This window comes from Terrapene carolina, unplaced genomic scaffold (assembly GCF_002925995.2).
Source record: "Terrapene carolina triunguis isolate 2854851 unplaced genomic scaffold, T_m_triunguis-2.0 Scaffold21, whole genome shotgun sequence".
NCBI lineage: Eukaryota > Metazoa > Chordata > Testudines > Emydidae > Terrapene > Terrapene triunguis.
In genome coordinates this window covers 34,138,975-34,190,210 of record NW_020664372.1, presented here as the reverse complement: position 1 = coordinate 34,190,210, position 51,236 = coordinate 34,138,975, and the positions used below count along the sequence as shown (strand labels likewise).

The 51,236-nt window shown below is 43.6% G+C and overlaps 2 protein-coding genes across 2 annotated transcripts; both read right to left on the bottom strand.

The window, feature by feature from the left end:
• Positions 1-12,530: 12,530 nt before the first annotated feature.
• Positions 12,531-31,888, bottom strand: F10 (coagulation factor X). Its single transcript, XM_024219547.3, has 8 exons — positions 31,710-31,888; positions 28,060-28,220; positions 25,684-25,708; positions 21,939-22,052; positions 20,487-20,618; positions 19,052-19,347; positions 17,651-17,768; positions 12,531-13,961 (listed from the first exon to the last, which is right to left on the bottom strand). Exons 1-8 carry the CDS (start codon positions 31,786-31,788, stop codon positions 13,414-13,416), a joined length of 1,473 nt encoding a protein of 490 aa, XP_024075315.1. The 5' UTR covers positions 31,789-31,888; the 3' UTR covers positions 12,531-13,413.
• A 2,743-nt stretch (positions 31,889-34,631) lies between these two features.
• Positions 34,632-46,557, bottom strand: F7 (coagulation factor VII). Its single transcript, XM_024219548.3, has 8 exons — positions 46,421-46,557; positions 43,570-43,730; positions 43,181-43,205; positions 42,977-43,090; positions 41,779-41,919; positions 37,945-38,051; positions 36,722-36,842; positions 34,632-35,609 (listed from the first exon to the last, which is right to left on the bottom strand). Exons 1-8 carry the CDS (start codon positions 46,521-46,523, stop codon positions 35,068-35,070), a joined length of 1,314 nt encoding a protein of 437 aa, XP_024075316.2. The 5' UTR covers positions 46,524-46,557; the 3' UTR covers positions 34,632-35,067.
• Between the last annotated feature and the right edge of the window lie 4,679 nt (positions 46,558-51,236).

The window sequence follows — 51,236 nt, the reverse complement described above, 5'->3', positions numbered from 1 at the left end:
GGGGGGGGGGGGGGGGGGGGGGGGGAGGAAAACAGGAGTGAGGGTGGTGGGGCGGATGGAGACACCCCGGAAGCCTTGGAGCCATGCAGCCAGGAGCTCTTCTCGAGCCAGGAGGAAGGTAGCCAGTCACAGCGGCTGGTACTTGGTGGAGGACAAACAGAAGAGCAGGTTCCCGGTAAGCGGGTTTTTTTTCGGGAAGGAATTTTTTCGGTGCGGGCTCTTTGGGAGAAGAGGCTTAGGCATGCATGCCTAGATGCGGAATAGTGCATTGATGTGGTTTATCACATCGCCGTAATCGGCCTCAGTAATCTCCTCGAATGTCTCATCCAGAACGTGTGCAATGCGCTTGCGCAGGTTTAGCGGGAGAGCCACCGGGGTCCTTGTCCCAGCCAAGCTAATGTGTCCGCGCCACTGTGCCGCGAACGGTGGGGGGACCATTGCTGCACACAGGCAAGCTGCATATGGGCCAGTGCGGAAGCCGCATTGCAGTAGAAGACCCTCCCTTGCTTCCCAGGTCACCCTCAGCAGCGAGATATCATCCAGGACAAACTCCTGTGGAAAATGTTGGGACAGTGTTCAGTGTAGGTGCCCCCTGAAGCTGTTGGCTCTCCCCAAAGCACAGAAACCCAGAGGACAGTGCAGCCCTGAAACAATCAGTCCCCCTTACTCACCATTTTGAGGCTCCAGTTGGAAATGTGTGCTCTGTTTCGGACGGGAAAATTATGCTATTGTGTAGACCCTGTGTGTTTTCTACTCCTTAAGTGCGGGGGAAATCATTACTCTGTCTGGTATAAACAATGCTGCCTCTGTTAAATGTTGCATTTTGCCTATACAACTGCATCAACCTTGAGACCTCAGCCGTCCCTCTTATCACCTGCTCAGAGACTGCATAGACTCAGGAAGAGACCACGAAAAAGCAAAGACGACATGCTGCAAGAAGTGATGCGGCAATCTATTAAAGAAAATGAGAAAGCACAGAACTGGAAGGAGAGAGAAAGCAGGATCCGCCAGGAAAACGCAGCGCACCGGCGGCAAAGCATCGATCAGCTCATAAGCATCCTGGAGCGCCAAGCAGACGCTATCCAGGAGCTCATAGCCATACAGAAGGAGCAGTACCGCAAACGCAAATGCCACCCACCCCCACAGCCCTTGTCCCAAAACTCTTTCCGTTGTGCCCCACTGTCACCTCCAACCCACTTTCCCCAACTTCCGTGTTCTTCACGCCACCAGCTGCCTCCAACACCAGTATCTTCACCACCCAGCCCTGAAAACCACAACCCTTACCCTCTGCGCTCAACCTCCATCACCATGCAGTATAGCTATCCTGAAGTGCAGCACTCACTGCACAGCACACCAGACAGGACATACATGAATCTGTGATTGTACCGTTCCCCACTCCACCCCCTTGTTTCTTTTCAATAAATAAATTTTTTTTCTTTTCAATAAATGGATTTTTTTTGGCTTTGAAAACATTCTTTATTATTGCATAAAGTAAAAGACTCCTTAGCCCAGGAAATAAACAGGCACTGCAAGTCTGCTTGTCTGCTTAGCAAACATTGATTCCTAAAGATTGGAACTACTGCATTTCACTCCCATGCAGGGCACCAGATATCACTGCTGGGTTTCAGCCTCAAATTGCTCCCTCAAGGCATCCCTATTCCTTGCAGCCCCGGGCTGGGCCCCTCTAATAGCCCTGCTCTCTGGCTGTGCAAATTCAGCCTCCAGGTGTTGAACCTTGGAGGTCCATGCCTGAGTGAAGCTTTCACCCTTCCCTTCACAAATATTATGGAGGGCATAGCACGTGGATCTAACCACGGGGATGCTGTTTTCGGCCAAGTCCAGTTTCCTATACAAAGATCGCCAGCGGGCCTTTAAACGGCCAAAGGCACACTCCAGTCATTCGGCACCGGCTCAGCCTGTAGTTGAACCGTTCCTTGCTGCTGTCAAGGCTCCCTGTGTAGGGTTTCATGAGCCACGGCATTAACGGGTAAGCGGGATCTCCAAGGATCACAATGGGCATTTCAACTTCCCCTACCGTGATCTTCTGCTCTGGGAAAAAAGTCCCAGCCTGCATCTTCCTGAACAGCCAAGTGTTCCGAAAGATGCGTGCATCATGCACCTTTCCAGGCCAGCCTGTGTTAATGTCAATGAAACGCCCACGGTGATCCACAAGCGCCTGGAGAACCATAGAGAAATACCCCTTCCGATTAACGTACTCGGATCCTAGGTGGGGTGGTGCCAGAATAGGAATGTGCGTCCCATCTATCGCCCCTCCACAGTTAGGGAACCCCATTTGTGCAAAGCCATCCACTATGTCCTGCATGTTATCCAGAGTCACGGTTCTTCTGAGTAGGATGCGATTAATGGCCCTGCAAACTTGCATCAACATGATTCCAATGGTCGACTTTCCCACTCCAAACTGGTTTGCGACCGACCAGTAGCTGTCTGGAGTTGCCAGCTTCCAGATTGCAATAGCCACCCGCTTCTCCACTGGCAGGGCAGCTCTCAATCGCGTGTCCTTGCCCCGCAGGGTGGGGGCGAGCTCCTCACGCAGTCCCATGAAAGTGGCTTTTCTCATCCGAAAGTTCTGCAGCCACTGCTCATCGTCCCAGACTTCCATGATGATGTGATCCCACCACTCGGTGCTTGTTTCCTGAGCCCAAAAGCGGCGTTCCATGGTGCTGAGCATGTCCGTGAATGCCACAAGCAATTTCGTGTCGTACGCGTTAGGCGGCTTGATAGCATCGTCGGACTCCTCACTCTCACTGTCACTTTGGATCTTAAGGAATAGTTCGACAGCCAAACGTGACGTGCTGGCGAGATAAGTCAGCATACGCCTCAGCAGTTCGAGCTCCATTTCCCGCAGACAGATCGCGCTGCACAGAAACCGTTGAAAGATGGCGCCAAAGGTGGACGGAAACAAAGGATTTCTGGGATGCTAAGCGATGCATCACGGGGCGTTGGGACAGGACCCAGAATGCCCCGCACCCACGCCCCCTTCCCACAATCCACGGCGCCAGAATGGGAAGAGGTGCTCTGTGGGATAGCTGCCCATAATGCACCGCTCCCAATGGCGCAGCAAATGCGGCCACAACAGTGCGCTGGGCAGCTGTCAGTGTGGACCGACTGCAGCGCTTTCTCTACTCAGCTGTACGAGGTCAGGTTTAACTCACAATGCTGTACATCTGCAAGTGTAGCCAAGGCCTTAGTGTGCTTAAGGTCCAGGGGTTTATCCTAACTAGCCCATTAACATGATGTGCTCATAAATGGTTTAGATGTTTAGGCCATGTCTACACTAGAGATCTTACAGCAGCACAGCTGTACCAATGCCATTGCGCCACTGCAAGGTCTCCCCTGTAGCCGCTCTATGTTGATGGGAGAGAGCTCTCCTGTTGACATAATTAAACCACTTCCAACAAGTGGTGGTAGCTATGTCGGCAGGAGAGTGTCTCCTGCCAACATAGCGCTGTCTACATTGGCGCTTCTGTTGGTTTAACTTATTTTGGTCAAGGTGTATGGTTTTTTTCACACCCCGATCAACAAAAGGTTTACGAACAAAAGTGCTAGTGTAGACATAGCCTTAAAGCTAAAGGAATAGGGGTAGAGGGCAGAGAGGGACGGGGGAGAAGGGGACAGAGGAGTGAAAAGGAACTGGAGGAAAGGGGTTTGGGACTCTGAGGAAGGGGGAATTTTGGGAAGGAGAGCGGGTAAATGTGGATGGGACTAGAGGAGAGTGGGGCAGGGAGTGGAGGGGACAGGACACTGGGAAGAGGAACATGGTGATGGGTGGCAGGGGGAATCAGGGGGATTAGGGGCTGAGGAACTGTCAGCCCCACCTTCTCCCCTCCCGTGTGGGAGCTGATGTCCGGGGGCCCTGCCTCTCTCCCTATCCCTCAATGTAAGCCCAGATCTAGGGGCTTCTTGCCCTTCTGGAGGATATCTAAGCCCCCCTTCCCACCACCACTCCCAGACAGGGTCTGGGAGGGCCTGTCTCTCTGGATCTGTCTGAGCCCCTCTCCCTGTACCCTGCCCCCCATGTGAACCCACATCTGGGGAAGCTGAGTACAGACACACTTGGAGCAGGCACACAAACAGGTTGCTGTGATTATGGTGAGGAGGTGAGAATAAGCATGCTTGGTGCCTGTCACAGGCTCACAAGTACTCCACCGGGGAGGGGATGACCCACTGACATGAATGGAGCAGTTCACACATTTCAGAGCTATTATTTCAGGCTGTATTCACATCCATGAGTTGTTATCATTCAGTTGAGAACATTTCATTGAGATGACTGAGCCATTGCACAGCTGTCTGAGCCCCTTGTGCTATAGATGGATGTATAATGCCCCTTCCTCACAAACAAGGCCCAGATCTGGCGTTAGGATTTTGCACCTCTACTTTCCTGCTCCTTCCTGCCTCCAGCTAGTATGCGCAGTCCTCACCGCCTCAGTATGTTCGCATCTCCCCATGGCCCTCTGAGCTTACCAAGAGCATGAAGTGACAGGGTGTAGGGGGGAGCTGGTGTGTGGGGAGGGTGTAGGGGGGGAGTCTTGGAGCAATGGGCATAATTGAGGGAATTTTGGAGGAGTTGGAGCAGTGGTATGTGAGTCTGCGCAGTTGTGGGTAAATATGGGGGTCAGAGCAGTGAGAGGAGTGTTGGTGCAGGGAAGAATGAGGTGGAAAGGACGGGTCAGGGTTATGCAGTGAGGAATGTTGGGGGAAGCTTCAGCTCTGTCCCCCCACAAACCCCCATATACATCAATCAATCTGTTATAGGTACTTATAGGGATGCAATCACTGTAATATCTGAACCCCTCAGTCTTTAATGTATTTATTCTCACAACCCCCCTGTGTGACAGGGAAGTGCTATTATCCTTGTTTTACAGATGGGGAACTAAGGCACAGAGAGACTGAGGTCACAAAGGAGGTCTGTCATGGAGCAGGGAATTAAATTCAGCCCATGCCTCTCAAGTTCCAGGTCCTAACCACTGGACCAGCTTTTCTCTCATGCCCCCTGCTCCGCCATCTCTCCTGCTCCCCTTAAAAATATGTCCCCACTGACTCCATGCTAGTCTCTGCACTATTCCCGCATCAACTTCCCAGCTCCTTAACCAGTGAGTCCTATGCTAAGGTCTGCCTCTCTGTGGGGAGGGAGAAGCAGGTTGGGTTGGGCAGGCAGAGAGCAGGGAGACAAGGAGCTGCTCCAGAGTCAGTGAAGGGAGGGACTAACACGTAGCCAGTCCATTCGTGTGCTGAGGAACTCATTGCCTAGGAGCCAAAGGCAGTCCAAAGGCAGTGGAGGAGGAGCTAGGCTGTAGTAAATGGGAATGCTGAGAAATTATTTTTTTAAAACCGAAGAAATTAAATACCCTCAAACTGTGTTAATGTAGTTACATTTGCTCAGTGGTGCCTCCTGCCATTCCAGAATGTAGAGAGTGGCTAAACTGAAACCTCTGAAAAGGAGGAAATAAAAAGTTAAAACATGCGGCATCCCCATGTGAAGTGGACAGGGCTGGCTGGAGCGGTTGCAAGAGAAGAGAGCCAGCTTGGAGAGGAGATGGATTGGCTGGGCCAGATTACGGCTGGAGAGGCCTGACCAGTGTGGGGGCAGGGTCTGTTTGGAACTGACTGGGCACAGAGCACACCTTGGTATACAGGTCAGCCTACTTAACCAAGGAAGTGTGCAACCCTTTAGTAAGCTGCAGCAGAGGCCACCAGAGAAGAAAAAGTTACATTGTATGTGCTAATGGCTTCTAAGGTCCTAAGGGCTTAATGAAACATGAATGGGAGAATTAACTGGAAATGTTGGCGAGGACATTATATGTGGCAGGGGATAACGAGGGAGAAGGGTGGAGGAGATACACATACCAGTATTCTGTCATAAGCTTAAAGTTACTGTAACCAACACGAAATAAAACTGTCAACATTTTGGGACATCGACCATGTATGGAATGTCTCTCCCTGCCTCATTGGCAGTTCCACCCTCTAAAGATTACAAAGCACAAACATTATCCTCATTCTATTACTACAAACTGTACAGGATGTGGGAGGAGCACTTAGCAATCACATGGTATCCTTTACATTTAGCTAGCCACGGTAGTGCCTCCACTGCAAACTCATCTGATAACTACAACTGCCTTAATGACCACTAATGCCTACAAAAAATATTTCTCTTTGTGTTCAGAAAACAAGGAAATTCGCTGACCAAAATCATAGTAAATGCAGAGTTAAGATTGCCTGGTAGGATCCCGTGCCATTCTAGAATGTAGAGTTCAGCGAAACTCAAACCTTTGAAAAGCAAGCAATACAGAATTAAGGTATAGCCATGCAACCTTAACTCTGCCCTCTTTCATCAATGAACCAATATGCCCATAGCACACATGCTCACACACTGCCTTTACAGATAGGCCATAACACTCATGGGATAGGTCATGTGACTGCTGTAGGACAAAGTCTAATGCCTTATTATTGCTCAGACAAAACTTGTGTTAGGGGAGCTGGACTGAACAGGAGATACATACATCTGCCCTACAATCAAACATTTAGCCTACTCCACAGCAATAACCCCACACCAGCTAAATTTCACAGCCCCCTCACCCTTGCACACACAATTTCATTTAATCGTATACTTTCACTTCCCCCTCATTCAATGCAGAGACCACTTTTATCTCCCACCTCACTGCTGACAATCCCCATGGCATGAAGATCCTTGTGTGTTGCTACTGACATAACTTACATACCTAACTCAGCAGCAATATGAGACACAATGGATCCCTCAAGGTAAACATACACCTCTTTTCTTTGATCACACATATGGTGGAGGGGAAAGGGAAGGAGAGAAGAGACAGAGAACAGGATCCAGAAAGGTAGGGCCTCCCAGATCACTTACTATCACAACCACAGCTTTTTCAAACCACTCCAACTAAATCCCTCCACTATTTTGTACAGCTACACACAACACAGTGCATGCAGTTGGAATGCATGCAGCTAATTCCCAGTGGCTATTGCCAGCTCTCAGTGGCAGAGTTAAGGTTGTGTGGGTGTGTACCTCAACTCTGTATTTTCTGTTTTTTAGAAGTTTAAGTTTACTTACCTTCATTCCTTACGGCCTGGTTGTCAGTGATTTGAGTTTTGCTGAACTCAGTGTTCTGGAAGGGCATGAGATAACACAGGGCAATCTTTACTCTGCATTAATGAAGTTTTTTGTCAGTGAATATATAGAACCATTTTGTTGTGTAGTCGCCCACCATTGTTTGTGCAGATGAAGTGAAAATGGAAGCAGGAGAGTCAGAAACAAAGGAAAGGATTCTAGTTTTTCCACATCAGGGAAGAAAATATTTACAGACTACTGCTTAGGAGCAATGGAAATGTCTTGGTGCCTACAAGAAGGTGTGTATATATAAAATCATATAGCACACAGAGAATCTTTGGGGCAGAAATATTCTTTAAGCGACATAGACCAGCAAGGCAATGACTGGTGCAGACAACAAGATAATAGCTCTGTTGCCAGCCTTTTATTTATTTTATTTTTTCCCCACATTCTTTGTATGGCAAATTGATTTCCAGTGTAAACCATTACATTATCTCATCTGTAGAATGCCTGGTGGCTAGTCAGGCCTGTAGAGAAATACAGCAGCATACAATTATCTTTCATGATTATATACATGTTTTAATTACCACAGTCCCTTGATAAAAAAAATGTGTTTTTTAATTGATTCGCTGTTGACAACAACATGAACACAAAAACTCAAATGTGTTGGGTAAGTCTGAAAAACTTTCAGAAAAGTTTGGAAAAGCACATAGACCTGTAATTCCACTGAATAAGCTTATCCGTACTTAAGAACATTTGTATCTAATCCTTTTTGCTGGGTCTGGTCCAATGAAGTGCTGAGCAACTTGAACTTCCAAACAACTTCAGTGCATGTTGAGGGTTCTCAGCACCTTGCAGGATTGGGCCTTATGGGCAATATTGCCCTAATTACATCACGCCTGCACAAGGAATTATGTACCTTTGAAACCGTTAACATGAGGCTTAAGTGGTGCATAGGGTCTTGTGCACAGTGGTAAATTTCATCACAGGTGCGCATCTGCCTGTGTGCATAAGCAAAGGTCATTGCTTCAAGCCCAAAAAATTCTGTTTGCTGGCTAAGTCTGTTTGATCTAGGGTTATGCAATGCCCTGGAAAAAGTCTCCTCTGTGTTCCTGGCCTGAACATCAGAACAAATTATGTAGAGACACCCTCAAATAACCTATCCCAGGTTTTTCATGAGAAGCAGTTGATGCTGGCCATTTGGTGAATTTGGGGTAAATGCTGGAAGTAGTCAGCTGTTAGGTCTTTACCTTTAATAAAATGTTAAAGCTGCATTTAAGTCTGCTGGTGATCGGAGCCTCAAAAGATTGCCACCATCTAAAACCCAAATACTGGATACTAGCAGGGTTTTATTTTGATGGTCTGATTATTATTTTACCAAAGCCAGTTATAGGTTCTAAAAATATTTATCATAAAGTTTTGAAGTTCTGTCAACAATTTTTGCAACATGAAGCAATAGTTTACAATGGAGGTTAAATTGTTTGCCATCAGCCTCAAGGTTCTCACAGTTCTGTCTCGTTTACATTACAGCTCTTGATCCACCCGTTCCCCATCTTGTACCCTTTGCTCTGTCCGCTTCTCTCACCTTACCATTCTCGTTGGATCCTTGCACTCATGACAGTGTATTTTCCCATGCTAGTCCATACACCTGGAACAGTTGCTCCTCCCCTGGGCACCAAGAACTGATCAACAAGCCTTGGCACCAGGCTTGGAAGGAAGGAATCCACCACAGAAAACAGAGCAGCAGTGAAGCCTTGTGAATGTAGTAGACCCTGTCACTCCAGCAGCTGTGCTTTGCAGGGGGAAATGGTCAGCAGAGCTCTAGAGCAGTAGATTTACTTACCCCAAAGCCAGTTCATCTCCCAGCTCAACCCTTCCTGCCCATCCAAAACTTGGTTTTCCATGAAAGCTGGGCTCTCTGGCTCATTGCAAACGCTGTGCACAAGTTCCCCAAATCCTGCCCCACACTGTGGCCACAAAAGTGGCAGGGTGGGGTAGGTGTAGGACGGGGTCATCAATTATTTTTTGTCAAGGTCCACATTTCTTGGTCAGGGTATAGTCAAGGTCCGGACTCCAGAGAAAATAATAAAAAAAAAATCACAGTAATGATAATAAGAAGTAAATAAAAAGATTTCAGAATCCATTCAAAAGCATCTGGAAGTCCAGATTTGGCCCAGGGTCCACCTTTGACTACGCCCTAGTGCAGGATTTGCCATTAAAAATTAAAATGCCTCCCATTTTAAAAATAATGAGATTAAGGTAACTGCGTAGGTATAATATATCTAGGCTGTCGTAAGGTGTTTGACTTAGTACCACACAACATTCTGTTAAAAATTAGCACTATACGGTATCAATCAAGCACATTTTAAGTGGAGTAAAAACTGGCTCGCTGATAGACCTTAAAAAAAAAAGTTGTCAGTGTGGAATCATCACTGCATGGGGGTGTTTCTAGTGGGATTCTGCAGGGATTGGTACTAGGCCTGACGCTATTCTATCTTTTCATCAATGATCTGGAAGTAAATGTAAATTGACTGCTGTTAATATTTGCAGCTGACACAAAGATTGGCAGAGTGCTAAAAAATGATGAAGACAGGGCAGTCAAACAGAGTGACCTGGATGTCTTGGTAAACTGGGCCCATTCAAACAGCCAAATGCAAAATTATACATCTAGGACCAAAGAATTCAGGCCCTACCAAAAGAGTGTGTGTGGGGGTCATATCCTGAAAAGCGGTCACTGAAAAGGATATAGAGGTGGTAGTGGAAAAAAGATCAGTGTGATCCTTGGATGTATAAACAGTAGAGTAGTGAGTAGGCTAGTGATTATACCTCTGCATATGGCATTGGTGAGACAGATGCTGGAATACTGCATCCGGTTCTGGTGTCTACATTTTTAAAACGTTAAAAAATCCTGCACCCATTAAAATCAGAGGAGTTGTCTTCTTAGCTTCTGTGGGTTTTAAATCCATCTAAGGATTGAGCTTTAAGTCCATCCAGTGTTTGCTTAATGTTAGTTCATTTGTTCACCTTGATCATTGTCAGTATTTTAAAATCTGCCAGTTTACATAGTTAGCGTGTGCTGTTTTGATTGGCTTTGGTCTTGAACTGCTTAAACTTTGCTAAATGAGATTGTACAAAACATTAACTTATGTAAACATGTGTTTTTATTGTAGCACTTTCCTCATTTCTGTTTTATCCTTGTGGCACTAGAGCTGGTTGTAGGTTTTGCAGGATATTATATGAAAGAAGATGGGTGGGAGGTGGACTTATACAAGTAATTTAGTACTTTTGCAGTGGTGGGGCCGGACAGCTGCAGTGTGTCGCTGCTGCAGGGTGGGGAAAGTGCTTGAGACAAGAAACTATTTTGACTCTGCTGAGCAGGATGAAAGCTGACCCTGAGAACTATGTCTGGATTTTTAAAGATAATCTAGCTTTGAACACAAGAGCTAAATTCACTTAAACACATCCATAGAAGGCTGACATTGCTGTTCCAAGCACATTAATTTCATGCACATACATGTTCTTTTGGTTCTCTGCTTGCAAGCTCATCTGTTGAAATGGCATTGTGCCTGCTCACAACTCATTATGCCAGTAAGATGAGGGCATAAGAGCTAGCCAATACAATATTGCCAGTGCCATCTTTTCTGCAAGAGGGCTCTCCTCTGTGACAGCACTGTCCCTCTCTTGTTCACACCTGTTCAAACTCTCTATATAAAGTCTTTGGGAAATGATTTTAGAAGTTCCTCGCCTCCACCAGTAATTCTATTATTATTATTATCATCATCATCTGTATTATCGTAGCACCTAAAAGTCCCAGCAGGCAGATTCTTAGATGATTTCTTTCTGATGAATATTCTGTTTGCATCCCTGTGACTGTCACTACAATGGATCCATTTTATTATCTTTCCCCTATTTATCCGAACTCTCTCCCATCCCCCACTCACCTGAAACTCTCACATAATCTCCCATTTTCTGATAGCTTGAGACCCTTCCATGACCATGTCTTCAACAAAGAACTGTGCTCATTTTATTTTCTCACTGACCCCGCCACAAAGGGTCTCATGGCTTCAGAAGGAGGGTTTTCTTTTTTTGAATCTAGCTCTGCACAAACTCAGCATGGGCCTAACAGGGAAAAAGAGGTTTTGGTTCAGACTTTTTAACAGAGCCTGCAGATGGGAGAAAGGAGGAGGTGTTGTGCATATTAGAATGAATCTCCAGTGATCATCCCAGTTTCCATGGTCCACATTCAGTTTGGTTATTGTTGGTATCACAGCTGGGCAAATCGTTCAAAAGTCTAATTTGAATGCCATCGCTATGAAGCAATCCATTTCTATATAGAAAATAAAACCCCCTTAACATGGACTAGGTTTGAATTCATTTGCCAATGAGCCCCATAACTCAGAGCTAGATGCTGCTGAGTCTCACCCTTCCTGCCTGGAGACTAGGGATCAGCACTCTGCAGAACTGTTCCCTCTCCACCACCTTCTCTGGACCCAGCAGAGAGAGTTCTCCGCAGGGCTGGGATCTATGCGGAAGTGGTGGGGACCACTGGCGCTGACTTTCGTTTTTGCTGGTGAGTGCTCTTCTCCGCCCCCACCCCTCCCATGCGAGCATTGGGCAGGGCATTGGGAGGGGGGGGAAGAGGCCGACCAGGGGCAGGGCCTTGTGGCGAAGCGGTGGGCGGGGCCTCGGGGGGGGCGGGGAAAGAGGCTGAGAAGCAGGACCTCGGGGCGGAGCAGCGGGCGGGGCCTCGGTCCACCCCACATTGAGTGGGGACATGGCTGGGTGGGAACAGCCTTGACTGCACACCACCCCCACTGAAGTTACAGCAATAAGTTTATACAGTTTAGGGCTTTACCTAGAGTATTACCTTTCCCATGAAGGCCCCTGTGTAGGTCCTTTTAAGTGAGATCCTCAGGGTAGCCAACCAGGGGGCATCCTTTAGAGCCATACTGCCAGGAAGCAGAGAGCAGGTCAATAGGGGGGAAGGAGCTGGTGCAGAGACCCTAATGCTCCCATGGCTCATTATGTGTGTGGGTCAAACCCTACTTCAGGTGGAACAATTTGGTGGAAACTCCATGAAGGCCTCTGCTGCGGGTTTTATGTCAAATGGAGCAACTTACAGCTCAAAATGTTTGCTGAACAAAATTCAATATTTTGAAGCGAGGGAATGAAAATGTATTGAACCCCCATAATTATGGATTTTACAAATTAAACAAACAAATACATCAAAGGCCATAACAGAGTTTCACTTCTTTATAAGGCGCCCATCATCTTGTTATGTAATGACTTATTTTTAAGCTGAGGGAAAAGGCCCATATTTATTCTCCAACTTGGCATAAAGCAGATGCAGTATGTCAGACTCAGCTGTTTGGGAGGACACAGGCTTTTTCTAGTCTTCAAAGAGATTTTGTTCATATATATTTGCAAACGCTTATTTACTAAATAAATATAGATAATACTTTATTTTGTTGGTAAATGCAGATGTACAACAATATTACATTTCTATAGAAGTACTTAAAACATCCACATTAATACTACATTCATTTATTATTGTCCACAAAAGAAACAAGAGTGATAAAGTATTTTAAAAAGAGAAACAAACAGATATATGATGAATATATATGATTTCTTGATAAGGATCAAGTTTTTTTCTATTGACTGTACTCTAGTTTAATTTTCTAAAACCAACCGGACATTTTGTTTCTATGAAATACTCATTTATTTAGTATCAAATGTCAAAGATTTATTTGCTGCACAGTTTTAGCAATGAGGAACCTCTCTGCCTTCTTTAGCTTTTTAATGTGTGTGTATGTATGTGTGTTAGAGTCATTTGGAAGATTAGACAATTTGCTTTGAGGCCATAAGGCTTTGGAAATACTTTGTTTAATTTCAGTAATGTCCCACACCTATTTTTATATAAATGCTATTTTTACATTTGTCTTGTCTCTCCAACTCAAGTACTGTCAGCTCCGAATTTCATTATAACTGGACAGTGTTCATCAAAAAAAATCAACCCCACAACAACCCTAAGTTTCCTACTGACCAATTTGGAAAACTGTAAATCAGGAACCCAAAGTGGAATCTAAAAAACAATCTTGTTTCATGAAAGTCCTTAAATCAAACAGAGAATTGTTTTAAGTGCAAGTACGCATGCTGAAAACCATGTGTTAACTCATGAAGAAACAGTACTGTAACTCTCAAAGGAAATAGTAAGCTGTCAGGAAAGTATTTCAGCGGAAGTTCTAAAAGAGACTGAACTCTTAGTTATGAATCTGCTGAGTGTATGAAACATAATGCTAAATTAATGCTAAATTAATTTCATATAATTAAGAGTTTTGTCTAAATGTCCTGTTTAGCCAGCCTTGGAACTTTGACACTTTTGTATACACTCCATATTTGCCTTTCCTTGCACATCCTTCTCCCCAGCTGACTATACCAGTAACAAAATAGGTGTCCTTGTATTTAGTTACGTGTGGACCCCCACTATCTCCCTGACATGCATCTTTTGTTACATTGTCATAGCCAGCACAGAACATGTTTTCTGTGATCGCAAAGTTAGTGGTTTGCTTGCATGAATTTCTATCAATATAGGGGACTTCAAGCACTTTAAGTTTGTTGGATAACCGTCCAAGTTCAAAAAGCCGTCCAAAACCACTAACAGTTCCAGATTTTTGATTCATCAGAATTTCGTTAGCAAATGCTACATTAGGAAGGCATGCCGGGATAACATACATAGAAAACTTTATAGGTTCCTTTAATTTTATAAGGGCTATGTCATAATCATAAGTTGCCGAAACAAATTTACTATGTACAATCACTTTTTCCACAGAGTACATCATTTCAGTGTTTTCTTCCTTATCTCTGTCCACTTCCCCTGTGTGAAATCATTAAAAATATAATTATTATGAGACACAGTACAACAAATATAAACAGTTCCTAGAAAAACCAAACGCCAAACACTCCATGGCCTTGCACCTTGTGTAGTCTTTTCTACTGTGCAGATCAGATGGACAATCCTCCCATCCTGATTTGGGAGCATTTTACTTGCACTTTGCACAGGTATAGATGAGTACAGAGAGTGCTAAACAAGTGTCAAGTTAGGACCTTAATGTTAAAATGGAGATTTCATTTAGGAGTGTAATACAATGTTTTGTTCTCCATTGCCTACCACTTGGGCCATACAGGATAGGCATTCTCACAAGTGTGAATGGGATTTGGCCCTTTATTTGGTAACATTCAAAATCATTTGGAAACACAGCTTCTTTGTGTTTCAAATTTTTTTAACATTCTCGCCATCAGCAAAAAATAACAGCGTCCCACATATTTCAGTGTTGTTGCATGGGGTTTCTTTGGGAACTGGATGGGTTGGGACTTTGGGTTTGATAATGTTTGTAAATTTTCCAGCTTGCTGTTGTACAAAGGGTAGGATTTGCTTTTGTTGTAGAACTACAAACTGTATTTTTGGGTGCCTACATCTTGTGATGTGTTCTTTTTGAAAAATTAAAGCAACAACTATTGAACTGGTCATTTTTAGGCCTTTCCAAATTTGCAACATATTTCAGACCAATATCTAAATGTTGTCAAATATAGATATTATTACCACCTTGATGCTAGTTCATGAATTCTCCAAGATCTGGTCTACACACAAAGTTACATCAGTTGAAGTAAAGGTCTGATATTAAACTGATTTAGCTAAACCGGTGCATCTTTGTGCATGTACGCTCAGGTTTAAACCTGATTTATATAGGGTGCAAGCTAAACAAGTTTAAGTTAAGTCTAAACCAATGTAATACTGTCCACATGCAAAGTTGTATTAGTTTAGCCAAACTGGTTTAACATCACACCTTTTGGTGTACCTTTGTATGTAGACAACTCCCAAGAGAGAGGGGTTCATCCACAGTCAAGCCAGTTCTTCTACATCTAAGAAAGTATGTCTGTCAGACCTTGACTCCATATGAAGTCCTCTAGAAAGGAGTTCTACAGCTTTTGATCTTTCTGCCAAGATCCTCTGGCCCACTGTCTGTAAGTCTGGTCTGGGCTTCCCCAGCTGCAGCATTCCTGGGAAATATGACTGTCTTAACTGGCTGCAAAAATTCTCCAAGATAATCAACTCCTACTTTGTTGGTGGTTTTGTAGATTGGCATTAGGATTCTGAATTTGGGGCAGAAGCGAATGGAGAGCTGATATTTATGTAATGCCATGGGAACCTGAAATATGATTTTAATCATTTCTAGATAAACAAAGATATTATCCATTGTTTAATTTTGTTCACAGGGTCTTTATTATATATAAAGATGCAAAGAGAAAAAAGCCCCCATAAAAACCAAAACCAAAGATGGATAACAATGCAATAACCTAATTCTGAACTGACCACCTTTGTACTTTTCACGTTTTTGTGTGTATTTCTAAAGCACCTTTTGCCATAATATTTGGGGGCTCTTTTTATAATTTATTTAACAGAAATCAACATTTCTCAAATCCCTTCTCCCCAGCTTCCTCCAAATCTACTAACTGCGCAGGGCCCATCTCTCAGGGTACGGGGGGAGGGTATGGTAGACCAAACAGGAGTCAGTCACCAGGCGGTAACCAATACTTAGAGACTGGAGCAAGCTTTCAAAAAGAGCATTGTGTGTCCTGCATCACAACCTGAAGACGATGGGACTTGGACCCTGGCTCATCTCTGTCGGGAGTGAATTTCATAGCTGAGGGCTCTTTTGAGACTGCCTAGCCCCTATCACTCTCAGAGCATGTCTACACAGCAGCTGGTAGGGAGGTGTGATTCCCAGTTTCGATAAAGATAGAAATACTAGCTCTGCTTGAGCTAGCATATTAAAAGTTGTATCGTGGCTGCGGCAGCATGAGTTAGCTGCCTGAGTATGATCCTGCCTAACTCCTTGGATATGTACTCAAACCATCGCTCGTGCTGCCACAGCTACACTGCTATTTTTACTGTGCTAGCTTTAGGGTGACCAGACAGCAAGTGTAAAAAATCAGGACACTGGTTTTTTTGGAGGGGGCGGGGGGAAGGAAGTAATAGTTGCCTATATAAGACAAAGCCCCTAATATTGGGATGTCTGGTTGCCCTAGCTTGAGCAGAGCTAGTGCGTATATGTCTACCTGAGCTAGGAGTCACACCTCTCAGTGGCTATGTAGACATATCCTTCAATACCAGGGAGCTTTGAGTCAGCGCTCCTCCACTGATTGCAGCTGCTACAGAAGTTCATAAGGGATAATGTAATCTCTGAAAGAGCTGGGCTGGAGCAGAGCACTGCCTTATCACTATCACCTATGTAATATTTATGGCTTGCAGGAAAAATGAGTCTGTTCAGATGGGACAGACAATTCCTCCATTCTGGCTTTGGTTTAATTTGTAGCTACTGTTTTGGAATGGGCTGCTTCTTTTTCTTTACTCCTTTGAAGACTTTCGTACTGAAGAATCAATACAAGGTTTTAGAGTATGATCTAAATATGGTGAGGTGAGTGCTCTTTCTTGCTTTCTTTTGGAGAGTGTTCCAAGGTCTTGGAGGTGATTTTGTGTGTGAACTGGAGATTAGATACTGCTGTGCTGGTTTTTTGAAATACACAAGGATAGCTGCTGAAGTGGTACTCTCGAGTGCATCTCCAGTGTGATTGCATTATTTCTGCCAAGTCAGAGCAGCAGTCAGGGCTGGCTTTTTTGCCGCCCCAGGCAAAAAAAAAAAAAAAAAACACCGCCCCCCCCCCCCCCGACCCCCCCGCCCCCCAGCACCGCACCAGCCCCCGCCTACCCCCCCAGTGCCACGGCGCCGCTGAAACAAAAACAAACAAACAAAAAACCCTGAGCGCCCCCCACCACCCCAAGATTGGCCACCCCTTCCAAGGTGCCGCCCCAAGCACGTGCTTGGTCGGCTAGTGCCTGGAGCTGCCCTGGCAGCAGTGCCCAATGGTTTACGGTGCCAAAAATTGCAGATACTATTCTATCATCATAGTAATTTGACCTCTGTCCATCACCATGAGGAGATCACCCGTCAGTCTCACCAATGCAGTTTCACAACTCTCCTGTCAGCTTAGAGCGGCTACATGAGAGACCGTACAGCGGCACAGCTGCATCAGTCCAGCTGTGCCATTGTAAGCTCTCTAGTGCAGCCATGACTTAAGTTTCCTTTAGCTTAAACCTCATGCAGTTAATTCATCTTAACTTTCCCAAGCGTCCCAGTGTAGCTAAAGCCTGAGATTTCAGCGTTTCTGGCTGGTAAAGAGGGTGAGGTTTTGGAAAAGGCAATATTCTTAGTATCTTGGGGAGAGAAAGAAGGGGTAAAAATACTAGAACTATTGTTCTTTATCATGTCCACATAGTTCACCAACAGGAAAAAGAATTTCCACTGATGCCAGCTACAAAGTGAATCACTCATTTCCGAACCAGTCCAGGGACAAATTGAGGCAATCATGATAGCTGACAAGACAAAATGAAAAGCTATGGGGAAAGAGACAGAAGGCATCTCGCATATAGAGATTAGAGTACATATTGTTTGTCATTAATACCTGTTCTTATACTAAAGGAATAAAATAATAACAGTCACTTACCGACAACAACTTTAATGATTTTAGATTGGTTTATGCAGTGAGCTGCAGTAAGTATATAAAACTGGCTCAAAATTGTCCCTCCACAAAACCCTTCCTTGTTTTCATTTGTTAGAAGAGCCTGTAAGGAGAGAAAATGGGTGACTCCAGAGGATACAAAAACATAAGAATTCATAAATAGCTGGTTAAAATTAAAGCAATGTTTCCTTCATAGGTAATAGCTTTTTACATACTGTACATACATACAACTACAGTACATACCGGTGTGTGTATATACAGGCAGTGCTCGGACTTATGACAAATTGGTGGTTCCTGAGAATCGCATCGTAAGTTGAAAACATTGTAACTCAAATCCCATAGGAACACTGTGGGATCGAGCGTCGTAAAGTTGGAACCGACGTACAGTCGGAACAGGATGTCAATTTACAAACGTCGTAAGTGCTGTTCCATCGTAACTCAAAGGTCATAAAGTCGAGGACTGCCTGTATTTGTATCTGCCCAGCAACAGTATATATACACCCCTTCTATGCTTCAAACAACCCCCCAACTTCTCCAGCCATCATCAGAAGCAAGCTCCCTAAACACCAGGACACACCAACTCAAACTGGCACCAGATCCTGCCAGAACAACAGATGCAAAACCTGCAGATGCATCCCCACTGCTACAGTGATATCTCCCCACAACACACCTTTCAAGATCCACGGGTCCTACACATGCCTATTACAACACGTGGTGTACCTCATCCAGTGCACTAAATGCCCCAATAACAACTATGTGGGTGAAATAAGAACATCACTACTCTCTAGAATGAACACACAGAAAAATGATAATGGGCAAAAATACCACATCAGCTGTGGGTGAACACTTTTCACAAAGGGATCATTCTATATCTGACCTATCAGTCCTCATGCTGAATGGAAACTTAGACAACACATTCAAAAGATGAGCCCGAGGACTTAAATTCATAACTTTCCTAGAGACTAAAAATCACGAACTGAACAGAGACACTAGATTTATGGCTCGCTATAACAATCTGTAACCCACTAACCCCCTATCTCTCCCCTCGCCACCACCTTCAGCCCAGCATTTTTTGTTCCTTTCCCCCCTATGACTGGAGAGCTGTTAACGGGCCACCTCACCTTGAACGGTCCCTCGCAATATGTGTTAACTACTTATGCTAAACAATTTGTTCCAACTTGTGTTTAGCTGTGACACTCTGAGTATGTTTCCCAGACCTGAGGAAGAGTTCTGTGTAAGTTTGAAAGGTTATCTTTCACCAAGAGAAGTTGATGCAATAAAAGATATTACCTCACCCACCTTGTCTATCTAATATCCTGAGACCAACATAGCTACAACAACACTGCACATCTTTCTATATGTAAGATATAAAACATACAATTTTACCTGCCATGGACATTCACCAGGCAAGCAGTCATCACCACCTACTATCCTCGTGTGAGGATTTGGAGACACATTAGTTTTAGGATCAGTCTCTGTTCTATTGGGAGCTTTTGTTTCATTCTGAAGATGAAGGTGTGAGCTGTCTGTGATACTGGTGATGTTCTTGTGGCTTGCCCCATTGTTGTTATACAGTTCATTGAGTTTGCCATCTTGTTCACTGGGAACACTGCTACTGTTACCAAATGAAATCACTGACCTCTTTTTTCTTCTCACGTAAACTTTCCCACATGGGAAAGGCTCTGTAAGGACAACGACAAAAAGTTAATATTTGATGTCCTAACAATACGGTAACTTTAGACATTTAAATGTACACTAGAGTCCCTTCAGGACAGCTAAGTTGAGTGGAGAGTTTCATGGTTAGAAAGCTCATTATGTGACATTTCTTGTGCTTCTGTTCATTTGCAATGTCCAAGTACATTTATTGATGTTTGTTTTTTATCCTGAACAAACAATTTCAGTGCACTTTTTTTTAAACTTCCAGAAGCTCAGCATTCATAAGAAGCCCTAGAGTAAACAAATGTGTGCCTAGGAGGGAGGAAAATGATTTGTACGTAAATAGGTGTCACATTCAGTGTTTCAAATGTTTGAATAAATAATAGAGAGATGAGAAAACACTCTACAAATGACCAAAAAAAAAAAAAATAAGCGTAACAATATCCTTTTGCAGCTGAATCATTTACCCAGTTATCTTTACAATTGCAGATTCCATGAAATTTTTCAAGATACCAGCAGGGGCTTGGCAGATACCACAGAGCCTAAGACCAGATTGGACCAAAACCAATCGCATTTCTGTTGTCCTAAGGCTTGTCCACAGTGCTAAGTTTTATGCAAGTGCTCAATTTCTATAGAGACAATGCTGAGCAAACAATTTCACTGAAAGTATGCTTTCAAAATCTTTAAAATGAAATGTTTTCAATTATTTAAATTGTTATGATTATGCATCCATCCTTACAAAAAATGAGTATCTGGGCAAAGAGCTATATTTATGACTCATATGACTCTTTAAACATAGGTTGTTTTTCTTTAACTTATAAAGGATGTCATAACAAGCGCAATCATTTATACTGATTAAATACATTATTTTTTAATTTAAGATTAATAATACACAAAGAACCGAATACCATCATTGTATGTAAGCAGAGCTTGGTTGTTTTATAAATAATGTCAGTATATTAATATATAAGGTTAATCTATATTAGTATGACAATAATAGTTTATAAATGTAGTATTTTATGTACACTTTTTTTTTTTTTTTTTTTAAATGGAGCAAGCTCTACTTGAGGGAAAACTGTTTAAATGAGAAACAATTGCAAGTCTAGTTTTCTGTCACCATCAAAGCAATGGGAGAATCCATCCTTATCAGTGCATTGCTTCATACCTGTTGGAGTACAAGATTTTTTATCCGTTCCCAGAACATAGCCAGTAGCACAGGAGCATTCAACACCGTTTCTTACAGGGCTGCAGAAGTGGTCACAATCGCCATTGTTCAGCTTGCAGTATTTTGGTATAACTACATAAAAGACACATTTGTGTGAAAATGACAAAGAAATGGTGACTTTGTAAAGGCACATGCAGTTGATAATGCTTGTAAACTTGGGCCAGAGCCTTTGTCTTTTTGTTTGCAATGTTTCAAGCCTGCCTCTGGCAGATGCATTATTCCTCATGTTGCGATAGTGCCCAAAACGTGCTAGGCACTTTCAAACCACAGATGAAGACACTGTCTCTGCCCCAAAGAATGGATAGTTTAAAAAGGCAAACAAGTGGTGGGGGAAAGGAGTATAACATACAAGCAAAGAGATCAGGGTGCTGGTAGGCACGTTATTCCTCCGTTCCTCCCTCCTTGTATAATTCATATCCCTCATTGTTCTCCCAAAACCAATTCCCAGCTCAGTTTCAATAGCCTTCACCCTTCTCTCCCAGCATTTGATAAACATTATCCACTCGCTCACAAGATAAATAAATAAGTGGATGACTTTTTCCGTTAGGTTATGTCTACACTACAGCCTATGTTGGCAAAACCTATGTCGCTCAGGGGTGTGAATATTCCACCCCCTTGAGTGACAGAAGTTACACTGACAAACATTTGTGTGCACAGCGCTATGTTGGCGGGAGAAATTCTCCTGCTGACATAGCTTATGCCACTCCTGAAGGTGTATTTTTTATGCCAACGGGAGAGCGTCTTTACCAGATATGCTGCAGCAGTTCAGCTGTATCGGTACAGCTGCGCTGCTGAAGCGCTGTACGTACAGAGATATTGTTAGTTTCTTGTACCTGTCCCAATAGAAGTGGGTATTCAGGAGGGATTTAGATGAAGAGAGGGAACCCCAAGGAGCATGGGGTGCTCAGGAGGGTAGAAAGTCACTGAACTATCTACTGTAAATCATTCTCCCCTGATTTGCCTCTTCCTCCTCTTGCTAGTCAATAAGTGGTGTAATACCAGATGAATTGTATCTGGGAGCTCAAATAAGGTGTATTTATATTAGTTAGGTCCTGCAACCGTTACTCATCTGAGCATTCTTACTAAGTTCAGGCTGATTGTGAGGTAAGTATTACCCACATCAATAAGGGTTGTAGGACTGGGCACCTGCTTTGCAACATTAACAGAAGTTTTTGAGCATTTATTAACCTTATCTATTTGCGAAGACACGGTAGTTTAATGCCTTACTGCACTGGCCTCCTAAGCCAGGAATTGTTGGTTTCAAACCTGTCAAAACTTTCCAACCCTATATTCTATCATTTATTCCTTAACTCTAAGGAAATGAGAAATATTGTCTACCCACTGGCTCTTTGAATATTTCATCACCATCCTACAGTAAAAACAGAGACCTACCAGAGTCACAGTTTTTGCCCTGATATCCATCCAAACATGTACAAGTGTATGTGCCAATTCCATCTTTACATGTTCCACCATACTGACAAGGATTGGGTTTGCACTGGTCCCCGTCTGCAAAAAGAGGCCACAGCAGCTTTTAAGATACAGTATAAACATTTTCATTGAGATTTGAAGTTTTCCTGGATGGTGAATTTTGTTACTGTCCTTTTTGTTAGTTGTATTTAAAATGTTATCTCAAGATAACCCTGTGAGATATAATACTGCATTTCCAAAAGGGTCCTAGAGCAACAGTAAACAACGACATGTAGAATACATTCAGTTTAATATCATGCACTAGACTTATCAACATACACATACATTTTGTGCTGCTTTGACATTTGTATATAATGGATCATGTTCCGAACAAAACCAAAATGTTCAAAACTTCCCATAAACTGGAAATTCCCTAAAATTTTCATTTTGGAAACACCACCACATGGTGTATCGAAATGAAATATGCTCCCCGCGGACCCTGGCAGCCACTGACTGAAATTTACATGATTATTGCCAGTGTCACAGATGCCCAGCACTGAACAGCAGTTGTGAAACTGACAGAATTCCCATGCAACCCCACCACACAGATTGCCCCAGGCTGGGCAGCAGTCCACCGGGTGAGCTGTGGTTCAAACGTATGGTTCATTGAAAGTTCATCAAACCCGATAAGTTTCCGCAAAACATTTTGGGTTCCAAGAATTGGTATTTTCTGACAAAAGGCTGCTAGAAACTCCTGACCAGCTCTACTCACGTATAGCGGAGCACAACTCTGCCTCCTACAGAAAAGGCTTCAGTATTACTTCATTGTCAGAGAGTGCAACATTTGTGCTGAGGGTTGTGAAGGCCAGATAACCCAAAAGGTCTTAGGGGACACCCAAAATCTTCAGATAACAGGAGAGATGTCTCAGGAGTGTCCCCTATTCTGCTGGCATTTTTCCTTGTATTTACCTAGCAGTGGTATTGCAGTCCCCAAGTAATCAAAATCATGAGTCAGGCCCCTACAAAATCATGTGATTGGCTTAAAATTCATGAGATTTTAAAAAAATAATAAATTTGGTGTTCCTATTATTTACCTTCCAGCCATTGAGTCTTTAGGGGTCACATTTTCAAACTCTTCTCCACAGCCACAATGTTTTTTTTAAATAACTGAGATTTTTACCTAATCACGTGACTCCAGGAGCTGGGGTTTTAAGAAAAACACCAAATATTGTGACAGTTGACACCTCTGCAGCAGGGAGGTGAGAACAACCAAGAATATGGGAGTAGTGTGGTATAGCTTTAGCTAAGGTCAAGTGATAAATTACCTCCCCTCTGTGCCTCTTTGAACTTGGGCTGCCACCATTATTCCCTGTCTTCCTCTCCTTGGGCTGCCTCCTTACAGGATAATCAGGAAACCAGCTGACTCTCTGGCTTATTTGTCACAGGGTCATAACCACAGCTAACTTGTTTTCCATGCTTAGGGTGTATTTTCACTGAAGAGTTAGCCTGGGCTATAGCTTGGGTGTTGCCACAACCCTCGTTCTGTCTACACAGAAAAACCTCTAACTTGGTCCTGAAAGTGTTTTAGGCCTTTGCCAGCAGGCATGACTGAATATATAGGCTTGACTTGAGCTTGGGTTTTGCTTCAGCCCGGGCTGGCAACCCATCTACTTTGCAGTGAGAATGCAGGCTAATCAAACCCAGGTGCTGTTGGATCTCCAAGCTTATCCACAATTTTACCTGGGCTGTACTTTGTCTTCTACCTCCCCCCTCTTTCTGCACTGTAAATCACCTACACTGGCTCAGCGTATTAACCCTACATTAGTCTGCTCCATTTCCTCTGCATTTCCACTGTGTTGGAACTGAGATGCAGTTCAAGAAATCTTCTTCCTGCACCGCCAGTTGGCCAGAAGCTGACACTGGCTTTCTGGTAAAGATGTGATAACAGTAAGACCCATGGTTTGGGGAAATGTACCCCAAATGACACTTATGTCTAGCTGACAGGAAAGAACCAGAGGAGCAGAGAAGTCAGCCTGGTGCACTACGAATCACTGTTGTGGTTTGCAGAGTGAATTCCATAATGACATTCTTGTTAAAAGTGCCTGCTGCCACATGCTGTTTGCTTTCCCTTTCAGAACTGTCTGTATCAATGAATAGCTCTGCTTGAAAGTTATTTGCATACAGTATTGTTCTCATATCACTGCCAGACAGCAGCTCCATGCGAGGGGCAGAGAGAGAGCATGCTCACCCTGTAAATGAATTCATAGAGCAGCTCATTTAATGCACGCTAAGAACCATGGAATATCCCACCAGAAACCCATCCCAGCACACGGGTCTGGCACAGTTGGTGCCATGCACTGGGGATGCTCTACCTGGTCTAGGCTACCTTGGGCTAACTCTGCAGTAAAGACATAAGTGTTGTCCTGTGTGTGTTGGGGCTAGGGTTACTACCTTTGAAATGCAAAAAAAAGGTAACTCCCCCTCAAAGGAAGTCTGTCTCAACCCCAACCACAAGGCAACTCCGCAATCCCCCGCTTCTACAGTCACTTACAATATCTAGAGAGAACACACACAGATAAGATTGATCACATTGCACGTCTCCTTGCTCTCACATGACTCAAACCCCCTCTCTCACACATGCGCGCTGCGCTTCCATGTTGGTGGCCAGAGAGCTGCCATATTTTCAACAGTTTTGATCTGTTATTGCTTAAACTGCGCAAGTGGGAACACTGCAGCATCTTTAGCTGGACACAGAAAGCTTTAACATTAGATATCCCAGCGTATTGTGATAATAATGTAATTCTTTAGACCCACGTAAAAAAAAACCCCAACAGATTAAATTATTTTTCTGGAAACTGGCAAATCCATTAAAAAAAAACTTGGCCAGGCCGGTCAAATACTGGCCAGGTGGTAGCCCTACTTCGGAGTGATGAGGAAGGCCAGGTGCTTCTTTGACCTCATGAAAAAGACCCTTGGAATTGGGTAGGGGACGGTTTGACTCGGTGAACAAAGGAGAGGAACGATAGGGTGCAGGTGGCAGCAGATGGAGGAAGCCAATGGGCTCCTTTTAAAATCAGGAAATGTTAAGTAGTGGTGTCCCAGGGCTTGGGAGTGGTGTGCGTGTGAGATGTGTCCTTTAGGTTTGAATTTGGGGAACTTGAAAGTCCAGACCTAAGCAAAAGAGCCAATTTGCTGCGAAATCCCTGTGTACCGGACTCCATGGTCCCGGTTTAATAAATTACTAAATCAGTAATGGTCACCATGCAAATACCATTGCAAACTGAAGCTTCTAGGGGTCACACAGCTGTGTTGTTTACTTATCATCCAACAATTTTTTTTTTTAATAAAGTGTTTCTCTCTCAGGGCTTGTCTACACTTACCGAAGGATCAGCGCTGCGGCGATCGATGCATTGGCAGACGATTTAGCGGATCTAGTGAACACCCGCTAAATCGATCACAGATCGCTCGCCCGTCAACTCCTGTAATCCACCTGATTGAGAAGAGTAAGGGGAGTCGACGGGAGAGCATCTCCTGTTGACGTCGCATAGTGTGGACCCCGCAGTAAGTAGATCTAAGCTACATTGACTTGAGTTACGCTATTCAGGTAACTCAAATTGCGTAGCTTAGATTGACTTTTCCCTATAGTTTAGACAAGGCCTCAGTGTCCAATATGTTGTAATATATTTTCTCTGAGGTTTAAGAACAAAGTACAATTTAAAGTATTCCTTACCTATATATTTATTCCAGAACTCATCCTAATGGGGAAAAACAACAGATAGGCAGAGATTAGTGAATCAAACTCTAACACAGAAGCTTTCATACAAATATACTAAAGATAGTTTTGTTTAAAGACACAGTTAAAGTGGAACTTCTTAAGTTGGATGTAAATATAGGCCCTTGCAGTACAGTGTTCTACTTTAACTGCATCTTTAAACAAAACTATGAAGTCTAGACATTTTTGTATCAGTGACAGTTTTGCTACTCAGCTAATAACTTGATCCCAGAGGGGGTTTTAAGAAAAAAACCTACCAGCTATAGGGAGAATTGGCAACTCTGCAATCTATGGTGGGAGAATAGGGCCCTGGTGATGTTTTGTGTCTCAATCAGCTATGATCTTATTTGAAGTTAACACTGAAAGAAGGCAAAGTGCTATTTTTTTTCCTCTTTCTCTCTTGTGGCCTCTTTTCTTTCAGTTTTCCTGGTTAAATATATAGCTTATCATATATTGCTTCTTGTAGATGTTCACCACAGCTGAGCTAACATTTCTTAATTAGTCCACTTCCTAATATTTTGTGAATTTCATAGTGCAACCCTAACAATGCTTTAACAGACCTTGTTGCCTTAGGAGAAGAATAGTTATAAGAAATGAACTTGTTTGACTTCATGGACGTTATTTGAATCCTGTGGTGGAAAAATAGGGCTCTAATGCTCAAACTATACGGAAAAAAGTGACAACAACCCATGTTCAGGTCACAGTCAGCCTGAAGATTATCCCGTACACACCATTTACAATCCATACCCTGTACCACAATCTTCCCTTAAAATTCTCCCATGCCCTATAGCTCAGAGCAGACTCCCTATTTTTTGCCAGGGATACAGTATAAAATGTGGGAATATAAATTTTACATCCAAGTTACTAACCTTCAGGCTGTGTGGCTCTGCTGTCTTGATTTTTATCTCACTTTCTATTCCATCTTGCCTCTGCCCTCCCCCTAGTTTCTTTGTGCTCCTCCCCCAATTCCTCCTCCACCTTTCAAAATACATCTCCCCACCAAATTTCACTCTTTGCCTTCCAAACATTTTGTGTTCCCTTCTCTAGTCACACCAATCCCCTGAAGTCTCTCTAGTCCCCATCTCTCCATCCCTCCTCTTAACTCCCACATCTGTTTCCTGCTCCTTTGCCTTTCTCATTCCTGGTTTTCCCACTTCTGGCCTCCTATTTCTTCTGGCTGGCTGGTTCAGCCTTCTTCCTGCTGCCAAGAGTCAGGGCAAGGCTGGGACTCAGAACATAGGCTCTAAAACTAGCGCTGGGATAAGCTTCCTCTCTGGTGAGAAGGGGACATGGACATGGACTTTTCAAGGCCAGCCTGGTTGATAACCTTCCTGCTGACCAAAGGAGTATATTCTTCTAGGCCTTCCTTCATACTGTTACAGCTATGAATGCTGACGGATGCTTCTGCAGCCGAAACATACCTCTTCAAAGCTGGCAGACCTGCCTCTTTCCCACCCACTCTCCCTCTCCAAGACCTAAGGGGACGCTTTGTTTTTGCACAGGCAGAAAGCCAGCAGGAGAGTCAGAGTATCACATAAGGACACTGAAAGGAGGTCATCATCCAGTATAGTCAGTAAGCCAGGCTGACAAGAACTGCCAGTAGCACCGACTACCTCAATTTGAGCCCGTGAAAAGATATCAGATCATCCAGTCCAGCCTGCTACAAGGTCCCTGATCCTCAGCTGACGAGCCTCAGCGTAAGTTAGAGCTGCGCAGCAGCAGCTTTAGCTTACACCACAGACAAGTTCCACGTGGAATAGCGAATCCAGCCCTTAAATATCGGAGATGTACCAGGCACCTTGAGATAAGTTTGGTTAATATCATACGAGAACTTTCTCCTCGGCAGTGGTTGCCATCTCAATCAGCCTTCTTGTACTCTCTCCATCTCATTTCAAATCGCATCTGAAAACATCAGTTCTGCCTGGCCTGTGCTTCTTAATGCAGAAAGGGGCTCCACTCAACACATGCAGAGCTCAGGAGGGGTTGAGAATCCATCCTTGAAGTATTTTATGCTAACAGTGTTAGAGATGCTCTAAGTAGGTCACTGTCTAAACTAAACAGATCAGAACCATGTAAGTGAACAGGCTGCTTTAACATGATCTGATCTGGCAAGACCTGAACTAGGACTTGATGCCTTTTCAGATGTTGTACGTTTCACTCTACTCCTCTGGTGTTATAAAACCAAACTTTGCCATTCTGCCCACTTCTAATATTTAAAACAGAAAGAGCTTGAAATCACTCTGTGGGTTTAATGCTCAAAAGTAACTAATGATCATAGGGGCCTTTCACTTTGGATGATGAAGGCCTAATTGTTTCATGTTGATTTGTCCTTACTGTTTTCTCTGTGTCTTCGAAGGCTTCTCTGGCTTCTTCTTTTGAGCAGCGTTCCTCATAACATTCTCGTTCAATATTCCCTTTCTTCAGCTCCTCCAAAAAGGAATTAGCACGCTTTGTTCTTCCCAAAAACTTGTTTGCATTTTCTTCCTGCAAAAACACTAAATGGAAAGGAAACAACATGTTTCATTTTAAAAGTGATGGCAAAGAACTTTGTTAGAAAGGATTCAATAAGTTCAGTAAAAAAGAAAGAAAAAAAACACATAAACCCTAATCTATTTCTAGGCACCATTACCCCAAGTAGAAGAAAAGTTTCTGGCCCACATTTATCAACTCCTTATGCCGGCAAGGTACATCCCTCCTAAAAGCCTGTTCAAACAGTTGCCCTTTGACAGGGTGTGGATGGACCCTGAAATTCTGTCTTACTTCACTTAATCTTGAAAATAAGAAAATGCAAATCACTGCTTACGTTTTGCTCGTTGATACCCCGCTCTAGCACCAAATAAAGTCTCCCACACCCGCCAGGGCTGTATGGCCCCAGCCAGGTTTCCCACACAGCAATTCCTCCTGGCTGCCGGGGGCTGCTGTGGCACTGACAGGCAGGAAGACCATGACCACCTGCTTTGTTCGGAAAGCTGGTGAGCAGCAGCAGCAGTTGGCCAGGAGGTGGACGGGACAGGGACTCCAGGAGGGACAAAATGGTAAGACAGGGATTCAAGGAGCTCATGGGTGAGACTGTTCCAGGAGCCTCCCTGCCCTCCCTCCCAGCCAACACAATCCCCAAGACTCCAGGCTCCCACCTCCCCATCTTCCCAAATGCCCCTGTGCTGCCCCAGGCTCTCATTTCAGACCCAATAACACCCCAGGTTGCCCTCAGTACTATCCCCATCTAATTGAAACATGTCAGGGTAAGGTGATTATAATGGCATTCTGGTATTTAACTAACACTGGCTACATATGAATATTGTGTCTAGCGCAGGTGGGGCCTGAGCTCATTTCTTTTAATAAGAGCAGGGCATGATGTTAACAATTTGAGAACTGCTGCCCCATAGGTTAAAAGGGCAGCTGCTATTGAATTAAATTGGAGAAGCAGTTCCAGCAGGTCCATCTCAGCCACTTGCATGCAAGAACAGTGCAGTTACTTCCAGCAGAGGGCAGCAATTCATGCACACAAATCATTATATTAATACCAGAGTCAAAAATCCCACCATACAGGGATAAATATTGAGTATACTAATCATCATCAGTTACTGTGCTGTAAACGCTGACATGCTGGTGGGTTTTGATAAAGATACTGAACTCAGAAAGAGTGTTTTTCACACCGCGGGTCAGTGGCAGAGTTGGGGCTAGAACCCAAATCTTATAGCCTCATGCCCTATCTAGTGGACCATGCGGCCTCCCCTTGGCACAGAACATGCAGTTCCTGGACTGTTTTGTTGTACACCTGATTATTATTAATTAATTGATGATTTTTATGAACTATGCACTTTAACGATCACTAAGGGAAATAAAAGGTTGTTACAAGGAGGGAGAACAATTGTTCTCCTTAACCTCTCAGGATAGGACAAGAAGTTATTGCTGCAAGGGCCGTTTAGGTTGGACATTAGGAAAAACTTCCTGTCAGGGTGGTTAACCACTGGAATAAATTGTCCAGGAAGGTTGTAGAATCCCCGTCATTGGAGATTTTTAAGAGCAGGTTAGACAAACACCTGTTAGGGATGATTTAGATAGTACTTAGTCCTGCCATGGGTGCAGGGGACTGCACTAGATGACCTCTCTAGGGCCCTTCCAGGCCTAAGATTCTATTAATTAGATTTGAGACAGTTGGTGTTTTGTTTTCAGGGGAAATGGCTGGATCAGACCCAGAGGGCCAGATTCTGCCAGCGTTACTCACATTGGGTAGTACCTTACTGCTGCATGGATTCCCATTGATTTCAATGGACCTACAGCCAGGATGAGGTCTAACTCTTTGTAAATGTAGCTGCGAGTGTCTGGCTAAATGATTTACAGCTCATAGTTCACTCATTATTTTGCTTATCCTTAAATTAGTTTTCCTGCTCTGTGAAGTTCTGAGGAAGTGACAGGAGGCAGCAATGTAATAGTGTGGTTTTAATCTCTAAATGTTGCCACACCGATTATTACAGCTAGGAATGGAGTGTTTATGACCCAGCCTGTTCTGTCTGTGAGGCTGGTCTCTTGCTTCCCTAAATATTCCTGCCTCAGAACATAGCGAGCTGTAGGATGTTTGCCTGGTAAAGCAGAACAGTTGAGAAACATGCAAAGAGGGGTTTTTGGGAATCTAAACAGGCTGGCAAAGAAATCGCTCCAGGGCAGAATCCTTGGAGGATGATTTTGTACTTAGGAACTACTGGGTAGTTGTTTGTTTTAAGCAGTGCTGCAGTCGCAAACAAGCCAAACACAATAGCACTGAGGACTTAAAGAATGGATAAAGGAAAAGCAAACTTTCTGGTCTATTTAAGGTCCCCAGGATGGCCCCCTTTCCACAGGATCTGAGCACTTCAACTCTAATGTATTTATCCTCACAAGAGCCCTGTGTGATAGGGCAATGCTATTTTGCCCATTTTACAGATGGGGAACTATGGCACAGAGTGACTTACACAAGGTCACACAGGGAGTCTGTGACAGAGCAGGGAATTGAAGCCCCGGCTTCTGGAGTCCCATGCTAGCTCCCTCTGGCCTCATTTGATTTAGGAAACTATCCACCTACTTGGCATCTCGTTCCCAGGAAGTGCAGAGGATGTACATTCCTCACAAGATGGTACGGTAGCTTTGGGGGCATAAGCAGTTTGACACTAGCCCTTTTTAAATTAAAATATCAATAACAGTAAACACTAAACCCTAAAATGTCTGTCTCTTCTAGCTCTCCCCTCTCCCCCACTCTTATACAGATCTTTATTCCTTTTCCTTCCCACCCCAGCTCCATTTTAGTTTTTGTCTCTCTTTTCCCTGTAGTGTTCTCTCACAAGCTTATCTGCCTCTCTTCAGACTCCTTTTCATAGGCTTTGAAGAAGTGGGGGAGCCAGGGGAGTAGAGACTTCCCTTTCTACTGACTGGAGCTGCATCTCATTTCTTCTAATTGTTGGTTTCCTGCCTCCACTCCCCCATGCATCTCCCCCTCTCCTGGGCTGGAGGGAATTTTCCCCTTCCCTTTTATGTCTCCATTCCCCCTCCTTGAGGCTGCTGGGTGGAAGGGGGCTACCCTCCCTCCCACTAGCTTCTGGGTTGAAGGGTAGTTTTTCTCCAAGATGGGAGGGGTTGTTTTCTGCCTCCCTCATCGCTGTGGGAAGAGACATTTCCTCTCTTTTTTCTCTTCACCACAGACAGTGTTGTATCTGCAGGTCCTGCCCCTGCCCCACCCTTATCTGCCCCACACCTTGACTGGGAAAACTGAAAGTATGTACATGACTTAAAACTCTAGGCAAACCAGTTCACAGCGACAGTACATGGCGCTGAAACCGATCTCTCACACACTGCATGTATGAAACACCAACTTGTAAGATGTCTGAGACACTCAAGCATAGGGGGGGACTCCCCTTGGCTTACTCTGCTCCTGTCCTGCCACGTAAGAGCTCATTCCTCATGTAAAACCCCAAACCAGCCTCACAGGCAAAAAGTCAAGATTCTCTTACCATTTCCTTCAGCTTGCAGGAGACCTGCTAGGGAAGTGGAAAGCAGTACGAGGAGCAACTGGCCAGCCATGACACTCATCTGTAGAAAACAGTTTTCTCTCTCTCTCCCCACACTGCAGGGCTGTCACTGACCAAGGTTTAATCAGTACCAGACTTCCTGTTATGTGCTTTACTGTGCTGTACTTCTTATCACAACAAATAGTGTTTATGCATCTTTGGACGTGGATTGTCCAACTCAACGTGCTGATTGGATGGTTGGGCCTTTCTTGGCAATGTCAGAGACAGAACTGAATTAGAGAAATCTGGAGCCCTAATAACCCCAGGAAAAATAAAATGTTCTTCTGCTTACCTCTGGCCCTGACATACAGGAAGCAGGGAGCTGACTGTATTTATGGGAATAATCACCTATAGATTTCCATGCAAGGAACACTAAAGGGAAGGAAGTCCTCCCCGAAGCACTTTTCTAGGAAATGTTGCATTTTGAATCTAAATTGAAAACATGTCCTGCAGGGTCTTAGCAGTGTTTGTTGCAGGGTGCTTATTCACTAATTAACATGTTAATTATTCCAAAGTATGTGCACAAAAGCCTAGGATCCGTGTGAGCTGTTGCATTTCTATTGGTTAGACGGGGTCTGAGTACAGACTGAAGAGGAAATGCTGTTGCAACTAATTCTCTAATCTGCACGTCTGCTTAATTATATGCTCTGGAGAGAGTGATGCAGAAGAAGAGCTGGGGATGCTGGAGTAGATGAGTTTTTAGAAGCTGGCTATTTTAATCAGAAAACTTCTTGGAAACCTTTTATGTGTGCAATAAAAGCTAAATATTTTTGAAAGAAATCTAATTGGGTGCTTTGTAATTTTCCAGTACAATAAGACAAAGCTTTTATAGATAGGCTATAAGTAGCCTAGAGATGGAAAGGATCTATTAGTAAGCAAACTGAGTAAAAATGACTGGGATGGCAACAATATAGCCATAATTGGCTATCTGAATAAGGCTGAATATTTACAGCTAATATTCATGATTAGATGGTTTTGTTTAATAGGCCACTGTTGTCATCCATGCTAGCTGCAAGAGGTGTGCAGAGCTAGATTTGTCTACATTGGGTCCAACGCTCCCACTGCCAGGATCATTTGGCAGGAGATAAAAGTGCCCCCTCCCTTCTCTTGGTCCAGTGGAGAGGAAGGTTGAAGAGCTCAGTAATTCCCTGACTCCTTTGGAGTCTAGAAATTGACCCCCTTCTGAATCAGACCCTGAGGTGTCCACCCAGTTACCTTTAGTAGTTTTCAGTTGCTTTCTACACTCTTCTCTTCCAACATCTTCAGGGTGAAGGACTGGACCCAGCTGACCCATATTCAACAACTTCAGTATTTGGGGCCAGGGGAGTAGCAGGTAGACCTGTTGCCCCATCCCCCAATCCAGGAAAGGATCTTTTAAAGCGAAGCCCTTCCTTCTGTTCTCCAGCATCAGGAGTGGAAGTGCTATAGCTCCCCCAGAGTTTGTTGGTCCTCAAGGAAATCCCTACTCTTGGCTGTGCAGGATTGTTTCTTATGCTTCCTCACTTATTTTCTAGACTTTTATCCAGTCAAGCTTTAAATATCACAAGGGATGGGGTTTCCACTACATGCTTTGGGGACTATTTCTCAATTGAACAAATCCCACTGTCAGGAAATTTGTCAGGATATTTTGCCTCAATCTTCCTTTTTATATTTTCACCCCATTGCACCTAGGTAGCACCCCATTAAACAATTGCTTCCTTTGAGTTCACACCTTTGATACCTTTCACACTCTGCCTCAATCATTTATTTAGCCACGATACACATATTAAAATTGTAGTTAAAATGTCCTTTGTAAAGCCGTCCATCTAGCCCCCTTGTCATTTTGCGTTTTTTTCTGAATACACTCCAGTTTGTCAGTATCTTTCTGTAAATGAGCGGGCCAGAAGTTAACATAACATTCACAATGGAGCCCTACATAGAGGAACTATTAACTCTCTGCTCCAAGACGTCCTGTCTCAAGAATCTCGAAATGAACTGGATTGTTGTTTTTTTAACTGCCTCATTGCAAAGTTATGCTTTATTTGCTGGTCACTATAACCTATAGGCATGTTCTGCATTATTACTTTCCAGATTTCTCACCCACCACTAAATAGCTGTGATCTGGATTATCTTTTCCTCCAGATATATTAGTTTTCATTTTTCCAAGATGGATATTCCTTCATTATTTTCTTCCATTTTAAAAAAATCTCTCTAGGTCCCTTTACATTATTATCTCTTCGTCCTTACTGGAATTTGCTGCTCTTCCCAATTCAATGGCATCTGCAGTTTTGAATATGATCCGTATACTGTATCATTAATGAAGATGTTAAATAAAATGAGACCCAACATAGTATGGATCGCTGCAGAACCCCCCTAAATATCTTCCCATCTCAGTGAATTACCATGTTTCATTAATTTACTGTTCTTCAGCCAATCCCTGTGACAGTGCTGCTATTCAGACGGATTTGAATTAATTTGGAGAGTAAATTATTTTCTAAAATTCTGATCTATTATATCTACCTTTCTTCCTTAATATATTATGTTGTCTTCATAATGACATTTGGAGACATATTTTCAAAGAAACCACAGTGCAGCCTCTCATTGTGCATTCACAATTTTTCATATACTATCAATTGCACGTGAAAACAATTATTGGCACGTGCAACCAGCAATAGCCTGTGCTATGCAGGAGGTCAGAACATAGTTCTGGCCTTAAAATGTATCATTCTACACACACAAATGACAAAAGCCACAGTTTGAACACTGTTGCTGTACGGGGCTGCATAATAAGTATTCCAATTCCCTTTGTTCTCATAATGTAATAATGTTATACCAGAGCAAAGTTACCTTAAAGTCAGATGTACCAGTCAAAAATATGGGTCAATATTATAATTGTTAGCAATATTACTTTATTATTTGATGTAAGAAAAATGAAACTAAGCCCTCAGTAAAGACTTAGAAACCTGGAAAGAATCTTTTCCCGTTTCTTTGGTTCTGGAGTCTTAGGACAGATCACTCATGAAGATTTGACTTTTGCATTTGCAACTGTGATGTAATGTTATGGAAATATAATTTATAAATGTTACAACCTTCAAAAAGGTTGCTGCAGAGTAATTCCTCTTTTAAAATAATGTACAAACAATGCAGCCAGGTGAATGAGTAATGTGACTGAACAGGAAAGATATTGGTTTCAAATCATTATGTAAGTGTGTGGGTAATTTATTTAAGATCCGGAAAAATGCTAAACAGGGAAGTGTCCCAGGTGGGACTCAAAGACAACTCTGCAATTTGGAAACGTTCTGACTAGAGGAAGCCTGGCAGCTTATGAATCCATGTGATTGTTTAACCATTCGAGATATTTAGACACCCTTGTGTAAACCCCGTAAGTGCCTTTGGTAGCACACCCCTTCCCCCAGCTGACAATCCCTGTCAGAAACCAGGTGGTGTTGTACTTTGTCGCATGAGGTCCGCCGCTGTCCCCCTTGCAGGAGTCTTTAGTCCCACTGAGGTCTCCTGCACAGAACATGTTCTCTGTAATAGTTAAGTTGGCCTCACGTATACACTCTTGTGTCTTTACACGTGGAACATCAACTCTCATAAGAACTGCAGCAGTAGCACCTCCTTCTATTAGACGCCCCCATCCACTCACTGTGGAGAACCTAATGGAGGACAGCTCAGACACTGCAAACTGTTTCTCGGGCAAACATATCGGTACCACATAATCACTGAAGTTAACAGGCGCCTCCAGGCGCAGCAAGGCAATGTCATGGTCAGTTGTTCGTGGAATATATTTTTCATGAATTATGATTTCAGAAACCTTCCTTTCTTGCTCCCCTTCATCCTCATGATCGATTATGTGTTCACCTAGAAAAGGAATTAAACCCGTCAGGTTCACATAAATAGTAAGCTCCTTAACTCCACACAGCTCTTATGGAAAGAGATCACTAAGCTGATATTTCTTCTCTTCTTACTACATTTCCATGGCCACTACTGAATCCTGCATTGCTCATTCTTTTCTGTGGTTCAGCAGAGACAGTACTTGTTTCTCCTAGAGCCTCTTCCTTCATTCCAGCTTTCTCCCTTGACAGAAGACGTGGAATAGGGTTCAGTGACAGAATTACAGCAGAAGCAAGCAGAGTAAGGGTGCAGCTCCAAGAGGGCCTATTACTGCATTAGAACTATCCAGCTTGGCTGTTCCAAGACTAAATTCTAGCACAGAAAAGACTAGACTAGGTTCCATGACAAGGTTATATCTATAACCTAAGTACCAGACACTGGGAGCCAAATTCATCCTGAGTGTAACTCCACTGGCATCTGCATTTCCCAGCAGTGGGAGAGAAGTAATCAGAGTGCCACCTCCACAGCATGTACCCCACTTTCCCCCACACCTTGAAGGATCCATGGGCTAATGAGGGAGTGGGTCAAGAACGGGAGGGACTGAGGGGTTGACGCTGATTGTCCATGGAGAAAACCTTTCCTCTACCACTCCTTGACGGCAGAGTTCCTCCTGGAGTCATGCTGCTAACTGGCCCTGACTGCCACTGCCCCCAAACCCTTCTCAAGGCTGGGTTCCAGGGTGCAGAGGCAGATGCCATTCACACCTTTGCACTCTGCACTGTAATTAATCTGTTCACCCATCCCCATTACAATGGGGGTAATTCAGCAACTTTGATCCCAACCGTAGAACTGTCATTTTGTAAAACTTCTGGTTTTTGAGACTTACATTATGGCCGAGAGGACATTTAGGAATCGCTAACTGCTCCTGTTGTAAGCAAGCAGATGGCCATTGTATTTGTAATCAGTTTTTGACAGATATTGGTTGTATTTAACCCTTCCAAATGTTTGCAGAGTCACACCATGTAAATATGGCATAACTCCACTGACTTGGGAGGAATCACTCTGGATTTACCCAAGCGAAGCTGACAACAAATTTTGGGCCACAAAGTTTGAAAAAGTGAGGCAAGCGAAAGACGTACCCAGTTTTACTTGGAGCTGTTCGGGATGTGTGTTCTCTAAGCAGTGAGCGGCAGTAACCACCCAGCTTGGTCCCACCAGGGAACCCCCACACTTTGGTTTCTCATTCTCTATTAGCAGAGCCTGAAATATGCAAAAGAAACTTTTATGTTACACCAATTTGTTTGACCTGAAATTCTATAGAATTTACAGAGAACATTAGTCTTACTTAGCCTGCAAGGACCATGTGTAGTCATCATTTTCCTAACTGCTGATTGGTGAAGTTACCATTTGATCTTCAAGGCAGGGACTAATGTGCATAGCCCAGGGGGATCTAGGTTTTTAGACTAATCATTTTAGTAACTCAGGCTTAAAGTAATTCAGGGGGTACCGGAACTAGGCATCCAACTTCTGTTGAAAGTCAATAGGAGTTGAGCACTTAACTCCCTTAGGGCTCTTTGAAAATCCCAGCCTCAGATGCAAACACATTTATAAGGAGGCTGTAAATGCTCATGCTGAGTAGCTCCTTAATCTACAAGCAAAAGTATCATGTCAAGACTACTCATGGAAGAAGGTACACAGAGAGAGTAAAGGTGTCAGCATCTGAGATCTTGGCAATGTTTGTATGTCTTGTGCTTTGCCTTTTCGGAATTTAAATCTTTCACAGGAATGTGTTTGGATCTAAATTACTAAAATTATTAGTCCTGAAATAAAGGGTTTTATTGTCCTATTTGCTGAAAGAGAAACTTCGTGCCTGGCTCCAAAGTAGACAATTGACAACTTGGGTACTCTACACACAGAATTTAGGGAGAGTTTTGCATTGCTACTCTCTCTCTCTCTCTATTTTATTCCCTCATGCTTGAACAGACCATTCGCACCAATTACATGGAAAGTGTGAAGGGAAAAAAATCTTCCATGGGACAATTTTGCTAGCATATGTTATTGATTCTGCCTATTTTGCCCAAGAGTTCACATCCCAGTAACTACAGCCAACAGGCTTGTGGGCAATCTCAGTAATAAGGCCAAGGACTGGATGGGCAGGGCATGGAGGAGGCTGAATTGCCATTTCATGCCTGGAAAAGCAGTCACTCCAGCCGAGGGTGGCAGTGGGTGGGGAGCTTGCATTACCTTTAGCTGTGCCCTAGCTGTTCTGTGGCTGAACAGAGGGGTTTGTTATCCAGCACTGTCCATCCAGCACCTTTCCCAAGGACTCAGTTGATGACAAAAAATGAAATAGAAGACTCACCTGCCACGGACATTCACCTGGAGGACAGACATAACCACCTACAATTCTCCCCCGCTGAGTTGTGTTTTGCTTTGCCAAAACAGGTATTTTCCCACATGGGTATTCCACTGTGAAAAATAACAAATACATCACAGTAATAAGTGTGATTAAATACAATGAAATCCACTGGAAACACACAGGGCCAAATTCTCTGCTAGGGTTACTCCAGAAAACTCCCTCTATGAGACATGTCAGCAGAGAATTCAGCCAATAGTCTAGTGGTGTTGCTAATCACAGCGTATTTTAAATCACCCAGTGAGTAAATGCTTTTTTCTGACTGGACACTGCCCACAAGTGGTGTTACCTTACAACATAGACCCATTGGTTAAGAAGTTGCACTCAGGTACCACAGGAGGCTCAGAAAAAGGCATCGATATAGTGTGTTTGGTGCCCCTTTAATCCCTCAAGGTTTTTTCATGATGATCTTTTAAAGCGGGCAGGACAAGGGGCTCTCTTTGAATCCTCCATGACACCTGATCTGCTGCTACTAAACTTCCCGTCCCTCCCCGCTCCAAAACTGCTGACCTCCTGAGGTGCACATGGAGAAGTCCCGTCTCCTGTCCACTTAGGTAGCAAGGCCCTATGTTCTCTGTGACAAGTGGCATCTAAAACCTGCAGGATTCTGCAGCACTCTGAGGATGAAATCCTGATCCCACTGAAGTCAATTCTGGCCCCTGAAGCAGCAGACAGGAAATTCCAGGACAGACTCAGGTAAATTAGGTTGTTAGTGAATTAAATAGGAATATAAATAACACAATTAGTATCTCATTGATTTATTTGAACATTAAATTCAATATAATTTGTGCTGCCCCCAAATGATCAGTGTTGTCACAGTCCCTGGGTAGGCTGACCCAGCTGAGACCTTTTTCCAGTCCCCCTAGTGTACCCCTTTCCACTGGCACAGCCAGGTTTTGCAGCTAGGGTGGGGCATACGTCATTGGTGTTGCCACCTTCAGCTATACCTGGTGGCTTGCTAATTTCACACATTATCATGCCTGCTACACGCTCTGCCCCTGAACTGCAACCATAAACCCATCTCGGAGCAGAAGGGAGGCCACAGGGGACGGTGTGGGGAGGAGGCGGCTGGAGAGCAAGGCCGCACTGCACTCACCCTGCAGTGATGGGTCTTGGCCCACGGGGTGGGGCCCAGTTCCTCACTATGGGTGTTACAACCTGGCGTACAGGGTCACAGCGCCATTCGGGTTTGGCCCAGCCACCCCTCCATCATGATGGAGGGGCAGCTAGGATAAATTTGAGTGAGTGGTGCTGTGACATAGTGTATGGGGTCACCACACTATGTAACCCTTTGTGCCATGTTGCAATGCCCAGAGCAGGGAGCCAGGCCCAGCCTTGCAGCACAGGAGTTGCCACTGACAGGTGGGTGTGAGGTGGGCTCGTTCTCCAGCCGCATATGAAAATTTGGGTCATACACTTCTTTTTGTCAAGTGCATAATATGCTTGAAAAGGAGTCACACTTACACACACCTAAAGGCAGCCGGGGGAAGGGGGGGGGGGGAAAGAGATGTCCCCGTCCTCCCACTAGTAGCTTCATCACTTCCCCTTTTAAGTGACAGGCCTGTACCTCCACTTCTCTTTGGGATGAGACTCCACAATCCAATCACTCCCTGACTGGGTGTCCAGGTGGCACCCCTCTGGTTGCCAACCCTGACACCTAGCACATCCTATGGGCTTGGCATCTGCACGAGTTTCCCTTTGGGCACCTGTAAGTAGGGCCACAGAAGCAGCTTCCCCAAAAGAAGTAGGATTTATTTTGCCGATAGGTGCACAGTACTCAGAAAAATGGATTTACAACAACAGAGGCCTACACCCCAACTGCCTCACCTATACTTGGCCTTCTCCTCAAGGTTGTAAGTAGACATGAGTCAGCCATGGTGCTCCCCATTGTATTTGGGGACTGTGTTACAGCATGCCTGCTGCAGATCCCTGACTCTCAGTCTGCCTGTGTCTTCCTGCAGCACCTGACAGCCCTTTCTCCCCCTCCCTTTCTGTAGGGTAGCTCTGTTAACAGATTGGTGTCTTCTGATTTCCAGATTCTCAGCCTTTGTAAAACATCTCTGTAGCCAGGATAGGCCATAAACCTGGCTCTTGTATTTGAGTGTTTTCTGGGGTGCATCTTCTAGGCCATTGTTTTACCTTTCCTGCCTACTTCCTTTAACAACCCCTTTTCATCTAACTCTAATCATTCAGGCAGGGTAATGTCACCAAGGCCTCATTTACACAGCAATTAAACACTTGGGACTGGTCCGGGTCAGCTGACTCAGACTCACTGGAGATCAGGCTGCTGGGCTATAAAATTGCTGTGGAGTTGTTCGGGCTTGGGCTGCAGCCGAGACTCTGGGACTTCAGCCCTAGCCTGAACGGCTACACCATATAGCCAGAGCCGCCCCTGAGTCAGCTGATCCAGGCCAGCCACAGTTGTTTAATGGGGGAGGAATAGCTCAGGGGTTTGAGCATTGGCCTGCTAAACCCAGGGTTGTGAGTTCAATCCTTGAGGGGGCCATTTAGGGATCTGGGGCAAAAATCTATCTGGGTATTGGTTCTGCTTTGAGCAGGGGATTGGACTAGATGACCTCCTGAGGTCCCTTCCAACCCTGATATTCTATGATACTGAGGGGCATATGAAGTTTATAAACAATAAAATGTGATGCAGATTTTGGTATTGAAAATGCATAATGGCATTGTAGAAGTTGTCAGAGGGAACTGGAGAGTCTGACATCGGGGTAGGAACTTTTGCTACATGGGAAGGCAAGGAAGGCGGTCTTGATTTTATGGAATCAAGGAGACAACTGATGATTTGATCACTGAGGAAGGGAAACATTTTATTTTCTTCCCCATTTTGGCTGGGTCAGAGGTTTGTGGTGAGTCTTGAATTCCTTGGTCCTCATCCCAACAACCCTAAACAGAAACCAACTGCCCCACTCCAATACCTGCTGCAACCACCAAGAATGGAGAAGCACGTTATTGGATTGATGTTTCTTAGTGAAATCATTTCCAATATTGACACCCCAATTGTTCAATTGTTACCATTAGTCTTCAGTGTCAATACCCCGGTGAGATGAATGGGAGCAAGTCACTCCTCTCAGAACTACTGGTCCAGGCATTCTGTAGACTCAAGCGCGCACCACTGCAGCGGTTTACACTCAGTTCATGCTCTAAAGGTTTCCATTGCGGTCATAAGAGCTACGGGGGAAATTTACCAACGCATAAAGGGCAGCTAGACACCCAACTCCTTCTGAAAGTAAATGGGAGTTAGGTGCCTGGCTCCCATTTCAGCTTTGAAAATCTCCCCCTTAATATTTTGAAAATAAAAGCTGATGTTTTGGAGCATAATTATATAGCAACTTGAAAAAAAGAGCATAGATGCAGTTATTCATGAGGCCACATAATCACATGGTACCCAGGCCTGTGCTCAAAGGAGCAATTTGATACATTTAATCCCTTGCTCCACTAATGAAATAATTTAGGTAGGGATTTTCCAAGAGAGTTTGGCACTCATTAATTTCCCCCCGACTTAAAAAACCCAGCTGTAGTTTGTTATCTCTTCAGATGAGTGCTATTCCCTAGAGAAGAGTACCCAAATTTGTTGGTCTTATTCAGTAGTAAAAAAGAGCACAAATTTCTCACTGGTTTTATTAGGGTTATTCCTGTCTTGACTCATATGTTGAAATAAAGCATCTGTTAATTGGATAAGAATTGACATCTCCTGGAGACAACTGTAAAAAGAAGTTACCCATCAAATATGTTGCTGTAGTGACTTGCTTTGCATAACCTTACCTTGGGGAGTACAGGACACCTCATCACTTGCTAGTACGTAACCCTCTGCACAAAAGCATTGTCGTATCATGGTTGGACTGTCAATGCAATAATGTTCACAGTGACCATTTTCATTAATGCACGTCGGTTTGTCAATCAGATCTAAATACGTAAAAAGACCACATTAGTTCCTGAATGTGGTGTCTTGTGTTTAACTCGAGTTAATTATGTTCGTAAATTTTGACCAAGAGTGACCTGCAACTCAGTAATGTTGATATATTGATAGAGAAAGCTGCTTCTGGTAGGCAAATATTAATGACAGAGTTGTACAGAACTGGGAACTAAATACTCCGGCACAAATTAAAGAGATCAAAAAATGCACCAAAATCAGACAGTGATTGCCATTCAAAATAATTAGCATTTGTCAACAGTTACCACAATATGGTATCTGAGATAGAGCAATACTCACAATAATTAGAATAGGATATCACTGCAGTAACATATGGTAACTGTTGTCAAATATGTCTATTTAAAAATCATAACCACGGTATTCCTTTCACCCAGGGCCGGCTCCAGCATTTCTGCCGCCCCAAGCAAAAAAAAAAGCCGCGATCGGCGGCGGCAGTTCAGCGGCAGGTCCTTCGCTCCTAGAGGGAGTGAGGGACCTGCCGCCCCCTAATTGCCGCAGGTGCCGCCCCTCTCCCTTGGCCGCCCCAAGCACCTGCTTGTTAAGCTGGTGCCTGGAGCCGGCCCTGCTTTCACCCACAGCAGTGCACTGGGAAGGCCATAGGATAATCCACTGCAGACCTTTCTTCTGGAGAAAAGACATGTCTGAATGGTCAGTAATTCAAGCAGTCTGAATGGCTGAACATTTATGGGTGTTTTAGAATAATTATTATTATTTATCCAGTACTTTGAATTGTACCTGCCCCAGAGACACGAGCTGCTACCATGTGGGACAAACAAACAGAGGTTGAAAAAGTGAACTTAGAAGATCTACACTAATGATTATATGGCTACTATGTAGAGTGACTGCAATACCTGTTTGCTGAATGCTTTATGAAACATAGCAGTTTTAACTGTGTCAGCAACCTCTTCTCTGCTAGAACGATGCCCAGTAATAATGTTTGTTAATTTTAAAAAGGACTGGTAGCAATGTATTTATCAGAGCAGCTTGCATTTGCATAGTGTTTTGTTTTTTAAAGATTTAATACCTGACCTTTTTCACAGTTTTTGCCCTTATACTCCTCAGGGCAAAGGCAAACGTAAGCCTGAAATTGGTCAACACATGTCCCACCATTCTGACAGGGGTTAGAGTCACACTGATTGGCATCTGGAAAAACACACAGTATCAGTAAGGCTCACAGGAAGGATTGCAATGGTGCAATTTCAGTAATTATTAGAACACACGAAATTCTCATACCAACATAATTCTGCCAGAATTCCATCTGGAAGAAAGAGGAAAAAAGGGCATAAGGAATTAGCCAGACAATATTATGCATCATTTCATGTACAAAGGATAAGTACATTGTCTAATACCATAACAAATTATAGAGGTATAGCACATGGATAGTTGAAGGGTGAATAAAGTTGTGGCTACTTAGAGAACATGCCTAAAATTTAACACAATATTAATTTGCAGCTCTCTGTATATTTTAAGACAGAGGTAATAGAAGTACTATATTAGACACTTTTCAGCTCTCAGGGCTTAAGGATCAAAATCCATTTATTTTTCTACTAATAAGATGGGAAGATGCAAGACAAAAATCAGGCCAACAGAAGACCCCTGAGCCAGTGCTACCCCTTACTTACTGTCCTTTTAACATCTTGGAAGATTTCTCTGGCTTCTTCATATGAACACACTTCTTCAAAGCACTCCCGTTGTAGCGATCCTATTTTTAACTCTTCAAAGAGGCTATTCGCTCTTCTTTGTCTTTTCAGCAAGCTGTTTGCCTGCTCCTGCTTTAAGAAGACTGAAAAATTGAAGTAATTGGAACTCTGCATACACATTTTCTCTCTCCAGAAATAAAGTACTGTAGAACTTCAGAGTTACGAACTGACCAGTCAACCACACACCTTGTTTGGAACCGGAAGTACGCAATCAGGCAGCAGCAGAGAACAACAACAACCCCCCCCCCCCCCCCCAGTAAATACCGTACAGTACTGTGTTAAATGTAAGCTACTAAAAAAATAAAGGGAAAACAGCATTTTTCTTCTGCATGGTAAAGTTTCAAAACTGTATTAAGTCAATGTTCAATTGTAAACGTTTGAAAGAAGAACCATCACATTTTGTTCAGAGTTACGAACAACCTTCATTCCTGAGGTGTTTGTAACTCTGAAGTTCTAGTGTAAGCCAATGAGATTTCAGCTTCCTTTACTTTTTTAAATTTGGGCTGTTTGCAACAATGTTTAGAGCAGGCCAGGCCAGGCCAAGCACATTCCATTGTGCAACATTGCACAATCTTGTAGAGACATTATTTACCTACCCTGCTGCACATGAGGTAAAGTGACAGATCCTAGATTTTTATGTAGGCCAAAGCTTTCGAGAAAATGGTAGTGATTCTAGAATTATAGCAGTTCTTCATCCAAATAATCCATGAAGACTTACCATGCACCACTTGGTAGGTTTAAACAAAAGTAGGACAGGATTTCCTTTAGTTCTGGCAGCCAAACAGCAACACTGCTGAGAATTAGACAAGTGGCATGTAGCCTCTCATATTTACCCAATTTATCTGCCTACCCTTGTGTTTTACTATATTTTCCATATAAACTCACTTGGTAAGATAAAGATCTTTGGATGGATCACAACTTTTCCAGACTCCCAATCCCCTCCACCACTACCCCCACTCCATTCCCCCACTACTTTTATCTACTCTTACCTTCTTTGGCCTAGCTGGATGGAGTCCATGGGCCACTAATGGTCCATAAAGCATAGTTTGAGAACAACTGCTCTAATTTATTCCCACTTACTTTTCTTCTGAAAAGACTCTGGGCCACGGCAATACCTTTGCCAGTAAAGGAGAGCAGGGTCAGTTTCCGTTCTGAGCCATTCATTGCCATGCCTTTGCACCAGCTAGAGGAGCTTGTATGTGGCTTCTAAACTCAGCAAACCAGTACCACGTGGCACTCTTCCTGGCAGTCTCAGCCAGGGTTAATGGGCAAGGAGAGCAGAAGTCGGACTGGAGTGGTACGCAAGATAGCACATCTCTTGTCTACACCAGTTTGTGAATAATGTGAACTTTCTTTTTAAAAAGAGTTATGGTTGTGGTGTAGTGGAAACCCAGTCCTGACTGGTGCCTTTAGGCACTACTGTTAAACAAATACTAAATTGATATATAATGATAACTGATAATAAATAATGCAGCTCAGTGTATTTCTGAATCTCTACACAGTAGACTCTAAAATCAGTCAGTCTGTGAGGTGTACAATGTTCTACCACATATTAATTAAACATTACTTCTGAAGCCTAATGACGACAATTTAAATGACAATATTGCTCACTATTCCACTTCTGAGCATTTTGGCAAAAACATGCAACTACTCTGGGATGGTGGGCAAAGTTGGGGATAGAGGATGGAGCTTGAGCAGAGTACTTCCAATCCATTCCCTCGCCAAGATAATTCCTAATGGAGAATGAACTGTCTTGCACTTGGAGATATCTCTGCAGGGCAGTGCCGAGCCACACTGATGGGATGGGGTGGGGAAGTTTGCACTGGTCATGATACTTATAATAGGGGACTTCAGTCTCCTGGTCTACCAGCCTCCACATCAGCATTAACATCATAGAAATATACATTCATTTAAAAAAATCATTTTTCAAAAAAATAAATAAAATAGGGATTACTATAGATCCCCTACCACGATAATTACCTTCTGTATAGTATTTGCTGCATTACACACAGCACAATGTCTTTTGCTTATGTTCACGTCAGGTTTTATCCTTTCAGTATGTTGAGTATTGTTATTTTTAAATTCTTTGCATTTCTTACTGCATTTGTCCTTGTTAATTTATTAAAGTAAAGGAATACCTATCTATCTAAGGGCGCGCGCACGCACACCTCTTTCTCTATACTATGGAGAAGTATTGGAATCATCGAGAATTTTCTTTTTTTTATTTTTTCTAAAATGTTTGATCACCATTGCTGAAGAGTGTCAGTCTGTGGATAGTCTGAGCTCTATGATCACTAGTGCCCTTTGGTTCCCTGGGAGCTGATTTTGAGGCACATATTAAAGACTGAATTTTCAGTTGCCTTGGTTCACCCTCATATTATACTACATTGTTTGTAATATCCCCTTTGTAAATTCTTGTGTATTGAATGAGAACGACTGATCATTGATTCTCTGCTTTTAAAATACCACATATAGGCTTGAATTCCTGCTGGTTTCATCTAGTAGGCAGGTAGTTGATGGTCTGTAGCTTTCTGTATGATGAGATAACTTACACATATGAGCCTAGAAACAATTTTTCCCAATTGACACAATAAGTGCATGAACACAATCGCCAGTCAAAACAATGAGCACATTACAACACTGTGCAGACTTGAATACATTCATTAGTAATCTTTATGTACAGCCATTGCTGTGGACGATCCAGCACTCTTCACAAGAAAATCATTTGACTAACAATACAATAATAATCATTACAGCAGTTTCTGGGACATACCTGCAGCTGGCAAAAGAGGAAGCAGCAGCAAAAAGCAGAGAAGCAAAACCAAGTAGTGGCTGGAAACCATGATGGCACTGAAAAGCCAGTGTCCCAATATCATGTTGACATTTCAGCAAGAACTGCATGGTGAAAGATCTCTGTTTCAAAGGCTTTGACCTGGAGGAGTGGTTGGGGAGTCATTAAACAGAACGAGCTGAAACTCATGCAAATAATTCTATTCATGAAGAAACATACAAACAAATCCCTCAATATGTTCTCTTAAAAATAGGAAAAGACCTTGGTTGAGAGGAATTCCCATTCATAGTGTGAAACGGCCATGCTGATTATTGTGAATGTTGCAGTGTGTTCTTATTAACAATCCAGAAGACTATTAAATGTGAAACGTAAGTGCCAAATTGCAGGCCTCAGCCTGAATCGCACAACATTACATTTTGTACATAGCCATCCGAGAAGTTTGCACACGAATCAGAAAGCCAAGATTAGGCTGATTGTGGTCAAGGTAAAGATTTGCAGTATCTTTGAATGTGGTCACATTGTTGATGCTTTAAAATGTACCATGCTCTTTTTCTTCTTGGTCCCCAGTGGAAACCCTGAACCGCTGACTGACTTTATAGTGTGACACTAATTAACTAACAAGAAATACCAGGTTCCGCTTTGCTCTCTTTTTGTTGCAGTGAAGGAGCTGTGTACCTTATCACCATGTACTACTACACAAAGGACTTAAGTTATATTGGAAAGAAAAGAAGAGGAGTGGAGCAAAATTCCATTTAATTAATAATTGTAGTGGTTTGACTGAATCGACAGATAAAGTTGTATCAGGAAAATAAGCATTCCTACGAATTCATGTATATCAAGGGCTAATGGTATCAGAACACACAGTTTACAAAATTCTTAAGTAAAGATTTGACTAAGATATCAGCAAGGTTAGGAGCATGTTTGTCAGTGGGGATTGGAGCATTCCATAGGGCCTGGTGTATTTTCCAGTCGATTCTTCACTTTATTTAGGATAAAGGAAAGCAGCTCTTCTGTGCACGTCACAACAATGAAAGGAAGAGCAGTTTTTATACTATTGCCAGCTCTCATCATCATGTCCCTGCAGAAGTTATGAATGATTAGCGAAGAAGAAATCTCTCATCTGAGAAGTCTAAGATCCCAGCCCAACTATTTGCATATTATTTACACTGTTCCTGTAACTTAGCCTTTATGTACAGTGATGTACATCCTTTTTGGGCATCTGGTTTACAATATAGAAAAAACTGCCCTTTTAGGGCATCTTTTGTTTATTGGAATCTGGCTAATTCCGAGAAAGCTCATTTCCTGGGATTTTCAGGGGCTAATCATGGGTGGTGTTCCAGGGAAGAGGGAGGGAGTTTGACTGCTGGAAGACATGAGAAGTTATAACATAGGAGCCCCAAAATACTCCACCTCTCCACTATTGGAAGTCCCCTTCATGCCCCAGCTTCCCCTCCCCTAATATAATCCCCTCCCTGTCCTTCCAGTTCCCAACCTCTCCTTTGGCCTGGAACTAGCTAGGGAGATCATGGGGGAGAAAATCATGGTTGGCATTCAGAGGAAAAACCACCTGGAGAAGTGCTGATCAGCAGGGAATTGGGGCTGCTGGCAGAAGCAAGGCAGGTGAGGAGTAGGAGATGAGGTGAGCCTGTGGAGGGGTCTGCTACTTAGTGGGGAGGTTGCTGTGGGCTCTTGGGGTGGGTAGACAAGGTGGGAGAGACCTTGTATTCAGGGAAAGAGATGAGGGGACAGAGGAGGGAGACTAAACTGGGAAGGAAATCTGTCTCCACTGAGGGTGGGTCAGGGGATAGGAGTAGAGACTGAAGCTGTGTTTACTTGTTTGCAGCTCTCAGTGTCGAGCAGCAAGACCACATTCTTAGCCTCAGTTTTCCAAGAGTTAAGATAAGAATAAGTTTGTCAGAGCCACTTTGCAATTTTTTTCATCTTATCTTCTTACAGCAGAAAAGCCATTTGTCCTGTCTGAGCGAGTCTCCTCCTGTCATGCAAGTGAGAGCATAGGGCCATGTAGCTGACATTTCTATATCTAGCACCACATGCAATGGCTTTTTTTTTTTTTTTTTTTTTGTGACTGCTTTGACTCACCCTGTAAAAATGATGGCACTTACACAAAAAAGCCCTAGGGTAGGAATTAATTACTATGTATTAGCTGGAGCACTTGCTTGGTGCCACATTTTGTCTTGTTGCTGAACCTCCATAACGGGCCAGTTGGAAGAAAAGATAGATGTTTGGGTATATAGCTCCCTCTTAACGCTTTTACTTAAAAAAAAAAAAAAAAAAAAAAAAAAAAAAAGCTGGTTTCACAAACCAGCATTTCTATATACTTCTGTGTACTAAGACTATATGGATTCCCATCTACTTTACTTCTAAATTAGATTTTGTTAAAAAAAAAATCTATAACATATCATACAATGGTATGTCATGGCTTTTGTACATTCTGTGCGATTGATGTGACATTTACAGTATTTGCCCTCATTTTCAGCAACAGAGTGGGGGCTATCCAGTTTATTTCACCCAATGCAGCATGTATGATTACCTGCCCTGTGGGCAGGTGGCGTATGTGTGCACTCGGTGCAAGGAGCTCCTGGCCCTCAGAGACCACGTACGGGCTTTGGAGACCAGTGTGGCTGAACTAGAGGAGCTAAGGGAGACAGAGGTACACAGATGAGACTTTCCGGGACACAGTAGAATGGTCCCACCCCCAGTCTGACATCCTCTGTGCTGTTGAGGAGGATGAAAGTCTCAGGAAAGGAGAACATCCAACTGGATCAGAGGGAAATGATCCCATAGTTGAGACTCTCCTTCCAGATGATGTTGTGGTATCCTCTCACACTGAGGATACCTCTCTCGGGGAGGGAACTCCAGTTATTAGGAAGAGATAGGTAATAATTATGGGGAGTTTGATCATTAGAAACATAGATCACCGGGTTTGCGATGACCGGGAGAACTGCATGGTGACCTGAAACCTTCGCACCAGGCAGGCAAATCTCTTGAGACATCTAGACAAACTTACGTGTAGTGCTGGGGAGGAGCCAGTGGTCGTGGTACATGTAGGTACCAATGACAAAAGGAAGGATAGGACAGCAGTCCTGGAGGCCAAATTTAGGCAGCTAGGTAAGCGATTGAAGTCCAGGACCTCCATGTAGCATTCTCTGAAATGCTTCCAGTTCCACGTGCAGGGCCAGTTAGACAGGCAGAACTGCAGGGTCCCAATATGTGGATGTAGGGAGGAGGGGTTTAGATTTATTAGGAACTGGGGAAACTTTTGGGAAAGGGGGAACCTATACAGGAAGGATGGGCTCCACTTAAACCAAAATGGAACCAGATTGGTGGCACTTAAAATTAAAAAGGTCATAGAGAAGTTTTTAAATTAAGGGCTGGGGGAAAGCTGACAGGTGCAGAGGAGCACGTGGTTCGGACAGACATATCCCTTAGGGGATGATCTATTAATAGAGATTCTTCATGTCCTAGTAAAGAGGAGAGAATGGAAGATGATAAAATACAGGCAGGATCTGATGAGAACCAGTCAAATGAAAGAGAGGCCCTTCAATTACATCATGTAATGGCAAACAGCTAAAAAGCAACAAGTTTTTAAAGTGCTTTTATACAAATGCCAGAAGTCTAAATAATAAGATGGGTGAACTAGAGTGCCTTGTATGAAATGAGGATATTGATATAAGAGGCATCACAGAAATGTGGTGGAATAACAATAATCAATGGGACACAGTAATACCAGGGTACAAAATATATCGGAAGGACAGAACAGGTCATGATGGTGTGGGAGTGGCTATATGTGAAAGAAAGCATAGAATCAAATGAAGTAAAAATCTTAAATGAACCAAACTGTACCATAGAATCTCTATGGATAGTAATTCCACGCTCTAATAATAAGTTTATAGCAATAGGGATGTGACAGCACAAGGGATATATTACCGACCACCTGACCAGGATGTTGATAGTGACTGTAAAATGCGCAGGTACCTCCCCTGAAACTCCCATTGGCCGCGGTTCCCCATTCCCAGCCAATGGGAGCTGTGGGGGGCAGTGCCTAGAGGCAAAGGCCCGGGGGCCGCAGGGACGTTGGGCCAGGCGTTGCTGAAAGTGACGCGGGGTCCTCGGCGCCGGGGGGGGGGGGTAATCCCCCGGGCCGGATCCAAAGTCCTGAGGGCCGTAGTTTGCCCACCCCTGCTTTAAAAAGTGGAAGTTAAATCCTAGTGAGGAAAATAGAAAGGAGCATAAACTCTGGCAAATGAAGTGTAAAAATATAATTAGGAAGGCCAAAAAAGAATTTGAAGAACAGTTAGCCAAAGACTCAAAAAGTAATAACATTTTTTTTTTAAATTACATTAGAAGCAGGAAGCCTGCTTAACCACCACTGGGGCCACTGGATGATTGAGAAGAGAAAGGAGCACTCAAGGATGATAAGGCTATTGCGAAGAAACTAAATGAATTCTTTGCATAAGTCTTCACGCCTGAGGATGTGAGGGAAATTCCCAAACCTGAGCCATTCTTTTTAGATGACAAATCTGAGGAACTGTCCCAGATTGAGGTGTCATTAGAGGAGGTTTTGGAATAAGAAGAAGTCACCAGGACCAGATGGTATTCACCTAAGAGTTCTGAACAGGGCTGGCTCCAGGCACCAGCCAACCAAGCACGTGGTTGGGGCGGCACCTTGTAAGGGGCGGCCAATCTTTGGGTGGCGGGGCGGCGCTTGGGGTTTTTTTTTGTTTCAGCAGGGCAGGGCAGGGTGGCATGGGGGGGGTTGTTTTGGCGGAGCGGCGCT

What these genes read in the sequence shown, in the direction of transcription:
- F10 (XM_024219547.3), bottom strand. Translation starts at nt 31,788, where the DNA reads ATGAGTGTCATGGCTGGCCAGTTGCTCCTCGTACTGCTTTCCACTTCC. An exon ending in TCGAAGACACAGAGAAAACA is followed by an intron (nt 25,709 to 28,059) that starts GTAAGGACAAAT and finishes TTTCCCCATTAG; the next exon opens with GATGAGTTCTGGAATAAATA. An exon ending in GTTCTGGAATAAATATATAG is followed by an intron (nt 22,053 to 25,683) that starts GTAAGGAATACT and finishes CTCTTTTTGCAG; the next exon opens with ACGGGGACCAGTGCAAACCC.
- F7 (XM_024219548.3), bottom strand. Translation starts at nt 46,523, where the DNA reads ATGATATTGGGACACTGGCTTTTCAGTGCCATCATGGTTTCCAGCCAC. An exon ending in TCCAAGATGTTAAAAGGACA is followed by an intron (nt 43,206 to 43,569) that starts GTAAGTAAGGGG and finishes TCTTTCTTCCAG; the next exon opens with ATGGAATTCTGGCAGAATTA. An exon ending in ACAGCTCCAAGTAAAACTGG is followed by an intron (nt 35,610 to 36,721) that starts GTACGTCTTTCG and finishes TTCCTTTTCTAG; the next exon opens with GTGAACACATAATCGATCAT.